Source organism: Vipera ursinii (assembly GCF_947247035.1).
Source record: "Vipera ursinii genome assembly, chromosome: 13".
Lineage (NCBI taxonomy): Eukaryota > Metazoa > Chordata > Lepidosauria > Squamata > Viperidae > Vipera > Vipera ursinii.
This window is the reverse complement of record NC_139526.1, coordinates 15,759,332-15,830,116: the sequence shown is the minus strand read 5'-3', so window position 1 is coordinate 15,830,116 and position 70,785 is coordinate 15,759,332. Positions and strand designations below refer to the sequence as shown.

Sequence of the window (70,785 nt, the reverse complement as noted above, 5' to 3'; positions counted from 1 at the left end):
GGCAGGCATGACTAGACGCCAAAGGCGCACGGAACGCTGTTACCTTCCCACCGTAGTGGTCCCTATTTTTCTACTTGCATTTTTTTACGTGCTTCGAACTGCTAGGTTGGCAGAAGCTGGGACGGGTAACGGGCACTCACTCTGCTACGCGGTACTCGGGATTCGACCCTGCCAAACTGCCGACCTTCTGATCGACAAGCTCAGCGTCCTGACCACTGAGCCACCACCGCGTCCCTTTCATTAGAGTAGACATACCCAATTCAAGCAACCATTCTTCCTTTGTTTTAGCCTCCAGTCTCCTAATCATCTTAGTTGCTCTTCCCCACACTCTTTCTACGTAAAGCCTCAACGTCATTTTTATATCGTGGTGACCAAAACTGGATGCAGCATTCCAGTATTGTCAGCTTAAACGTCATCTGAATTCAGTTTTTTTTTTTAAAAAAAAACAATAGCAGCCCAATTCAGCTCTTTTTTTTTTTTTTTGCCCCAGGCCCGCCTAGTTCTTCTTCTTTTTCTTTTCATTTTTTTTTGAATTGTCACCTCTGACAGTTTGTTGAAAGGTCAAATGCAGATGTCAAGTTGGCAAAAAAAATTGCACCACTCCGTCTTAAGATGACTGCCACCCGCAACATTAATTTCACTCTTCCAGTTTCCTCAAAAGAGAAAAAGGAAACTCAAATGTGGAATGGGGACTCGGCATTTTTAGATTTCTTGCAAATCAGAAATGGGAAGTAGAGGAGACCAAGATGCAGTAGAGCACAAAAGAGTGTTGGATAATACAGGTACTCCTCAATGTGCAACTGTTCACTTAGTGCAGTCTGAAGTTATGACAAATCCAAACACACCCCACCATAAAATGGGACTTACCACCCAGTTCTGAAGTTTCAATGGCTGGGAAAGCTTGGTCACATGTCCACATTTTGAACCCTCAGCAATGGGACACAATTACCGCCCTTTGCAATGTCCAGAGTCATGTGGCTGGGATTTACAACATTTTTTTCTGCTGAAAAATTGGGGTTTACTTCCCATTTTCCAAAAATGCCTTCTAGCTATGCAATGGGTATGCTTAATGACCCCAGTGTGAAACCTGAGCACAAGAATGCAGAGAAGAGCAACAAAGATGATTGTGGGCTGAAGGCTAAAACACATGAAGAATTGGGTACGTCTAGTCTAGTGAAAAGAAGAACTAGGAGAAACTTAATAGCAGTCCTCCAATATTTGAGGGGCTGCCCCAAAGAATAGGGGGTCAAGCTATTCTCCAAAGCACCAGATGGCAGGACAAGAAACAGTGGATGGAAACTAATCAAGGAGAGAAGCAACCTGGAACTAAGGAGAAATTTCCTGACAGTGAGAACAATTAATCAGAGGAACGACTTGCTTCCCAAAATTGTGGGTGCTCCATCACTGGAGATTTTGAAGAACAGACTGAACAGCCATTTGTCTGGAATGGTATAGGGTTAGGGTTATGTCACCATGAACTTGGAGAGCAAAATGGACATTGCCAACAAACTTGGAATACTTGGGTATGGTTAGGAGGGCACTGACTTTCCTAGGCTGCCCTAGCTCTGTTTCCTGGTAAAATACATGGGAAAATCCCATTGGAGGAAAATTCCACTTAGGGTTAGGGTTAGATCACCATGAACTCATAGAGCAAAATGGACAGTGCCAACAAATTTGGAGTGCTTGGGTATGGTTAGGAGGGCACTTACCTTTCTAGGCTGCCCTATCTATGTTTCCTGGTAAAATACATGGGAAAATCCCATAGGAGGAAAATGAACTCCTACAGCAAAATGGACATTGCCAACAAATTCGGAGCGCTTGGGTATGGTTAGGAGGGCACTTACCTTTCTAGGCTGCCCTATCTATGTTTCCTGGTAAAATACATGGGAAAATCCCATAGGTGAAAAATTCCACTTAGGGTTAGGTCACCATGAACTCCTACAGCAAAATGGACATTGCCAACAAATTCAGAGTGCTTGGGTATGGTTAGGAGGGCAGTGACTTTCCTAGGCTGCCCTATCTATGTTTCCTGGTAAAATACATGGGAAAATCCCATTGGAGGAAAATTCCACTTAGGGTTAGGGTTACGCCACCATGAACTCATAGGGTCTTCTGCTTGAGCAGGGAGGTTGGACTAGAAGACCTCCAAGGTTCACTTCCAACTCTGTTATTCTGTATTCTGTCAGTTGTTCAGTCTTCTCTTTTCATTCCAGTAAAGGCTCTCGCTTTTGAACTTGGCTGATGTTGGAAACTAAAGAGGACGGGCCCCAGCTAGTACTTGGGCGAGAGACCATCAGACAGTTTTAGGTCTGCAGGCGAGACTCGGAAATCAAAACAAAGATCCCAGAAGGCACCACAAACCACGGCTGTGCGGATACGTCACTGGGAGTCGAGCTCAACCTCCGGCGAGTGTTTTTGGCCTTTAATTAAGGCTTTAAAAAGAATCCAAAAGAGGGAAGGACTGAATCGCGGGCATCTATCTGTTCTTGAGCTCGCTGAAAGCGGAAAGGAAGGGAAGCGGCTGAAGTTTGTACCTCCAGTGAAAGGGTGACATTGAGCTAACCGACCCCGCCCTGGATCAGAATAAATCCCTTACCAAAGGAAGTTTTCTCTGCTCCCTTTGAGGAAGGGAATCATCCAATATCCATCAAATTACTTCAGCTGTTTTTTTTATTATTATTATTTCACTCAGCAGTACCAGTTTCCTTCCCCCCTTCATTCATTCCCTTCTCTCCCTCCCTCTTTTCCTTCCTTTTTTCTTTCCTTCTTTCCTCCCTCCCTCCTTCCTCCCTCCCTCCCTCCCTCCCTAATCTCTCTCACTTCCCTCCCTCTTTTCCTTCCTTCTCTTCTTTTCCTTCCTTTTTTCTTTCCTTCCTTCCTCCCTCCCTCCTTCCTTCCTCCCTCCCTCCCTCATCTCAGTCTTTCCTCCCTCCCTTCCTCCCTCCCTCCCTCCCTTCCTTCCTTCCTTCCTTCCCTCCCTCCCCATCCTCCTCCCTTTCTCAGTTGGCCTGCCAACTTTCTCATTGCAGAAGCTCAAGCAGTGAGGTGAGATGGGAAATTATCAAGTGGTCCACGTTTCCCCCCCCCCCAATACACGCACTGCCCATCCACCACAGTTGCTAGCGAAATAGCCCAGGGTTCTTAAGGATCCCTTGGCAGAATCCGTGCAAGAGCGGTTGGTATGTATGGAAGAAGGTGACTCATGGCTAAGCAGCTTGCAACTCCGTCTGCTGAGGAAGGCTCCCCAACCGCTCAGAGGAAGGGAGCTGCATGGGGCAGAGAAGATGACCTCATCTGCAAGCAGACGCTTCACGCCCACAAGGTGTCTTCCATGTGCCCACATGTCCATCCTTCGCTGATCCCGGTTTGCTAACAGCCTGTCATCAGATCTTGTGCAACTCACATGATGGGTTCATTTTTGGCCAGCTGGGGAAAAAAACGGACTATGTGGTTAGGTTGTTTTGTGGGTGAGGATCAAGGACAGAACTTAGCAGCACAGGAAGGAGGGAGGGAGGGAGGGAGAGGGAGGGAGAGGGAGAGAGGAAAGAAAGAATTGTTTCCTTCTGGCCCTAAGTTGAATTATTTATAACAACAGAGTTGGAAGGGACCTTAGAGATCTTCTAGTCCAACTCCCTGCTCAGGCAGGAAGCCCTGTCCCATTTCAGACAAATGGTTCTCCAGTCTCTTCTTGAAGACCTCCAGTGATGGAGCACCCACGACTTCTGAAAGGAAGTCATTCCACTGGTTGATTGTTCTCACTGTCAGGAAATTCCTCCTCAGTTCTAGCTTGCTTCTCTCCTTGGTGAGTTCCCATCCGTTGCTTCTTCTCCTGCCTTCAGGTGTTCCGCTATGAGTTGGGGATGATCACTGAGGAACAAGGGTCCATGATGAAGTTGAGTCATGGTTTGTCAGCTCAGTTTGGGTGGTGGGCTGGCAACTCCACCCAGGGCTGGTCTACGATGTGTCATCTCAGCCATTAATAGACAGAAAAGGGAAAATGCCCACAATTTAAACCTTCCTTGCCTGAGCAGATGTTCTCCTTTGATCTTTGTCCTCTTCCTCACCCCTCTTTCTTCTCCTCCTCTGGGAATACCAAAGAGTTGATCCTGCTAAGATTCTCCAAGCTGGCTTATCATACCATAAATATTATTATCACCTGGTAAACATTGAAGCCTTTGAACTACGGTGCTGGAGAAGACTCCTGCGAGTCCCTTGGACTGCAAGGAGATCAAACCGGTCAGTCCTAGAGGAGATCAACCCTGACTGCTCTTTAGAAGGTCAGATCCTGAAGCTAAAACTCAAAATACTTTGGCCATCTAATGAGAAGGAAGGACTCACTGGAGAAGAGCCTCATGCTGGGAAAGATTGAGGGCAAGAGAAGAAGGGGACGACAGAGAATGAGGTGGCTGGATGGAGTCACTGAAGCAGCAGACATGAGCTTAAAGGGACTCCAGAAGATGGTAGAGGACAGGAAGGCGTGGAGGAATGTTCTCCATGGGGTTGCGATGGGTCGGACACGACTTCGCAGCTAACAACAACAACAACAAACATAGCGGAATCCCTTGCAAATAATGCAGATTTTAAAACAAAATCAAAACCAGAGCTAAACCAGGGGATTAAGCCGAAGGATTTTCCTATCCTATCATAAATTCCCCCTTCTTTTCTTTCTTTCTCAATAGAGATAGTCCTCAATTTACAACAGTGACTGTTCGAAGTTACAACGGCACTGAATAAATTGACTGATGACCATTTTTCATACTTAACGACCGTCGCAACCTCCCCAGGATTTACATTCAGAGGCTTGACAATTGACTCACGTTTATGACCGTGGTAGTGTCCCCCGGGATCCTGGGATCCCTTTTGGCGTCCTTCTGACAAACAAAAATCAACGGGGGAAACCAGATTCACTTAACAACCGCGTTACTAAGTGATTCATTTAACAAATGTGGCAAGAAAAATAAGTCAAGTGGGGCAAAACTCACCGAACAGTGTTTCTCGCTTGGCAACACAAATGTTGGGGTCCACTGTGGTCATAAGTCAAGGACTTCCCTGTATTTATTTGCTGCAACATGTTCAAACTACCTATTTATTTTTTTCCCCCCATGAGATCCAGTTCCGACGGGTAAACCGATGGTGGCTGAATGCCATGAAGTGGAATGTGTTTTTGGCTTCTCTGATGTTTGCAGTCTGAGATTGAAGATTTCTGGGGTTAAAGCTGACCTTAGTGGGATTAACTGCCAGGGCTGATTCAAACTAAGTCCTCTCTGGGTGAAGAAAACCCCTTAAGATTTCGTTTCCAAACTTCCCGGTCCATTTACCGAACGATCCTGCAGTCCTGACGGATATTAAACGATATTTTTCAAATCGCCCTGGTCTCTAATAAAGGATGCCACTCTCTCTTTGCTAACTGAAACCATTTCAGCAGGAAATTGGCCTTGACTGAGGATGTGTGGGGAAAAGCCAGCTGTTTCCTCTCGTAATAATAACGTCTGGGTCCTTTTCAGAGATTCTCCAGCTTGTGAAATGGAGAGAAACAATGGCCGTTTGTGGATTCTGGCTCAAAACCTCCCGGATCGGCTCCCCAGCTGCCAAATGTGGAGCGTTAACATATATTTGAGCCTCGCCGGATTTGGTAAATCCAAGGCTGCCACTCGTCACAAGGAGAAGTACTGGTGCATCAGTAAAGGGCAGTGTTATTTGAGATATTTTACAGTAGGGCTGTAGTCCTCAGCTTACGACCAAAATGGAGCCCAACATTTTGGTTGTTAAGTGAGACATTTGTGAAGTGGGTTTCGCCCCCCCCCTTTACGACCTTTCTTGCCACAGGTGTTAAGTGAATCACTGCAGTTTGGCCCTGGTTTGTATCTTGACCCAGCTGTTTTCTTGGGCTCTTTAGCATTTGGAAGAATAGAATAGAATAGAATAGAATAGAATAGAATAGAATAGAATAGAATAGAATAGAATAGAATAGAATAGAATAGAATAGAATAGAATAGAATAGAATAGACAGATTGTAGAATAGAATAGAATAGAATAGAATAGAATAGAATAGAATAGAATAGAATAGAATAGAATAGAATAGGGAATAGGGAATAGGGAATAGGGAATAGAGAATAGGGAAGAGAAGAGAAGAGAAGAGAAGAGAAGAGAAGAGAAGAGAAGAGAAGAGAAGAGAAGAGAAGAGAAGAGGAGAAAATGAATAGAATAGAATAGAATAGAATAGAATAGAATAGAATAGAATAGAATAGAATAGAATAGAATAGAATAGAATAGGGAATAGGGAATAGGGAATAGGGAATAGGGAATAGAGAATAGAGAATAGGGAAGAGAAGAGAAGAGAAGAGAAGAGAAGAGAAGAGAAGAGAAGAGAAGAGAAGAGAAGAGAAGAGAAGAGAAGAGGAGAAAATGAATAGAATAGAATAGAATAGAATAGAATAGAATAGGGAATAGGGAAAAGAGAATAGAATAGAATAGAATAGAATAGAATAGAGTAGAGTAGAGTAGAGTAGAGTAGAGTAGAGTAGAGTAGAGTAGAGTAGAGCAGAGGAGAGGAGAGTATAATAGAATCAACACAGTCTAGTTTGGATGTATACACAGACGTGGCGAGAAAAACAAATCTTGCCAGCCTTTGTGGATTCCTCGGCTGCCTGTGAGCTAACTCTCGTCTCTCTTCTTCTTTGGCTGAAGGAAAGACTTCAGGCCAGCGAACGTCCTGTGTGACCCTGCGGGATGGAAGAGCAAGCTGTTTTTGCAACTCAAGAGGCAGCTGGAGGCTGTGAGCTTTGCTTTTGCGATGTGTCGGCCTCCCGTTTAATTTTGTTTTAATTAAAAGAATCTCAAATGAAATCAGTCAAGGCAGGAAGCTCGGCAGGCCTTCAGGGAAATATCGGAAGAAGGCTGCCCAGGAGAATGGTGTTGGGTTCTTGGGGATATGGAAGGAGGCTTTGGGCAGGGGAGGATGGCAACAGACCGCTGGAGGGGACAGAGAAGAGGAAGGATGGAACGTCTGATCCAAGTCAAGCTGTGCATTCATCAAATCGTGGAACTTGAAGGGATTCTGGAGGTCACCAACCCAACTGGTTTGAGGGCCTCCAGTGAAGGGAGGACCGACTACTTTAGATGACAGCTTACAGCCCTTCTCTTATCTGGATGTTTAGGGTTTCACGGATGGATGTTGGGTTTAGGGACCTTCTGACAGGTCTCTGACCATGAAGGTTGGGCACTTCCTGGAGGCTTTTCAAGCGATGACATACTTGTAATGACTTTTAATCTGCTCTTCTTGGGCCTTGTGGGCAAATGTGAATTTAAAATAGTGGTTTAGAGGTTTCCTCCCTCCTCGCTCCTTCCCTCTTTCTTTCTTTCTTTCTTTTTTCTTTCTTTCTTTCTTTCTTTCTTTCTTTCTTTCTTTCTTTCTTTCTTTCTTTCTTTCTTTCTCTCTCTCTCCCTTTCTTCCTTCTTTCTTTTTCTTTTTCTCTTTCTCTCTCTCCCCCTTCCTTCCTTCCTTCCTTCCTTCCTTTTTCTTTCTGTCTTTCTTTTTCTTTCTTTCTCTTTTCTTTTTCTTTTTCTTTCTTTCTTTCCTTTCTCTCTCTCCCTTCCTTCCTTCCTTCCTTCCTTCCTTTCTTTTTCTCTTTCTTTTTCTTTCTCTCTTTCTCTCTTTCTCTCTTTTCTTCTTTCTTTCTTTCCTTTCTTTCTTTCTTCTTTCTTTCTTTCTTTCTTTCTTTCTTTCTTTCTTTCTTTCTTTCTTTCTTTCTTTCTTTCTTCTTCTTTCTTTCTTTCCTTCTTCTCTGACCTGTGACTCAGAGGTTTTGGGTTCCAACCAGTGAATCACTGCTTTGCTTTGGATATATCTGAAACCACAGGAGGGGAAGTACAACCACCCAAAAGTTGCATAAAGCTGTGAACCTACGCACAGAGTATTTTTACACGAGGGGTTACTAGTTCAATTAAAGGCACAGTATCTCTCTTTGTAGAACACTAACTTTAGCTGTTTTCCTGTTGATTTGTCTTCTGTATGGTTCACAAGCTGGTGGGAACCCGCTCCGTTTGAGTAGCTGATAGTTCAGTATACTGTGTGAATCCAGGAAAGAGATCATTGCATACCCAGCTGAAGGATACAAGGAGAGTATTCTTTGTGTTATGTTTCTCCTTGTTCTTAAGAAGGTTTTCCTGGTTTCATTTTATTTTATTATTTTCATTTCTTTATTATTTTATTTTATTTTATTATTTCATTTCATTTCCTTATTTTATTATTTTATTTTATTTTATTATTTTATTTTATTTTATTATTTTATTTTATTTTATTATTTTATTTTATTTTATTATTTTATTTTATTTTATTATTTTATTTTATTATATTTTATTTTATTATTTTATTTTATTTTATTATTATTTTACATTATTTTTAAAGAGAGATAAGCAGCCAAGAGAGGCCCCTGTTTACAGCATGCTGAAAAGTGAGTTGTTTTTGTAATGGGTCCAACAATGGATGGAGAAAAAAAGCTAACTGAATTTCTTTCCTACACATTTTCTTGCTCCAGTTGCTTTCTTGAGAACTGGAAGCAAGACACACCAGGGTCTCCCCAACGTTACCCCAAAGTTATTCGAGACGCCTCGAAGTGAGATGGGCAGCAAACAAACCTAATCACTTTATCATTTGTAAGCCACTCAGACTCACCTTGTAGGAAAGTTGGGCAGCGTAGACATAGCGCTTAGACTCAAATGCCACTTCATAGCACCTTACACCTCCCTCTAAGTGGTTTACAGAGTCAGCCTATGGCCCCCAACAATCTGGGTCCTCATTTTACCAACCTCGGAAGGATGGAAACCTGAATCAACCTTGAGTCGGTCAGGATTGAACTCCCGGCATTCGGCAGAGTCAGCCTGCAATACTGCATTTTGACCACTGCGCCACCACGGTTCATCACTTAGAAATTAAGTAATAAAACAAACAATGTCCTTGAGAAGTTGGTTGCTCTGAGCAGGAGAAACGATGTCCTGAGCCAACAATCCTGTTTTTAATGTCCCAGCTTGCCAACGAAGAATATTTCAGAGTAAACATCCAGAGTAAACAATATTGTGGGCGGGGTTTTTTGAGTGCCCCCCCTCAGGGCAGACACATCCTTTTCGGCTTAACGCTTGTCAACTTCCATCCATCCAAGCGGATGGTGTAATATAAATAATATCTATTACACGCTAATTGCAAGGACAGTTCCCGCCCCCCGGTCAGTAAAAACCCTCTTCTGGATCCATTGTGTTTGTGTGGGCATGCGTGCTGTCCAGATGCCAATGCAAAGTGCACTTCTGATGCCTAATATGTACACTCCGGGGGAAGCCCGACTCCTATGACTTCAATAAATCACACAAATTTTACCGTGGCGTGTGCCACCATGGCAAGCTAATTAGAGGAGCAAAGGCAAACTTAGGAAGTTTGTCTGCATTTTTTTGGGGTGGTGGTGGTGGTGGTGTGGTGGAGAGCAGATGAAAAAGACCGTGGGAAGATTCAGAGGCCTTTTTGATTCAACATTCATTCATCTCTTTTCAGCCAGACGTCTAAAGTGTTGAGCTGTTGGGTTTGCAGATAGTCCTCCTCTTATGACCGGTTGTTTGAAGCTATGACAGAGACCCAAAAATGGGACTGACGACCTGGATTCCCAGTTCTGACATCCAGGCATCCCTCATCCTCAAAAAAATAATAATAATAATCTATCAATAGGACAAATGGCGTATTAATAATCCAGGTTTAACGTGGGCTACCTTAACTATCAATGATGCCGACTTTGAACCAACCCAGAATTGTCTCGGAATTTCAACCACAGCTTGTTAAGGCTCAGGATTCATCTCCTTAAAAGCTGCAGTTCCCTCTCCTTATCTCTTTGCTCCTATTAGTTTACAAGAAATAAGAGTTGTTTTTATCTCAGAGGCATTACACTTGGGAAAAACGGTAAAAAGAAAACAGACGCCTAAATTCCATTAAAATAAGCAACTCATCGAGCATCAATGCATGATCAGCGGCATGCGTTAGCTATCACTAACATCTCAAAGGGGTGCAACGCTGCCTTCCCACCAGGAAGGTAGCTTGCACAGGTGTGCATCTCATCTCTCACTTAATCTTTTAGCAGTCTTCCAATATTTGAGGGTCTGCCCCAAAGAAGAGGGAGTCAAGCTATTCTCCAAAGCACCCAAAGGCAGGACAAGAAGCAACGGATGGAAACTCATCCAGGAGAGAAGCAACCTAGAACCAAGGAGAAATTTCCTGACATTGAGAACAATCAATCAGTGGAACAGCTTGTCTCCAGAAGTTGAGGGTGCTCCATCACTGGAGGCTTTTAAGAAGAGATTGGACAGCCATTTGTCCAGAATGATACAGGCCCGTGGTGGTGAACTTATGGCACGCGTGCCACAGGTGGCACGCACAGCCCTCTCTGTCGGCACGCGCGCTGTTGCCCCAGTCTTAGGCCTTCAGCTAGGTTTTATAAAACCTTTTCACTTTAGGCGTCCGACGCCATGTGCAAAAAAAAAAGGTTCAATCAATGAATCAATTTCAACTTCTCGCGGGGAAAAAAAATGTTCTCACAAAGTTGGAATGGATTGATTGAACTTTTTAGTCCCACCCAGTCTGCCGTTACCACTGCAGACACGCCCACCCAATGGGCCACACCCACCCAATGGGCCATGCCAACGATACATAATTGGTTTTGGGTCTCTAAAAGGTTCGCCATCACTGATATAGGCTCTCCAGCTGAGTAGGGGATTGGACTAGAAGACCTCCGCGGTCCCTTCCAACTCTGTTGTTCTGTTCTGTTCTGTTCTGTTCTGTGCTGTACCTACAGAAGATAACATGTCCTCTCTAAATGCAAGTGTTCGCCATCTCTCCGATCCCCACCCCATTTTAACTGGAAGATCTGCTGCTGAGTTCACAGATCAGATTGGCGATTAAGGCTGCACGGAGACAGCAAGTATTGTGAGAAAGCTGATTTGTGGAAAGAGTTAAAGTTCAACTGCTGTTGACTGCAAAAAGCATCCCAAATCAAGGATTCCAATCAACTCTATTTTAAACCGGCCTTCTGAATGGTGTGTGACGGGCCGCTGTCCTTGGCGGTCATGATCAGATGTTTCAAACTGATATATCAAACCAGGTTAGGGTGATCTGCTTCTTTACCGTCAGGTTTTGTCTGTTCTGGATTTGGCACAAACTGGAAAACTGCTGGTTTCATCGATGCATTCGTTTTGCACAGTTTCCCCGCTGGCTCCAGAAAAAGTTCCTGTCAGGAAAAACTGTGTCAGTTTCATTAAGATGGACTTCAGAAATGTGTCAATTTCACCAAGACGGCTTTTCGAAATGTGTCAATTTCACCGAGATGGATCTCTTCTTCAGAAATGTGTCAATTTCACCAAGATGGATCTCTTCTTCAGAAAATGTGTCAATTTCACCAAGATGAATTTTTTTTCCTTCAGGAATGATTTAACCTGTACATGTGCCTCCTTAAGTAACACCAGCTGCCTGCAATTAGTGCAGGTTCGCATCCTACCAGGCTCAAGGTTGACTCAGCCTTCCATCCTTCCGAGGTAGGTAAAATGAGGACCCAGATTGTTGGGGGCAATAAGCTGACTTTGTAAAAAATGCCGCTGGAGGGCCCCCCCGAAAGCCCTAATAAGCAGGCATATACATAGAATGAAGGCTATTGCTAAGCACATTGATTTGTGCTTTAAATTGTAAGCCGCCCTGAGTCTTCGGAGAAGGGCGGGATATAAATGGGATTAAAAAAAATGTGAATATGTGAGTGTTAAAAGGAGAAAAACTCAAATTAACTTACTCCCTCCTATCCTTTTGTTTCCAGCAAAATGGCCAACTGGACAGATCCATGTTGACCTCTGCAACAAGGAAAGGTTGGGGTAGTAGATAGTTGGCCATGCTCTGGCTTCCCTAGATCTGATTACAAATTCCCAACTAAGGGAAACTGTGCAACCAGAATCACTGCTTCTGTGGAGGCAGATGAATGCGCAGCCAGATGTGAGAAAGCCATTCAGGATGCTAATGTGGGTGTGATGTCAGAAAGTGATTTATCCACAACATCCCTAGTCCCACTCCTGTGGCCTGGGATGACACAATTGCTTTGCTCTTCCTCCTCTCTGGAGGGGAGGGGGGCGTCCAGTGAAATTGACAGGATTATAATTACTCTTCTTTAAAAGACTTCTGCATATAGAGTCACTTTGGTGGAGTGGTGAAGGTGCTGGAGTAGAAACTTAGGTGACTGTGAGTTCTAGTTCCACCTTAAGCATGAAGACCGGGTGGTGGGTGACTTTGGGCCAGTCTCATCATTGCCCAATCACCTGGCAGGGGTTGTTGTGGGGAAAATAAGGAGGAATTATTAGGTACAAGTGGTGGCCCTAGTGGTGAAGATGAGTTCAATCCTAGGTAGCAGCCGGTGTTTCTCTGCTAGGATGCAAAGAAAAAAAAATCTGCTGTGAACTCCATGTGGCGTCAGGAAGGGCATCCGGCCAGTAAATGCTCAGCTCTATCCAGTTGTCCCGGTTCTACCCCGAACTAAGCAAATTACAGGGTCATAAATAGGGAGGTTGTTAGGTATGATTGTATTGAGTTGACCAATATACAGGATGGATGGATAGATGGACAGGTGGGTGGATGGATGGATGGATGGACGGACACTTTAATTTATATGCTGCCCATCTCACTATCTATATCAACCATATTGAGTTGACTAATATACAGGATGGATGGATGGATGGGTGGGTGGGTGGGTGGATGGGAGGACACTTTAATTTGTATGCTGCCCATCTGGCTATCTATATCAACTGTTGATATAGACCAGGGGTAGGCAACCTTGGCTCTTTTATGACGCATGGACTCCAACTCCCAGAATTCCTGAGCCAGCATAGCTGACTCAGGAATTCTGGGAGTTGAAGTCCATGCGTCATAAAAGAGCCGAGGTTGCCTACCCCTGAAACATACATGTAAAAACATATTGTCCACCAGGTGGCAGCACGTGGCCAACCCTGGTTTATCTCTCCAGGCAAAGCACCAGAGACCTGGATGATGATACTTAGAGAGGAGACCACTATGAAATCCCACATTGCAGAGCAGACGAGGCCAGCAGCACCTGTATCCTCACGAGGGAAAACTTGCAAGGGAGAGGGGCCGAAAGTTGAGCTTCACTTCCTACCCAACCCCCCCACTCCCAAATCCATTGTGCACTAGGGTAGAGGTTCCCCCCACCTCCGATCCGCGGGAGGCAGGCAGCACACAAAACCACGCACCCTCCGGGCTCCACGGAAGAAACAAAAACACACACACAAAAATCTTTCTCCACGGAAGCGGTCCCTGGTTCCCAAAAGATCGGGGGTGGGGGGGTGGGGTGGGGGCTCTGCACTAGGGGGAAGCTGTCCCTCTCGGCTTAGTCTTGAAAAGCCACCGGATAAAGACTTTGCAAAGACAACTACACCCCCTCCCACACACACACACACACACACACACACACACACTTGCGAAGCCAGCCACGAGGCTGCTGCCCTCAATTTTCCCCAGCTCGCCAACGGCTGATTCCCAGAGCTGGGGAGGGGGTGGGTGGGCGGGTGGGGAGGCCGCTTTCTGTCCTCCCCCCTTCTTCTCCACCCTTGGGGGAACCACCATCTCTCCACTCCCCTTCCCCCGCTCTCTTTTCTTTCGAATTCAAAGGAAAGAGAACGGAGAAGGGGAGGGGGAGAAAGGGCGAGGTGAAATGGGGAGTGGGGGGAGCGGTGGTGGGGGGCGCAGCGCCAGCTTCGGGCTGAGTTTCTCCTCTCTTGCTCTCCCGGTAGCCTCCAGCCGATGTCTTTATCTGTGACGTGTGGACGAGCGGTTGCCTCCTTCTTATTTAACACCCACCCGAGGCGGGAGCCTCTCTCTCTCTCTCTTCCTACCTACCTACCTACCTACCTACCTACCCACCTACCCATCTACCTACCCATCTACCTACCCTACCAACGCGCTAGCCACCGCATTCACCGGGGCTGCAAACGGGCAAGGCGGGGTTCGGGGTGTGGGGTGGAGGAGGCCCGTCCCGCTGCACCTGCCAGCGACCCCACCTTGCGCCCCCCACCACCCCCTTCCAGCGAAACCCGACCAGAGCCAGCTGAGCTGCAGCCGCCGGTTGGTTGACTCTACAGCTTGCAAGGAACGATCTTTCCAAGGCGGAAAGGAGAGAGAGAGAGAGAGAGAGAGAGAGAGAGAGAGAGAGTGGGGGGGGGGCTCCTTTCCTTCTCCATCCCCTCCTTTCCTTGTCCATCCCCTTCCTTTCCTCCCCCCCCCATTTTTTTTGCATTCGGGTTAGGGGTCCCCTCGGCGGGACCTTAGAAGGCGGAGGGGGGGGGCGGGAAGCGCGCGAACGTTTCCAGGTTTCAGGGCTGGGGGTGGGGGGGTGGGGGTGTGTGGAAAGTGCAGCGAAGCGGCCGGGATGGGAACCGCAGAGCGCTGAGTTTTTAATTTTTGTATTTTTAATTTTATTTTTTTCCGGCAAAGGTGGTGGTGGTGGCGTGTGTGTGTGTGTGGGGGGTGAGTTGAAATTTTGCCTCGCCGCCGCCGCCGCTCCTCCCCCTACCTCTTCCTCCTCCTCCTCCTCCTCCTCCTCTCCCCCCCCTTTCCTAGCTGTCAAGCGTCTGCCGAAGCAGCAGCTGCAACCTCCGGAAAGGGCTGGAGAAGCAAGGCGGGCCGGTCCGCGCACGGAGAACGAGGCGCGCCGGAGGGGAGGCTCTCCAACCGGGCCGCCGAAGCTTGGCGGGGAGCCGGTCCCAGGGCTGAGGCGTCGCTTCTTCGGGTCGAGGGGGGGGTAGGGTGGGGGGAGGACAAGCGCCGGCCGATGGACTTGCGGCATCCTTGGGCTTGTGGCACGAGGAAGGCTCCGGCGAGCACCGGGGGTGTGGGGGGGGGGCGCCGAATGCCAAGCTGCTTCTTCGGAAGACGGGGCGCTTTGGAGAGGGGGGGCCCGCAGAACTGCTGCAGCTGCTGCTGCTTCGACAAACCCCCCCCCCCTCTCTCTCTCTCTGAATTAAAGCCACCCCCCATCCCGGGGCGCTCCGAGGACTTTTTCTTGCTTGCTTTCTTTGGTCTTTCGGCTTGCTTTTGAGCCCCCCACCCCACCCCCCCCAGGACCCAAGGCAATAAATGCTGCGTTGGCCAGCCTGGAAGCGGCGGCGTCCTGTTTGGAAAGGCTCGCCTCGCTGACGGCTCGGATTCCCTTCCTTCCTTCGCTTCGCTTCGTTTTGTTGTGTTTTTTTTTTTTTGTGGGGGCCAAAGCCGCGAGGATCTTTGGGGGGGGGGTCAAAAAAAAAGAAAAGAAAAAAAAAGCGGTGGCCGAAGGAGGCCGGGAAAATTCTTCAGGCCTTTCTCGCGAGATGGACAGAGCGCGGCAGCCGGAGAGGAAGACGACTGGATCGTGAATAAAAGAAGAGAGGAAGGAGGGAAGGAAAAAAAAAAGAGAGAGAGAGCTTGCAAAGCCCACCCAGCCTTGCTTCTCCCGGTCTCCGAGCCCAGGCTGCTGAATTGACTTCCCAGCCCGGTTGCTTTTCCAGCTTGGGACCTCCGGGACCCCCCACCCCCAAAAGCTCATTTTCTCCGGAGCCATGAAGCTGATCCTGGTGCGCAAATTCCGCGTCCTCATCCTGCTGGTTTTCCTGGTGGCTTGCACTCTGCACATCCTTGTCGATCTGTTGCCCAAGCTGGAGAAGCGAGCCGCCGGGGTCGAGGCCGGGACGGCGGACGCTAGTCTGGGCTGCTCCTGCTCGCACGCCGCCGCCGCCGTCGTCGTTGCAGCCCAGCCGGGGCAAGAACGTGGCGGCTGGCACAAGGAACCACCTCCGCCGCCGTCTTCGCTGGAGCCGGAGCCTCCGCCGGCGGCTGCTGCTGCTGTTGCAACGCGGGAGGAAGCCGGCCGTCCCGAAGCCGGCGCCTCGGAGGCGGCCGCGGCAGCCGCGGGCTGGCCTAGCAAGCACACGCTGCGCCTCTTGCAGGATTTCAGCAGCGAGCCCAGCTCCAATCTCAGCTCCGGGGAGAAAGGGCCGGCCCACGGCAACGCCGAGCCGAAGCAGCAGCCGCCGCTTCGAGCCTTCAGCGCCGATCCGGAGCTCGGCGGCGGCGCGTTCCGCGCGAAAGGGAAAACGAGAGTAGGCGACGGGTTGCAGAACGAGCCTCCCTCGCCGCCGTTGCTGCCGGCTTCCCGGGAAGAGGCGGCGGCGGCGCCCGCGGGCGCCGGCTCTCGCCTGGCCGCCCTCTTCGCCCACCCGCTCTATCAGCTGGCCGTGCCGCAGCTGGACGAGGCCGACCTCCTCTTCAACGTCAACAGCGACCTCCGGTTTCACCCCAAGGCGGCAGAGAATCCCGAGTGGTGAGTGAGTAAAGGGAAGGGGGGGGAGGGGAGGGGAAGGGGGGTGGCGGGGGGGGCAGAGAGACGAGAATTGGGGGAGAGAGGGAAGGAGGAGGAGGAGGAGCGGGGGAGTTTGTGTAGCTTTGCGAGACGGGCATTTATTTTATTTTTAATTTATTTATTTATTTATTTATTTATTTATTTATTTATTTATTTATTTATTTATTTATTTTATTTTAATTCCATTTATAGCCCGCCCTTCTCCGAAGACTCAGGGCGGCTTACAAGCTTAGCAGTAGCCTTCATTCTATGGATATGCCTGCTTATTAGGGCTTTCACACACACACAGACACCCAAGCAGCATTATTACAAAGTCATCTTATTGCCCCCAACAATCTGGGTCCTCATCCATTTATATCCCGCCCTTCTCCGAAGACTCAGGGCGGTTTACAAGCTTAGCAGTAGTAGCCTTCATTCTATGTATATGCCTGCTTATTAGGGCTTTCACACCCACCCCCAAGCGGCATTATTACAAAGTCAGCTTATTGCCCCCAACAATCTGGGTCCTCATTTTTACCTACCTCGGAAGGATGGAAGGTTGAGTCAACCTTGAGCCTGGTGGGACTCGAACCTGCACTAATGGCAGGCAGCTGGTGTTCCTTAAGGAGGCATGGCATCCGGCGTTAGGTTTTGGGGGGTGACACGACCTGCTGAACCTTGGGGTGGCAGGGTGGGGTGTTTGTAGGGCTTGCGTAAAGCCAGGGTAGAGAATCCTGGGTGGTGGAGATCAGACATTACAGGGTGCTCCTTCATCCCCAGGTGTTCTGAACCCGTTGACCAGGTGGTAACTTGTGAATGCAAGCTATGGTGGGGGGGTTAATGAAGGAGATTATTTGTAGCTGAGGGTTGAAATGAGGGGTGCTTGGTTTGCTCTGAGCTCAGCGAGCGTCACGGATCCCCTTAGCTGGGGAGGGGATTTGTTCGCCAAGGCTGAAGGTGCTAAATGAGCCAACTGGTCAAGTGGACTTTAAGCTGTGATGGGAACCTGGAAAATTGTGGCTTGCCCACCAAGATGGAGGCTGTTGGGTGTCAAGTCAAGCCATGTGGTTGATCAGCCAGGGTTGGCTGCTTGCCTTGTGCCAATCTCCACGCCATGACGGGTCAGTCCCCTTTAGGGCCCTGCAGGAGCCCAAACTCAACGTATATAATAGTTCCCTAGTTATGTCTTTGGGAAGTCCACAACTAACTGAAATTGATGATCTTTGGCCTTTGAGGGAGGTCCGAGCCAGGCCCTAACCTTCAAGCCAAGTTTATCTCAAGTGTGGGAGCAGGAGCCCTCCCCACCACCACCACCCACCACCCGATTCTCCTTCCCCACATCATGGAGATGTTCCTTCTGAAGGATGAAGCGTGGCTGATGTTGAATGGCTGGCATTGGTGCTGGGTGGGCTAGTCTGCCTTTAAAAGCCACAAGGGCAGAGTAATTGGCTTTGAGTACTCTCCCGCTGGCTGGCCGGGTGGATCATCAAACTGGAATGTTCCTCTTTTTCTACCTCTCATTTTTCCCCTCCTCCTGGGGATGAGCTGAGACCCTCCCCCCTTTTGAGAAGCAGAGGAGAGAAGGATGGTTAAAAAAAAACAGCTTGCTTCTCTCTTCTTCCTGGTGCTTTTAAGATTTTTTTTTTTGGAAAAAAAATAACCAAAGCTTTGCCTGGATGAATCATTCTCCCCCCACCCTTATAAAACGGGGGTGGGGCTTGCTTTATACAGGAGAAGGAGATTCTCAGCTCTTGTTTCTGCCCCCCCCCATTGAAAGAGAGAGAAGATTGCTTCGTATTGGCTGACACCTCCCCCCCCCCCATACACACCCTTTGCAAGCAATAGGAGGGGGGGAATTTCAGAATATTCCCTATCTACTTTCAGGCAAAGCATCCCCGAATCTTAAAAAAAAGTATATATATATCTGAAAATGTTGCGGGTAGATTATTAGGTCCACCCCCACCTCTCAATTGTGGAACTTGATTGAGATTAAGCTAACCCTGGATGATGTTTGCTCCCATTCTGCTTCTCTTTCTGCTTTTGCCTTTAAAAAATATTGAATGGCTCAAGCACGCCCTTGTCCAAAATTAAAAAAAAGAGAAGACTTTATTGTGGCTGATGAGCCTCGTCTCCATCAAAGGCTGCGTCCCTTTCTTGATCTTTCATTAGGTGGCTCTCCCAAAAAGAGTATTTGAAAATATAATCAGCTCTTTTTCATTGATATACAAGAGAGAAGATATCTCTCTCTCCCTCCCTCCCTCCCTCCCTCCCTCTTTCTCTCTCTCCCTGTGTCCTTCCCTCTCTCTCCTTCCCTCCCTCCCTCTCCCTCCTCTCTCTCTCCCTCCCTCCCTCTCTCCCTTCCTCTTTCTCTCCCTCTCTCCCTCCCTCTCTCTCCTTCCCTCCCTCTCTCCCTCTCCCTCTTTCTCTCTCTCTCCCTCTTTCTCTCTCTCCCTCTCTCCCTCCCCTTCCCTCCCTCCCTCTCCCTCCCTCTTTCTCTCCCTTCCTCTTTCTCTCCCTCCCTCCCTCCCTCTCTCTCCTTCCCTCCCTCCCTCTCTCCCTCCCTCTCCCTCCTCCCTCCCTCTTTCTCTCTCTCCCTTTCTCCCTCCCTCTCTCCCTCCCTCCCTCCCTCTTTCTCTCTCTCCCTCTCTCTCTCTCTCTCTTCCTCTTGGTATCTTCCAGATTGTAAACCCCATCATCCTCAGCCAAGGAATATAGACATGATCATCTGGTCATTGGGAAAGTGCCACCTTAGGAAGGCAAGGAAAATTTGGTATTGTTGAATAGGACATTATCCAGGAAGAATGTGGGAAAGATTGTTAGAGCGGTTGATTTTATTTTAAGGCAGCTGGCGAAGCGAACTCATGGAAAGAAGGGAAGAAGCTAGTGTGTTTCGATAGGTGAAAAGAACTGGACTGAATTCAAGGAGATGTTCATTTTAGCCTGCCTTCGTCCATGTGAGCTCGCTGGCTGACTTTGGGCTGTTAGGACGCTGAGCTTGTCGATCAGAAGGTCGGCAGTTTGGCGGGTCGAATCCCGAGTGCCGCGTAGCAGAGTGAGCGCCTGTTACTCGTCCCAGCTTCTGCCAACCTAGCAGTTCGAAAGCACGTAAAAAATGCAAGTAGAAAAATAGGGACCGCTACGGTGGGAAGGTAACAGCGTTCCGTGCGCCTTTGGCGTCTAGTCGTGCCGGCCACATGACCACGGAGACGTCCTCGGACAAGCGCTGGCTCTTCGGCTTTGAAACGGAGATGAGCACCGGCCCTTAGAGTCGAAAACGACTGGCACGCGTGTGCGGGGGAACCTTTACCTTTACCTAATCTCCCGAGCATCCTGACAGAATTGTTGCGGGATAAAATAGGAAGCAGGACAGTGAATGAAATTGACCGCTGAAATTGACTAATAGGGGAAGGGGAAAAAAGAAAGATGAACCCCCTGGGAAGAAACAGAAAAAAGAGCTTGCCACTCCCACCTCTGCAAAGTTAGAGCTACTGTAGACCTGGCAAGACATTGAGTTCCTAGAAGAGGTAAACAGATGGTGAGTCCTTTCTGATTCTGGTCATTTTGCTAAACCTCCCATCCCAAGAGCAGGAATAATAATAATAATTAAAAAAACAAAACTTAAAAGTATTTTTTTTAGCCCATCCCAGGTCTCTCTTACGATCATTGTGGTTGTATAATCTCCACCCCTTCCTTTCTAAAATCACAAGCATCTCATTAAATGACCATGGTTTTTATGACAGGATCTTGTTGACGTCACCTTCCAAGATAAAAGGGATGTTGCGGGAGAGGGGAGAAAAAAAAACCAACACCAGTCTTTTTATGACTTTTCTTATTTTCTCCCAAGAGTTCCACAAAAACATCAGCATTCCTGATCTGAAGTATAATCAACAGATATTTTTTAATTTTAATTTTTAATTTTAATTCCATTTATATCCCGCCCTTCTCCGAAGACTCAGGGCGGCTTACAAGCTTAGCAGTAGCCTTCATTCTATGCATATGCCTGCTTATTAGGGCTTTCACACACACCCCAAGCGGCATTATTACAAAGTCAGCTTAATTGCCCCCAACAATCTGGGTCCTCATTTTACCTACCTGGGAAGGATGGAAGGCTGAGTCAACCTTGAGCCTGGTGGGATGTGACTTCTTACAGTGCTTTTTTTGTAAAAGAAAAAGGTGCCGGAACTCACACATGTCATACAAACCACCTTGCCTACCCTACAAGGTTCCATCCAAAAAAGGTGCCGGAACTCCGTTCTGAGCGTTCTATGAGAAAAAAAGCCCTGACTTCTTAAAAAATACCTGGTGAGCCTCTGGAGGTAAATTTGACTTGGTTCACACAATGCAGAGATAGGTTGTGTTCTGCTAGAGCCGGGATCGCCGTGCTGTGTGAATCCAGCCTCTCTGACTTGCAAAAAACACTTTGGATGTTGTCTGAACTCAGCCGGCTGTGGTTTATTCAAACGTGGTTGAACTATCGGTGCTCCAGACCATGAGAGTTGTCTACATACTTCATAAAGCAGCTAGTCCAGTAGCCCTTAACTGAGCTTGGAAAGGAAATCAAGGTTTGGATTTTCTTAATTCCTGGATGGGTCACTAGGATAATTCCGGACTGTAAAGTATAACTAGAAGATTGAAAATCATTTCTTACTATTAGCAAGAAAATCACTCGGACGTATCTTTGACTTTCTCAGGAGTTGAGTCCAACTTGGAAGTCTTGATACAAGGAGTGAGTTGCCTCTTTCCGTTTATGGCTGGTTGATTATTTTTTTTAGGTGTTTTGGGGTTCAAAGGCACCTCAGATGGGATCGTTCATCCAAGGCTGCCCTCTTCCTTCAATAACATTAATAACAACAGGATTGTAGTTTCTCCTCCTTGCTGAGGATCAACCATCTCTTGATTATTTATGAATGGAAATGCATAGCTTGCTTGCCTTTTGAATTAGAGGCTCACCAAAGCAGCCTGCAAAACATTAACATCTCGGTGCTTAAAATATTTAAATGCTTTTCCTTCCGCAACTGCAGGGGAAGCAAAAAAAAAATAAGAAAAAAAGGCCAAAGAAAGAATGGTCTCCTTGATCTCTACCTTGGCCTGGAAAGTTCATTCATTCATAAAAGTGGAGAATCTTTTTGTCTTGGGTCAGCAACCAAGCGGTTCTTTTGCCAGGCTGTTTGTTTGTTTGTCGTTCCAATGTCCTAAATGTTGACTTTGGGAAAGAGTGAAAGAAATCTTATGGGAATCTAACACCTAGAGAAATTGCCCTCTTTTAAAACTTTTCAACCAGTCAAACGTCATGCTAGTTTATCCCAACCACCCCAGGTGGACCTCCGAAATCACCCCAGTTTTGTAAACCTCAGAACTGGGATGGAAAGAGATTTCCCTTGATCTTTTCTTCTCAGCCTGGCCCACCGGTGTTGTTTGATGATGGACCTCACCAGGGCTTTTTTTCTCATAGAACGCTCAGAACGGAGTTCCCGCACCTTTTTTGGATGGAACCTTGTAGGGTAGGCAAGGCGGGTTGTATGACGTGTGAGTTCCGGCACCTTTTTCTTTTACAAAAAAAAAAAGCACTGGATCTCACGTTCTTCAGCTAGCGTGAAGAAATAGCGCTGGCGGACCAGCGACTCAAATGTTCCGTCTTACGGAAAGGCCTTTCGGAAAGTAGGCCACAGATAACTTCCTGGTTCCATGACTTCCCTAAATGGTCTCTAAAGAGGAGACACATCTGCTTAAAAATAATAATAATAATAAATCACCCCACCCCACCCCAAAGTTCACAGGGCAACATAAAGGTGGCCACATACTGAAGAAAGCTCCCTGATTCTAGCTGGTGGGGCAGGAGAAGGAACTGTCCAGCTTGTAAGATACTTCATTCACATCAATTGCCACTCTTAAATCCCAAAGAATCCGCTTCAGATCTTTTTGGATCAGGATGCTAAACCATTCTGGAGTCCTTTTCTCCCCAGTGAGGTTTTATGCACATAAAAATGATCTACCCAATAGCCAAGGGGGAGGAATGGACAAATTTGGAGACATCACAAGGGGGTAGATGTTGCAAGACTCTCTCACGTTGTCACAAACTTTGAAGAGTGGGTGGGTGAGCGAATCGATGGATGAATGAATGAATGAATGAATGAATGAATGAATGAATGAAAAATATACTCAGTCGATGTGGGAGGCAACCTGTAGAGAAAGGCAATCAGGGATGTGGTGGTGTTGATGAAGATATATCTGCTTCCAAGGCTGTCTTCTGAAGTTCTTCTCAAAAGTAAGAAAGGCAGGCAGTCCTCCAGTTACCACTGTTCATTTAGTGACGGTTCAAAGTTACATCATCAGTGAACATGGGACTTTACAACCGGCCCTTGCACTTAACAACCAATGCAGCATCCCAAAATCATGTGATCAAAATTTGGTTGCTGAGCATCCGGTATGCATGTAGAGCAGAACTGAACTGAACTGAATTGAATCAAATTGAATAGATTTCAATAGAATTGAATTGAATTACAGAATGGAATGGAATGGAATAAAGTGGAATGGGATAAAGAGGAGAGGGAGGGGAGGAGATGGAAGGGAGCTTAGAGGTCATCTAGTCCAACCTCCCGCTCAGGCAGGAAACCCTATACCGTGTCAGACAAATGGCTGTCCAGTCTCTTCTTAAAAACTTCCAGTGTTGGAGCATTCACCGCCTCTGCAGGCAGGTTGTTCCACTGGTTAATTGTTCTCACTGCCAGGAAGTTTCTCCTTAGTTATAGGTTGCTTTTCTCCTTGGTTAGTTTCCATCTGTTGCTTCTTGTCCTGCCTTCAGGTGCTTTGGAGAATAGCTTGACTCCCTCTTCTTTGTGGCAGCCCCTGAGACATTGGAACACTCTTATCATGTCCCCCCTCGTCCTTCTCTTCATTAAACCTGACTTGCTCAATTCCAGCAACCGTTCCTTACATGCTTATACAATGGGTCGTAGTGTCCTGAGGTCACATGACTGCCCTTTGTGTCCTTCCTAAAGGGCTTCCAGCAGGCTAAGTTCAGCGTGGGAAGCTGGACTTGCTAAAACACCTGCATGATTTCACTTAACAACGGCAGCGGTTCTCTTAAAGGTCATAAAGTTGGATGTGACTCTCTTAACAGCCAGCTTGTTTAATAATAGAAATACCTGGTTCTCATTTGTGGTTGGACTAGTTGAACAGATAAACTTGGACACTCTAGCCTCTGGCAATATCCAGCCAGCTCAATGCTGTACGTTTCTTTTCCTCTCTTCTGAAATAGTGCAACGCAGAACTATTATAAACCCAGAGGGACAAATCCTGCCCGTGTTTCCTGTGAAGTAGATTGTATTGGAAGTTTAGTCTGGGGGAAAAAAGAGGGTCTGTGCCTGTTATTTACTGATCCGGCCACGTTTGTTGCAAGCTTGAAATCATAGCTGCAGCTTGAAAAACCTGAAAAATAGGGCAGCCAACCTAACACCGGTGGGCATAATGGCGGAGGTGGTGACTTTTCCCTGTTTTATTTCAGAATCCTAACAATCTAATCATGTGTACATGCCTTAGCAGTGTGTGTCTATTAGAGACCCATCAATCATCCCGTACTTATAGGCAGCTGGTCTGATAAAATTGAATAGAAGAATGAAGCCTTGGGATTTGGGCGACGCCCGGCAGATTTTTTTTCATTTGGCTTTAACTCGGGAGAACAAAATTGCATTTTGTGTACGCCGGTTGGTGGCTGCTTCTGGAGGCCGTTGTGGATGCGTTCCTTGGGGTTGATCTTGATTCATGGTGACATTTCCTTGGCGAGCTGCTCAGAAGAGAAACGCTTGGCTTCCTTCATCCCCGAGCTGAGAGAGAAGATGGGCCCATAATCCACCAGCTGGCTTTGTGCTTAAGGCAGGATTAGAATTTGGGTCTCTCTGTTCCTAATCCAGGGTTTGTAAGCACTAGAGAAACCGGTTCTCATTCCCGAAGGCTGCATCCGAATGACAAGTGTTGGAATAAATGGGGCCAGCAAGATTTACAGATAGTCCTCGGTTGGTGGCCACAATTTGGACAAGAATGTCCATTGCCAAAGAAGGTGGCTGTTTAGTGAATGGTGCCTGGGAGGGGAGGGAGGGAGGGAGGGAGGGAGGGAGGGAGGAAGGAAGGAAGGAAGGAAGGAAGGAAGGAAGGAAGGAGAAGATAGAGGAGGGAGGAAAGGAAGGAAGGAAGGAAGGAAGGAAGGAAGGAAGGGAGAGGGAGTGATGAAGGAAGGAAGAGGGGGTGGGGATGAAGAAAGGAAGAGGGAGGGAGCGGAAGGAAGGAAGGGAGAGGGAGTGATAAAGAAAGGAAGAGGAGGGAGGGAGGAAGGAAGGAAGAGGGAGGATGGGTGGGAGGAAGGAAGGAAGGTAAGCGAAGGAAGGAAGGAAGGAAGGAAGGAAGGAAGGAAGGAAGGAGAAGATAGAGGAGGGAGGGAGGGAGGAAGGAAGGGAGAGGGAGTGATGAAGGAAGGAAGAGGAGGGAGGGAAGGAGGAAGGAAGGGAGAGGGAGGATGGGTGGGAGGAAGGAAGGAAGGAAGGTAAGAGAAGGAAGGAAGGAAGGAAGGAAGGAAGGAAGGAAGGAAGGAGAAGATAGAGGAGGGAGGAAGGAAGGAAGGAAGGAAGGGAGAGGGATTGATGAAGGAAGGAAGAGGGGGTGGGGATGAAGGAAGAAAGGAAGAGGGAGGGAGCAGAAGGAAGGAAGGAAGGAAGGAAGGGAGAGGGAGTAATAAAGGAAGAGGAGGGAGGGAGGGATGAAGGAAGGGAGAGGGAGGATGGGTGGGAGGAAGGAAGGAAGGTAGGAAGAGAAGGAGGGAAGGAAGGAAGGAAGGAAGGAAGGGAGGAAGGAAGGAAGGAAGGAAGGAGGTTGACTTCACCAAGGAGATGCTTAAGGGCTCTGCCTGAAGCCCTCCAGCTTTCTGTTCTTCTCCTTCAGTACAGCCTCCCTATTCCCAGGCAAGGTATCTCCAAATGGCAGAGGAGAACAGTGAGAGTTTCACGCTTGGCTTACTTCCCCGTCACTGCGCTGCTTTGAAGCAAAGACAGGTGAACTGGATAAATCTTTTGGCTCTGTTCTTTCTTGAGCTGCTGCTCAATCTCTCCTTTGTTCCTTGGCTTCCAAATCTCCTTGGAGGCATTTGACGAAGGGAGTCCCTGCCTTTCCGTGGGGCAGCCGAGAGTTAAAGCGATAGAAACTCACCTGGTTTAAGATCAGATGCCAAGGCTGGCCATCGTCTACCCTAATGTTTATTTTAGGCTTTTCTAAAACAAGCAGAAGGATTCGGTTTTTGGCCTGCTTCTCACAAGGGTGTGTTCCGGAAAACTCCAAAGGAGATTCATTTGTTGCCTTATAAGAGCTCCACTTGGAGAAAAGTCATCCAATTTAGACCATCAGTTCATTTCTAGTACAGGCAGTCCTCTGCTTATAGCTGTTTGTTACCGGTATATAGAATAGAATAGAATAGAATAGAATAGAATAGAATAGAATAGAATAGAATAGAATAGAATAGAATAGAATAGAATAGAATATATAATAGTAGACTAGAATGGAGTGGAGTGGAGTGGAATGAGGTAGAGTAGAGTAGAGTAATAGAATAGAATAGAGTAGAGTAGAGTAGAGTAGAGTAGAGTAGAGTAGAATGGAGATGGAAGGGACCTTGGAGGTCTTCTAGTCCAGCCCCCTGTTCAAGCAGGAGAACCTATACCAACTCAGACAGGTGAATGTCCATTCTCTTCTTGAAAATCTCCCGTGATGGAGCTCCCACGATTTCTGGTGGCAAGCTGTTCCACTGGTTAAATGTCCTCGTTGTCAGGAAGTTTCTCCTTCATTCCAAATTGCTTCTCTCTTTCATCACTTTCCAACCGTTAGTGACCGTTTGAAGTTACAACGGCACCGGAAAATCGACTCATGACCAGTTTTTCCACTCTTAACGGCCGTTGCCGCATCCCCATGGTCACATGACCAAAATTCAGACGCTGGGTTCATATTTACGACGGCGGCAGCATCCTGGAGTCACGTAGTCTACACTTTTTGCAACTTTCTGACAAGTTAAGTCCGTGGGGAAGCTAGATTCACCTCCCAGCCGTGTTACTAACTGAACAACTGCGGCGATTCGCTTAACAGCTGTGGCAAAGAAGGTCGTAAAATGGGGCAAAAGCTCACTTAACAAATGTCTTACTTAATAGTAAGAGAATTTGGGGCTACCTGTATTTCTGGGACAATCTGGACGATGAATACCGAGGGAGTCAAATCCCAAGCAATATCAGAAAGACAAATCCCTCTTCCAGATTGTAAAGGTGTGAGAGAAAGATCTTGGGAGACTCTGCTGAAGGAACGGTGACAGAAGAGACGGCATAGCCCACAGCTGCACAAAGGGCGGAGAAATAATAATAATAATAATAATAATAATAATAATAATAATAATAATAATAATAATAATAATAATAATAAAATTATATATATATATATGTGTGTGTGTTTTCTGAGGTTTTCGCGGTTGCCTGTATGTGGATCCTTGGTTTTTCGGGTTTTTCCCCGCGTAGAACTAAAGGTGTAGGCGCAACATTTCGACGGAATCCCATCCGTCATCATCAGGCTGGTGGCTTTAGCTTCCTTCTTCTGGGAGGAAGCTAAAGCCACCAGCCTGATGATGACGGATGGGATTCTGTCGAAACGTTGCGCCTACACCTTTAGTTCTACGCGGGGAAAAACCCGAAAAACCAAGGATCCACATATATATATATATAAAGTTGGAAGGGACCTTGGAGGTCATCTAGTCCAACCCCCTGCTCAGGCAGGAAAGCCTATACCATTTCAGGCAAATGGCTGTCCAGTCTCTTCTTAAAAATGTCCAGTGTTGGAGCATTCACCACCTCTGGAGGCAGGTTGTTCCACTGGTTAATTGTTCTAACTGTCAGGAAGTTTCTCCTTAGTTCCAGGTTGCTTCTCTCCTTGACTAGTTTCCATCCGTTGCTTCTTGTCCTGCCTTCAGGTGCTTTGGAGAATAGCTTGGCTCCCTCTTCTTTGGGGCAGCCCCTGAGATATTGGAACACTGTTATCATGTCACCCCTCACCCTTCTCTTCATTAAACTACACATACCCAATTCCAGCAACCGTTCCCTATATGTTTTAGCCTCCAGAAAGAGGATCCCTAGTTATTGTGCTGCAATGGAAGTGGAGAGGAGAAATTGTGTTTCCAGACGCGCAAGATTCTGCTCATGTAGCTTTGCAACAAGGTAGAATTAGCTTATCTGGTCGTGTTTCCTGTCTGCTCTATCTGATAAAGCTGACACAGGTACAACAGCAGCGCAATAATGGATGGTTGTCCATCCGCCTCATAAGTCAAAGTGTTGCTTGAACCAGATGTTCTTTGCCTCCCTCTGAAATAGGAGGAGCATCGGGACCAAGCATGTCTCCATGGGGGGAAGGGTACATTCCAAAGTGTGGAGGGTTTCTCTGAGAAGACCTAACCTTGAATCGGAGACCATGTAGCTCCTGTGAGGTGGAACCTTCAGGAGACCTTCTCTAGATGTTTTGGACTGGGTGAGCTAAGTTACAATTGGCAAGGCGGTTTTTGATATATCTTGCTGCTGCGGTTGTCTGTAGCCTTACGGGACTAACCGACTCTTGAGTTGGACTCCGAAGCGTTAATAGCATATGGATAGCAACGACTCCAGCGATGTCAAACTAGGTTTGCCTGGAGCAACGTGGCCATCACATTCTCTCCTGATGTAATAATTTCCAAGCCACCTCCAAATACCCATATCTTGTGATATTTGGGGGTGGTTTACATCCCACTCTCCGTGATGTTAATGACCCTTCACATCCATTCGTGGTGTTTCTGGGTTGTTACCGCTTCTTTGGAGTTTTCCAACATAAATGACATTAAAATTCCAGAACTACCAACTGGACTCTTGTCTCCCCACCCCCACCCCCGAGTTAAATATCACATACCGGTAGGTTAAAAATGAGTAGGCGGAAGGACAGAGCAGTCAAATATTAACTCCCCCTTGCAAACGGGAGGTCAGGAATCAAAGGTGGCTTTTAAAAAAATAAAATAAAAGCACAGGGATGGCTTAAAATGGTGGGCTAAATTCCTGTCACACCTTGAAGAAACCAGCTTTCTGGTTTTGCAAAATGCACGGGGCCTTCAACTCGATCAGCAGGTCTTTGTAAGCAGAGTATCTTAAGCCACTGGAAGAAGAGGACCAACAGTTTAAGTGTCACCCAACTTACGGATAAAGGAGAATATCTGTAGCTCGGGGTTGAAATGAGGGGTGGTTGTCTTGCAGAGGTTTCGTGACCAAACTAGGTGACGTCCTCAGGGTTAGAAGGCAGGGGAGGGTGGGGAGGAGGAGGAGAAGGAGGAAGAGGATGTGGGGTTTTCTTGTAGAAGTGGCATTGCCCAAACTAGATAACCTCATCTAGTGCTAGTCCTGGCAGTAAGGAAATCTCTGCAAGAGGCAAACCGAGGATCCCTTACCCAACTTAGCCTGCCGTGTGAATGCATCTGTTGGTAGCTTACATGAAGGGGTTCCTCTCGTGATGGGGATAATTGAGTCAGACTTTCTGAGTCTCAAGAGTCCTCCAGGGTATGGTTGAGGTTTGGGTTGGGTTGTTAGGAGCTTCTGTCTCGGTAAACATACGCACTGAGAGAGAGAGAGAGAGAGAGATTTGGATGGCTCTGCCCTTGTCTGCTTTCAAATAGGAATGGAGGGTTTTTGACAGAACTGCTCTCTCTTCCCAAGAAAGTGAGACTCCTCTGTTTATATAGTCGCTTTCCAACATGCTTACAGTTTCTTGGCAGTGCAGGAAGCAGCTGAGATGGCGAGGCGCTTGTTGATCTTTTTTTAAAAAAAGAGAAATGCAAGCCACGAGGCTCTGAAATGGCTTCAGAAGGACTTTCTTGTTGATGAAAGGACTCTAGTCTGGGGGCAACAACTTAATTTCTTCCTTGAGTTCCTTTTCCAGTTTCATCCCTCATGGGGGCGATCCTGTCTAGGTTCAGTAAGTGATCATTTCCTCCAGGTCCTCTAGCAATTATTTCCTGACCCTTTTAAGGGGTGGGGGGAGGGTGTCCAGGGGCACAGCTTCTTCTGAGCTGGGCTGAACTTCTTGAGATTGCAAATGGGAATGGAGTAAGTTGTAAAGAAGTAAGCAATGTTCTCCCTGTACACTGAGAAGAAATGGAGACATAAAATTGTGGGGGGTGGATGGTTGCTAAAGATCAACTAAGCCAGCCTTCAGCCCAGATGGGCATCGAAGCCATTTTCAACCATCCATGATAAGTATCTGTCCAGACTGTTCTTAAAAACTCAAGCCTTGATAGCAGTGTGACTGCCTCTGAAGGACATCTGCTGGGAGACTGGTGTTGGTTGAAAGTCCCATGTAGGGGTTGCAGTGTAGCAGAAGTGGTGGTCCACAATGAACAAACAATCAGCACAAACAACTTAGGTCAGATAAACCAATGTTTCTCAATCTTAGCAACTTGAAGATGGGTGGATGTCAACTCCCAGAGTTCAGTTTTGGACATCCACCCATCTTCAAGTTTCCAAGGTTGAGAGACAGTGAGATAGACCACGATTGGCTGAGGAATTCTGGGAACTGACGCCCACCCATCTTACAAGGTTGCTAAGGTTGAGAAACAGTGAGATAGACCACGGTTGGCTGAGAAATTCTGGGAATTTATGTCCACCCATCCTCAAGTTGCCAAGATTGAGGAACACTGAGATACAGCATGGTCTCCCTTGATCCCAGACTATCTCTTGGCTCCTAATGTAGAACAGAAAGCCACTTGACCTATTTGGAACATCTTTCTAGCTTGGCATCCGTGTCCCCAAAGCATTTGCAAGATCCATTGCTGGCCCGTGAACAAAACCTGACCTTCTCGATTGAATCTCTTTTGTTTGTTTTTGGCAGGCAAAATGAAGCTAATGAAGATGAGGACTTTCTACCCACGGGCGAAACGTCTGTCGATTCCTACCCGAACTGGCTTAAATTCCACATTGGTATTAATCGCTACGAGCTGTATTCCAGGCACAACCCAGCGATTGGCATTTTGCTGCACGATTTGGCTGCCCAGAAAATCACCAGTGTTGGTAAGCTGATGTACCTTGTAGTTCAAGTTACTGTTGCCATCTGTGGGTAGGTGCCTCTGCCTCTTCTCGGGCTGGATTGGGAGTTGCTTCTTTTGCATGAGTTGAGTTTGACCGTTGGTGGCATTTATATTTGTAGTTATGATATTTAGAGTCTTTTTTTTAATGCATTGCCCCACCCACCTTGGCCCTTAGTTCCACCCTGGTCTCCTGGCCACACACCCTTTAGAATGCAACTGTTGAGTTGGTCCTTCACACCAGGTGTCTCCAAACTTGGCAACTTGAAGACTGGTGGGCTTCTACTCCCAGAGTTCCTCAACCATCATGGCCAAGTTTGGAGACACCTGTTTTAGACAAACAGTGCAATTTCTCGATGCTGTGAAGCTGACGGCCTGGAAGAGGGGTCTTCAAACTTGGCCCTTTTGTGACTTGTGGGCTTCAACTCCCAGAATTCCTCAGCCACCGTGCCTGGCTGAGGAATTCTGGGAGTTCAAGTCCACAAGTCATAAAAGGGCCAAGTTTGAAGACCTCTGGCCTGGAGAATTGTGACTTTCACACCTGAGAGCAGGTGAAGGTGAATGATGCTTAATTAGACCAACCCATAAATTCTAGGTCAACACTGTGTCTGAATGAAGTTTATTGGGCTTTCGTCTCAGATAAAATGGAGGTAGGTAGAAGGTAGTTCACCCCACCCATGTTTTCATTCAAGGCTAACCAAACATATTAAACTGTGCTCCACTTTATCTCCAGGATATAACAGGTATTATACCATCTGTATTTAGCGCTATACTTTTGGCCACTGCCTGTGGAGTTGTTTTGTTTCTCCACGTATGGACAGGATTCTGGGAGTTGAAGTCCACAAGTCATAAAAGAGCCAAGTTTGAAGAGGTTTGATGAATAGGTTTAGATAATGCCTAAATTGGTTTAGGTAATGTCTAGCCTGAGAACCTCTGCTTTCTTCCTCCTTTTTTCCAAAATCCTTCCATAACCAGTGTTTACTGCGATGATTAAGTCTTGCCTAAAGCCGTTAGTGGGTGGAAAAAATCTAACAATCTTTTATAGTAAGGGCTACTGGAACATTCAGGTTTTTCCGGGACAAAGATGAAGACTCCATATTTCTGCAAAAAAAGCAGTTTTAGATTCAGACCAAGTCTTTCTGTGCTGCCTAACTTTCCATATTTAACCAGGTTAGTTGCTGGCTGAGTTCAGCCTATGGGATGAGCAAACCTGAAGGTTTAGCTTGGAGATCGTGAGTGTTGCAGAAGCCATGAAGTCAACATCGAGTTCTCCCAATCCTGCAGTAGATTGAAATTTGGAAGGATTAGGAAGAGGTTTCTGTCTCTTGAAAGACCCCTTTCTCCTTTTCCTTTTATTTTTATTTTATTTTTGTTTCGTTCGGCACGACTCTCTTAAAAGATTTAATTAGACTGTCAAGGTTTCAACCGAATGCAAGCAGGACTGTGCTCAAGGAAAGGTGAGGTGCGTTTTTTTGTGCCTCTTAATTGCCAGAACTAAAGTACAGAAATGACCATAATTAGCCGTTTCTTTGTGCAGTTGAAAATTTGCATCTCTAATAACGCCACCTGCGTGAGCCAACAGGCTCCTTAATTAGAAACCCTGCATGGTGCACAGCATCGAGACGCAACATGTTAACCATTCCAGCCGCCTCCGTTTATCCTTATTAAAGTTAGAAGGAAGATCAGCCTTTGATTTCCACATCTGCAAGGCTTCTTTTATCTTCCTGCCTGGTCAGAATGTGCTCATAAATGGAATCGGCTCATTTCTAACATCCCCAGCATTTTTCGCTTGGGTGGGTCATGTAATTAAAAAGGTTACTGTAGAGTTATTAAAAGGAAGAGGACTTTGTGTAGACCATTACCTAGGAGAAACTTCCAGCCAATGAGTCCAGAAGACGTGGCAGGAGCTAAACGTTCTACATGGGACACTTATGATGAATGTTTAAGGTCATCCAGCTTCTTCTCATGAAGTAGGCCTATGTTTTGGTCCAAGGCTGGGGAAAAGTCCTGTCTTCAAGGAAAAACCAAGTCCAGTTGAAAAAGCACCTTTGGCATAACCAGCCCCTGGATGAGTGCCAGTCTCCGTAGGCAGATGAAATGGGCATTTTTTGAGGCACCTCTTTGCCCTTTCCCACCCAAGTCTTCCCTGAGAGCTGAACTAGTAATCCAGACCAAACGAGATCTGAGATGTGGCCCCAGCCCCAGTGTCGTGTTTTCATATCAATTCATCAGTCAAGTCGGAGCTTTGATATGATTTTGAAAGCTTGATGAGAGAGAGAGAGAAGAAAAGCATTTTTTGGACCTGTCAGATTGATTGAAAGGCATGTATTCTAAGCCCTGGATTAGATGTTTCAGTTAGGAAAGCTGATTTGATGCAGGGAATCAGGCATATCCCATCTCCCAAATTGAAATGTTGCACATTCTGGGATCTAATTTCTTTATCAGCACAGGAGTTAGTGGTCCCCATCCCACCACTCTACCTGTGCATAAAAGCAAAACCATAAGAAGTAAATTTTTTGCCTTTCAAGATGCAAAGCCTATTTTTTAAAAAAAGTAGAAACAGAACCAAACTAATAAATACAATAACACACTAGCCGAATGAATTTTAAATTTTACGGGTCACTGGCCGAAAAAATATTATTGATGGATTGACTGATTGACTGATTCATTCCACTTTCTTTAGATTATGAAGGGAGTGGAAAGTTCTCCAAATGGCTGATAAACATCTGGATATAAAACTCAGTGGGGATAGGGCCTACTCCACCATTTTGGAGATTTTGAATAGGGTTCTACAGCTGCATCAGGACAAGAAGCAACGGATGGAAACTAATCGAGGAGAGAAGCAAACCTAGAACTAAGGAGAAATTTCCTGACAGTGAGAACCATTAACCAGTGGAACAGCTTGCCTCCAGAAGTTGGGGGTGCTCCATCACTGGAGGTTTTTAAGAACTGGACAGTCACTTGTCTGAAATAGTGTAGGACAAGGGTCTTCAAACCCGGCCCTTTTATGACTTGTGGACTTCAACTCCCAGAATTCCTCAGCTAGCAGCGTGCCTGGCTGAGGAATTCTGGGAGTTGAAGTCCGCAAGTCATAAAAGGGCCAAGTTTGAAGACCCCTGGTGTAGGGTTTCCTACCTGAGCAGGGGGTTGGACTAGAAGATCTCCAAAGTCCCTTCTGTTATTCCATTATTTATTCTATTCATTTGAATTTAAATCTTGAACTTTTTGCTATTCTGGGTGCCCCTTAGTATCATTATCTGGAAACATACGAGCAGGGCTTTTTTTGTCATAGAACGCTCAGAACGGAGTTCCGGCACCTTTTTTGGATGGAACCTTGTAGGGTAGGCAAGGCGGGTTGTATGACATGTGTGAGTTCCGGCACCTTTTTCTTTTACAAAAAAAGTACTGCATATGAGTATTCCTCCCCCCTCTCTTTACACACACACACACACACACACACACACACACACACAAACACTCAAAAGCTTCAGAGTTCCCCAATATGTATGCTTAACTCCGGCTAAAGATTATCCAGGAGTGTTTACGCAATCTTGGAAGCCCGTAAAGATGCAAATGATACGTTTAATCTGTAGGCATCTCAGCAGCCCCTGTGCCAAGTGAATGGAAAACTAAAGATGAGGTGAGGCAATTCGTACGCAAAGATTAACCAAAGCCAATTTTTTTTTTAAAAAAAAATAAATAAAAATAAATCCACCAAGATCAGGCCATCAGCTTGACACACACACCCCCCCCCCAACAAATTCTGCAGAGAAAAAGTCACAGCCGATTAAGAGGGAGTTTTTTGAATTTCAGCTGACGTTTTACCTTTATTGCTTTCGACTAAAAGGAATGCTGGAAGAGTTTCAGTATTGCACGGTTGGAGGGTTTTTCCACGACTCTCGCTGATTACGAGCCAGGCCTTTAATTATATTCTGCTACCCTGCCCTTGCGTTCTTCTTTGAGTCATCTGCCCTCTCACTTCCCAGATCATCCAGGTTGCTGGGATATGGCTCCAATGGGGAAAGACTCTGATCTGTGGAGCAGTCTAGCTCTAAATGTGTGGAGGGGTGTCTCCATCTGTGAATCGTTTTTGAGAAAGAAAGAAAAAGAAAGAAAGAAAGAAAGAAAGAAAGAAAAGAAAGAAAGAGAAAGAAAGAAGGAAGGAAGAAAGAAGAAAGAAGGAAAGAAAGAAAGAAAGAAAGAAAAAGGAAGGAAGGAAGGAAGGGAAAGAAAAAGAAAAGAAAAAGAAGAAAAAGAAAAGAAAGAGAAAAAGAAAAAGAAAAAGAAAGAAAGAAAGAAAGAGAAAGAAAGAAAAAAGGGAGGGAGGGAGGGAGGAGAAGGGGATGGAAAAAAGAAGGAAGGAAGGAGAAGGGGATGGAAAAAGAGAAGACTCCACGTTAACTCTTATTCCTTGTCAAAACAAGAAAAAAATCCACTGGTAAATTTCTTAAATGGGAAAGGAAGGAAGGAAGGAAGGGAAGGAAGGAAGGAAGGAAGGAAGGAAGGAAGGAAGGAAGGAAGGAAGGAAGGAAGGAAGGAAGGAAGGACTGGGGACGGAGTCAGGCAAGTAATTAGCTTAGAGTTCTTACGTTCCCACAAGCAATAGCAATAGCCCTTAGACTTATATATCTCTTCCCAGTGCTTTACAACCCCTCTCTAAGCAGTTTACAAAGTCAGCCTGGTGCCCACCCTCCCAAAGATCTGGGTCCTCATTTTACCCACCTCAGAAGGATGAAAGGCTGAGTCAACCATGAACTGGTCAGGATCGAACTGGTGACAATGAGTAGAGTTACTGTAGCCTGCAATACTGCATTCTGAAGAAGAGACCGGACAGCCAGTTGTCTGGAATGGTACAAGGTCTCCTGCTTAAGCTGGGGGTTGGACTAGAAGACCTCCAAGGTCCCTTCCAACTCTGTCATTCTGTATTATTTTGTTTTCTCTTGGCTCTATACCCGCTTCTTCACCTGGAGAAATTTCCACCTTTTATATAAGGTGACGTAAGCATTCCTGTTTTTATTAGCTTGCGTGTGAGCACCTTAAGGCATTTGTGATGTTATCTTAGGGCTGTAATTTTGTGCTTTAGGTTGGTTTTTCCTTTTAGGGCTGTCTTCTGTTTATTTTTGGATTTCAAGCTTGGCGATTTTAGTTGGCTTTCAATTCAGATTCGCTTCTCATTTTGCTTTTCCCTTTTTTAAGTATCCCCGGAGGATATACTAAGCTACCAGTGGCGAAAGCAATCCATTAATTTCCTGGAGAAAGGGAGATGATTGGTTACTGGGTGAATGATAATGGGCACAAATCTTTGGGGGAGGCCCCCTTTGATGGATGACCTCGAAGTGCTTAACATAGCAAATAAAAATAAATCAGAATATATGATCCCAGTCGGCTGCAGGCATGAAAACATCTCTGCTGCTATTTTCCGAAGAGTTCCTGCAGAATAAACAGCTTGGCTGTAGAAGTGCAGATCTTCCCAGAATGCCCCAGTTTAGGACCATTCCTGAGTCACTGGGGAAACATCTCCGTGGTCATTCAACCCTTCAGGTAGATCAAATTAGGAATCCAACGTCATGCAGATTTAGATGACTTTTATTGCAAAACAATACCTGTCAGCCTTGACTTATGACCTTCATTCAACCTGGAATTATAGTCCTAAGTCATTGCAGTCATAAGTCAAAGCATCAGATGATCAGATTTGAATTTACAGCTGCTTTTTTTACAACACGTGTTAGGTGGATGCAGTTGTTAAACAAATCCGTTTTCCCCACTGGGTGTTTTTTTGCTGGAAACCAGAAGTAACTGGCCGAAACCAGCAAAAAAAAAAAGTCACAAATTGCGGTCACGTGACTGCAGATCTTGCAAAGAGCTGTAAAAGTGAGCCGGTTTGAGACAAATGCTTGACATGTCATCGTGTGAACCTCGGGATCCTGTGGTCATCATAAGTCCAAACATGGTTCTAGGGAGGTCCGTTGTAACCTGGAACAACCGTTAAGCAAACGGTTGTACGCTTACCTGTAGTAAGCCCTGCACATCTGAATGTGATTTCCTCCTCCCTTTAACTTCATGAGGACTAAGAAGAATCTTAGTGACCTTTGGGGACTCCCAATGATCCTTGTCTTAGAAGAGCAGTGGTGGCACAGTGGTTAAAGTGCAGCATTGCTGGCAAACTCTGGCCACAGCCTGGAGTTCGATCCTGATGGGGCTCAAAATTGATTCAGCCTTCCACCCTTCCGAAGTCGGTAAAATGAGGACCCAGATTGTAGGGGGCAACAGGCTGCCTCTGTAAACTGCTTAGATGGGGCTGTAAAGCACTGTGAAGTGGTATATAAGTCGTAAGTGCTGTTGCTATCTTCCTTCCTTCCTTCCTGTTAGAATGTAGCATTGCAGTCTAATTCTGCCCACTGCCAGGAGTTCGATCCTGACCAACTCAAGGTTGACTCAGCCTTCCATCCTTCTGAGGTTGGTAAAATGAGGACCCAGATTGTTGGGGGCAATATGCTTCTACATTGTAAATCACCCAGTGAGTGCTTTAAAGAGCGGCATATAAGCCTAAATATTATTTCTATTGTTCTTGCTCTTGTCTAAGTTGTTCTCTTATGTTACTTTCTTTTATCTTGACCATTATCTTGATAGTAACTCTTCTAGCTGTTCCTCAAGGCCATTCTTGCTTCCCTCTCCAAGTTGCTTCCCAACTGACCTTGGCTGATTCAGATTGGGGGCAGAAGCCCCAACATTCAACGTTGGCCATCCGTGTTGGGTTCTCGGGAAGCTTTGACACATACCTGGTGCTGTCACTGGGGTGGACCACCTCATCTCTTCCCCGCCTCTCCCAAACTTTGCTGCCGGTTCAGTTAACTCAGGTTGAAAATGAGGCCACCTCTTACATGTCCCGAGAACGCTTGAGACATGTTCTAGCAACTCCACCCGCCCGAGTGCGCACGATCATGTTTTTTTAATGTCTAATCTATTTTTGCGCACGTCTCCGAGATGAAGCCTGTCTTAGCCAGAACTAAGCAAGCGCTCCAAGCAACTGTGAATTTGCCAGAGAGCTAAGAGTGAAACCTAGCAAAATCCTGAGGCTGTTGTTTTCTTTCAAGAAACAAAACAAAACAAGAATTATGATGTGTTTGTCTAACCTTAAACGCCCTCTCCAAAAAATTAGCCTACTCATGGCATATCAGCTTAATCTAATATGGGAAGTCTACATGCTTCTTCCAAGCCGTTTCACTGCCAATTGCTGGACGCCCTTTAATTTCTAATTATTTATTTATTTATTTATTTACTTGGGACGAGTGGGTAAAATATAAGAGAAAGCTGGGATCAGCAAAAAACCCAAAACTGGAAGTTTCCCCCCCCCACACTCTCTTTTTTTTCCCCTTTCCAGGAGCAGAAGAGTAATTAAATGGACCAAATTTGCATAATATTTTATAGCATGTGGGGGGGGGCAGGGGGGGGAAAGAAAGATTACACCAGAAGGAGTGATTAAAGGAATGTATAGCTAATGGCTCCAGTTTGAGGGTGAGATAGAGTGTGCAAAGGGAAAGTGGGGGTGAAGTCTAAAAGCAAATTAGAATGCAAAATAAGCAGGCCAGGTCATATTTTTAATCCTCCCTTCCGTTTTTATTTTCTTGTGATTCAGATTCCACACCTTTTTTAACCTGTATTACATGAATGGTAGGGACGCGGTGGCTCAGTGGGTTAGGACGCTGAGCTTGTCGATCAGAAGGTCGGCAGTTTGGCGGGTCGAATCCCGAGTGCCGCGTAGCAGAGCGAGCGCCTGTTACTCGTCCCAGCTTCTGCCAACCTAGCAGTTCGAAAGCACGTAAAAAAAAATGCAAGTAGAAAAATAGGGACCACTACGGTGGGAAGGTAACAGCGTTCCGTGCACCTTTGGCGTCTAGTCATGCCGGCCACATGACCATGGAGACATCCTCGGACAAGCGCTGGCTCTTGGGCTTTGAAACGGAGATGAGCACCGGCCCCTAGAGTCGGAAACAACTAGCACGCATGTGCGGGGGAACCTTTACCTTTACCTTTACATGAATGGTCTGGTCACAGATGCTCTGTTGACTCCTTTGCCCCTCTTGCTATGAACATCCCAGAAGGATTAGGGGGGACAGGATAGAGGTCTTTAGGGGTACTTGAGGGGCTATCGGAGGTGGTGACCCTTTGAGAGCTGTATGCAACGAAATTTCATTTTGCTGTATGCCGATTGGTGTACATTCCAAGTGACAATAAAGTTATCATCAATCATTAGGACAGAGAAGACCCAAAGGGGCTTTTTCAAGAGGCAATTGGAGCTCTGTTTTTCCCTTGAGACATTTTGCTTCCTTGAAGCCCTTTCCTTGAAGGCATCTTGCTTCTCACCCAAGAAGCTCCAGAACTGAAGAACTGAAATGTCTTCAAGGAAAAACAAGAGTCCAGTTACCTTTTGGAAAAAGCATCTTTGGGACAACCGTGACTTTGATGGCTGAGGTTCTCCATAAATGTCAGAGAGAAGGAGCCAGTTTGTTCTCCAAAGCACTTCAGGGTGGGAGAACCAACCTGGAACTAAGGAGAAATTTCCTAACGGTGAGAACAATTAGTCAGTGGAACGGCTTGCCTCCAGAGGTTGTGGGTGCTCCATCGGTAGATGTTTTCAAGAATAGACTGGACAACCACTTGACTGGGATGGGGTTGGACTAGAAGACCTTGGAGGTCCCTTCCATCCAATTGATTCTATATTCTACAATTGCTTTCTCCCCCTTTCCATACCAGACTGAAAGAAAAGTCAACATATTCATGATTGAATCAATGCTCTCTCTCTCTCTCTCTCTCTCTCTCTCTCTATATATATATATATATATATATATATGTGTGTGTGTGTGTGTGTGTGTGTGTGTGTGTGTGTGTGTGTGTGTATAAAATGTTTGTTAAGTATTTAGATTACCTTGCTAGGCCCCAAACATGAGACAAATCTTATTTCCTGTTTCAGCCTAACCCAAGGCCATCCACAGGCAGTGGTCACAGTAGTAACAGCTCATATTTGTGTAAATATTATTATTTTTTTTATTGCTAACAAAGAATTAAAGGGAGACTGATATGCATTTCAAACTTATTTGTTCTCATCAGTCAGCCATACCCTTCTGAGATTCGAACCTGAGCTGATTGCACATTAGGCAATTTTTTTAACCTCTAGGCCACAGGCTCTCTCTCTTTCTGTGGATGGTCTTGGGTTAGGCTGAAACAGGAAATAAGATTTGTCCCATGTTTGGGGCCTAGCAAGGTAATCTAATTACTTAACAAACATTTAACACATATCTCCCTTGCTTCTCAGCTAACAGAGAGAGAGAGAGAGAGAGAGAGAGAGAGAGAGAGAGAGAGAGAGAGAGAGAGAGAGAGAGAGAGACTGTGGCCTAGGGGTTAAAACAATTGCCTAATGTCCCTTGGACTGCGAGGCGATCCAACTGGTCAGTCCTAGAGGAGATCAAACCTGACTGCTCTTTAGAAGGCCAGATCCTGAAGCTGAAACTCAAATACTTTGGCCATCTAATGAGAAGGAAGGACTCACTGGAGAAGAGCCTAACGCTGGGAAAGGTTGAGGCCAAGAGAAGAAGGGGACGACAGAGAATGAGGTGGCTGGATGGAGTCACTGAAGCAATAGGCGTGAGCTTAAATGGACTCCAGAAGATGGTGGAGGACAGGAAGGCCTGGAGGAACGTTGTCCATAGGGTCGCAATGGGTCGGACATGACTTCGCAACTAACAACAACAATGTGCAATCAGCCCAGGTTCAAATCTCAGAAGGGTGTGGCTGACTGATGAGAACAAATAAGTTTGAAATGCATATCAGTCTCCCTTTAATTCTTTGTTAGCAATCCAAAAAAACATATATATATATACTGATTGAAGCATAAATAAGGATTGAACATATCTCCCCCGATGGATAATTTTCTAAGTTAACATTGCTAGGTGTCAGCCAAGCCATATGGTGCAGCTTGATGTGTTTTGCTCTGAGTTTTTTCTCCTCTTTTCTTTCCCTAGCCATGAAGTCGGGAGGCACCCAGCTCAAACTCATCATGACATTCCAGAATTACGGACAGGCCTTGTTCAAGCCAATGAAGTAAGTTAGCAATCATCTGTCTGTCTGTCTTACAAAATTACTTGAGCAGCCTCTTTGGCTATGAAGAAATAACCAACAGTGGACAACCACGAGTTTGCATCCACCAAAAAATGGACGTTAGTCACATGCATTTATTGATCAGTTGTGTTTCAAGTTTATCATAAACTTGAAACACAACTGTTGGCAGAATGACCTCCTCATTTGAGAGAGGACTTCAGTCTTGTTGGCCACCTTCGTCCCCACCAAAGGAAGCTACATAGCCCAAGAAGGAAGACAGGTCTAGTAGTCCGATGGTGGTCTTGATCTTCAGCCTAACATCCAGGAGTGATGGGGTGGGAAATGTTTGGCTTTTCAGAATTGTCCGAACTACAAAGTCCACCTTTGGTTGGAATCCTTCGGAGTTGTAGTTCAGCAAAATGTGGACTTATCAACCATTTCTGGTCTCTGATGGACTCAGAGTAGAGATCCAGGAACCAGCTTCTGCTTAGGGAGAACATTGGGTCATGGGTTCACACACGAGAACACATGAGAATGTGTTCCCAGGGTCTGGGTTCACACGCAACATTGGGTCATGAGATGGTTTGTTTGCTCTTGATTGAGGGGAAATAGGTGGATTCAACCCTTGAAGGTTTAAGCCTGGCTTAGATTCTGCGTAAAGCAGGCTCTTCTGTCTTCTCAGCCAACTAGGGAATTGGTGTTCTGAACTCTAAACAGTCTTCAAAGGAGAAGATAATCTTTGTGAGGTCCTTCAGAGTGAAGGGCTGTGTTCCTTCACCTTCTCAGCAACAGGGTGGCCCAAAGGTTAGACTTTTGGATTTCATCATACAAGGATCTCCTCAAATAAGTAAAACCTCCATGGCTTCTCACGCTTCTGATAGATGCCAAGGGAAGACACCTGCAGGAACTCTTCATGGCTCCATTTTTTCCAGAGAAGTATAAGTAGGGATGCGGTGTGGCTCAGTGGGTTAGGACGCTGGGCTTGTCGGTCAGAAGGTCAGCAGTTTGGCGGGTCGAATCCCGAGTGCCGCATAGCAGAGTGAGCGCCTGTTACTCGTCCCAGCTTCTGCTAACCTAGCAGTTTGAAAGCACATAAAAATGCAAGTAGAAAAATAGGGAACACTACGGTGGGAAGGTAACAGCGTTCCGTGCGCCTTTGGCGTCTAGTCATGCCGGCCACATGACCACCGAGACGTCCTCGGACAAGCGCTGGCTCTTCGGCTTTGAAACGGAGATGAGCACCGGCCCCTAGAGTCGGAAACGACTAGCACGCATGTGCGGGGGGAACCTTTACCTTTACCTTATAAGTAGCTAGGAGATGTCAGAGGGACAGCAAGGTGGTCTAGAACAGAAGACCCCTCCCGTAGCATTTATCTGCTCCCCATCTTGAATCGATGTCTCTTTCTTCTGCTGGGGGGTCTCGTGTATAATTTGGGATTGGTGCTAGAGGTGAATTAACACCAGTGAGATTTTGAAGTTTGCAACATGCCCATCAAGGGCCATTTTTGAAACAAGGCTGGAAAAGCAGAGAGGGCAGGAGGAAGCATGCTGGGCAATAAAGGCGGAGGGGTGGCCTCTGTTCTGATTGCTCCTCGGGTGGGATCGTCCTTCCAAATGGGAGGATTAGAATAGCAATCAAAGAACAGGAGCGGAGGGACAAAGCACGGTGTGTTTAGGTACACTTGGCAGGGAGGGAGGGAGGGAGGGGAAGGGAAGGAAGGAGAAGATAGAGAAGGGAGAGAAGGAGGAAAGAAGGGAGAGAGGGAAGAAAGGAAGGAAAGAAGGAAAGGAAGAAGGGAGAAAAAGATAGAGAAGGGAGCGTGGGAGGGAGGGAGGGAGGAGAGAAAGGAGGGAGGAGAAGCAAGGAAGGAAGGAAGGAACGAAGGAACAAAGGAAAAGATGGAGGAAGGGATGAGGAAGGAAGGAAGGAAGGAAAAAAAGGGAAGGAAGAAGAAGATAGAGAAGGGAGAGGGAGAGAAGGAGGAATGAAGGAAAGAAATGAAGGGAGAGAGGGAAGAAAGGAAGGAAAGAAGAAAAGGAAGGAGGGAGGAAGACAGAGAAGGGAGCGTGGGAGGGAAGAAGGAAGGAAGGAAGGAAGGAAGGAAGGAATTAATTAGATGGGAAATAAGGAAGGAAGGAAGGAAGGAAGGAAGGAAGGAAGGAAGGAAGGAAGGAAGGAATTAGATGGGAAAGAAGGAAGGAAGGAAGGAAGGAAGGAATTAATTAGATGGGAAATAAGGAAGGAAGGAAGGAAGGAAGGAAGGAAGGAAGGAAGGAAGGAAGGAAGGAATTAGATGGGAAAGAAGGAAGGAAGGAAGGAAGGAAGGAAGGAAGGAAGGAAGGAAGGAAGGAAGGAATTAGATGGGAAAGAAGGAAGGAAGGAAGGAAGGAAGGAAGGAAGGAAGGAAGGAAGGAAGGAAGGAAGGAAGGAAGGAAGGAAGGAAGGAAGGAATTAATTAGATGGGAAATAAGGAAGGAAGGAAGGAAGGAAGGAATTAGATGGGAAGGAAGGAAGGAAGGAAGGAATTAGATGGGAAAGAAGGAAAGGAAGGAAGGAAGGAAGGAAGGAAGGAAGGAAGGAAGGAAGGAAGGAAGGAAGGAAGGAGCGTTGTTCGTGCCGCATTTTAGCAAAGTCACTTAAGGCTCCCGAAGGCTTAACGGAGCCATTCAGAGCTGGCATTAGTCATCCCCGGAATAATAAGCTTGTTCCCGTGCTTTGTTTCTGCTGCAGGAGAACAAAATTATTATTTCCTTTTAAGTGGTTCTGCAGAACTCAGGAGGGGGAAAGAGAAGCGACTTTGGAGCAGCTACTTAATATTCCATCCCTTCTGCCAAATAATAGGTGAATTTATTTCCTTCTCCCTAGCCAGGGCCCACAAAAAAAAAATAATCATATAAATTGCCGGAGCAGATATGTAGAACCATTCTCGACCCATCCTCGCTGGCTGGGGCTGCTGGGTGTTGTAGTACAGTAATATCAGCAGGCCAGGATGCTGGTTGGGTCCACTTTCGAAGATGTGATTGTATGGGGAATGAGTTGAGTTTTTTTTTTTAATTTTAAAAACGATCTTGATTGTTAAGGGTTGCTTTTAATGGCTAATAGCTTGCCAGAGTCCCGCTCACGAGGAGGTAGCTGTATAAATGGAATAAATCAATCAATAAACATTCTAGACAGCCAGGGGTTCTCCAGCTGCATCTCAGGAAGACCAGCCTGGCTCAAACATTTCCAAGAAGAGAAAAAAAGAGAGCCCAGAAAGTTGTTTGCAAGTGTCCTTGCTTGACCCGAAGATCTTTCTTTCCTTGCTTGCAAAAAGACAGGCCTCTGGGGTGAAAGGAACCAGGCCCTGCGCCCGATCCGCAAAATCACTGGGGTAGCCGGCAGGACAGCTTGCAAGTCGCGGCTGTATGAGGTCTCGCTTAATGACCATGGATGATTCCGTAGCAAAAAGGAAAAAAAAAAGAGAGAGAGAGAGAGAGAGAGAGAGAGAGAGAGAGAGAGAGGTTGTAAAATCGGGGATGGTGATGCCTCGTGTAAGGATTGCAACACTTAACAAAAAAAAAATAAATAAATCTTGTGCTCCCAATTGTGTCCGTAAGCCCAGGACTATCTGAACGTCGGTGGAGGGGGAAAATAATCTGCTTTTTCTGGTTGCGTTTTTCAAGATCTGAAAGCAGAGCAGGGGGAAGGAAAAAAAAAGGGATCTTAGAAGACCTTTGCAGCGAGCGAAGCCAACTTGGCAAAACCGCTTCCTCCTCTTTGGAAGATCTACGTTCTCCTGCCCAAAATAACTGTCCATAAAAGGTTGGGGAGGGGGAGAGGGGTTACCCTGTTTGGTTTACAAGCCCGTTGTAAATTCTGCGGCTAATCCGGTATGAAGCCAGGCAAAGGAGAACCCTTCTGGACCACAGAGTAGCAGAGTTGGAAGGGACCTTGGAGGTCATCTAGTCCAACCCCCTGCTTAGGCAGGAAAACCCTATACCATTTCAGACAAATGGCTCTCCAGTCTCTTCTTAAAAACTTCCAGTGTTGGAGCATTCACCACTTCTGGAGGCAGGTTGTTCCACTGGTTAGTTGTTCTAACTGTCAGGAAGTTTCTCCTTAGTTCTAGGTTGCTTCTCTCCTTGACAAGTTTCCATCCATTGCTTCTTGTCCTGCCTTCAGGCCCTTTGGAGAACAGCTTGACTGCCTCTTCTTTGGGGCAGCCCCTGAGATACTAGAAGACTGCTATCATGTCCCCCCTCATCTTTCTTTTCATTAAGCTAAACAGACCCAATCCCAGCAATCGTTCTTTACATGTTTTGATCATTCTTTGTCCCCAAGCATCAAGGAAAGTGATGCTGTTCTGTTCCATAATTCCCAAGCTTTTTCCAAACCAGATATATTTTCTGATCCTTCACATCTTCTGGGCAGCATCTCTCCCACACAAAGCCCGGAAAAGACAAACAAACTATTGCACAGAGGGTTTTTTTTTGGGGGGTGCATGTCTTCAAGCACAGCCCAGGGTGGGATAGCCTTTCTATCACACTATTTTTAATTTTGCTTTCTCTTCCACCAGAGGAGAGATGGGGTACACACACTGATGAAACCTATTCGCTGTTGAGTGCCTATTAGTTCTATGGAGGTTGTACAATCTCGTCTTAAACCTTTGTCTGAAATGGTATAGGATCTCCTGCGTGAGCAGGGGGTTGGACTAGAAGACCTCCAAGGTCCCTTCTGACTCTTGTTATTCCGTTACTCAATTCTCCTGGTCCTCCTCCATGGCCTCGCCCACATTGGACCCAGGGCAGCTTCATCTGCTTCTCGCCTTTATAGGCCATTATTTAGCCCACATTTCCTCCCTTCGAGCTTTTGACCGTCCCCTCATTTCCGTGGCTTATTTAGGATGCCCAGGATCCTGCCCACAATTGAGGTGTAACCCAACAGCAAACACAGACTGCGAGTTAATCTTGGAAGCGGAACCAAGGGCTCGTAAAAAGTTAGGCTTAGGAGTGGCCAGGCGGTTGAGTGTAGAGGTTGCTCTCTTCGAAGGGTCAACCAGTTGCAGGTCAATCACGTTCATCCCGAGAGATGTCTTCTCCACTCCGTGGAAAGAAGAGAAGCCAGGGTGTTTACTTCGGTCTGTTTGCAGCCTGGGGTGCACCCTGCAATTGTGGCTCAGCTCCACCAAAAAAAGAGAAAAGGCAAGGGCAGAAATTACAGGGTGTTGGGGACGGAAAAGAAAAGCGTGTTTTGGCAGCTCCTAACGAAGTCCTGTGGCCAGACTTTTTCCAAAACATGGGAAGCTAAATTTGCAAAACCTTGGGGAAGGGCAGTTTCAGGGGAGAAAAAAATCTATCTGTCCATTTATCCATTAAGCCATCCACCCATCCTATCGACGGTCTGTCTCTCTCTCTCTTTCTCTCTCTCTCTATCATTTATCATCTATCATCTTTATCTAATCATGTCATGTCTATCTGTCTGTCTCTGTCTATCTATCATTTATCATCTATCATCTATCATCTTTATATCATCTCTCATATCTGTCTGTATCTATCATTTATCATCTATCATCTATATATCATCTCTCTGTCTGTCTGTCTCAATCTATTTATCATCTATCATCTATCATCTATATATCATCTCTCATATCTGTCTGTCTGCCTGTATCTATCATCTTTATCTCATCTCATATCTGTCTCTATCTATTTATCATCTATCATCTATCATCTTTATCTATGTCATCTCTCATATCTATCTGTCTCTGTCTATCTATCTATCTATATCATTTATCATCTATCATCTTTATATCATCTCTCATATCTGTCTTTCTCAATCTATTTATCATCTATCATCTTTATATCATCTCTCATGTCTGTCTGTCTGTCTGTCTGTCTATCTATCTATCTATCTATCTATCTATCTATCTATCTATCTATCTATCTATCTATCTCAATCATCCTTGCCTTACAACTGGATTATGCATACTTTGAAAATAGCACAAAAGAAATCTTTCAGAATTGTGCAGGAGCGCAAAGCACAACCTTCCCAGTCTTCTTTTCAAGGCAGATGCTTTAAAGAGTTGGCCTCTTAAAGCATCTACATCACAAAGGTGGCTCTTAAAGCAGCCACCTCGTTTTTCCAATTTGCTCATTAAAAAAAAAAGCCTTCAAAGAAAGGCTTGCTTGTTCTTCTCTGATCTTTCCTGAATCATTTTCAAAGCACGAAACAGCTTTAATGATTTCACCTGCTGTTCAGCTAAACAAACAAATACAATGTTGGCTTTGTCTAAGTCACAGTTTGCGTTCATTTGACCCCTGTTTTTTAAGCCCATCCCATTTCGTTTTTTGCATTCATCTGTGGGCTCAAAAATTCACATGCTTTTAAATACTTTTTTTTGACAGAGGTTTGTTCATATACAACTTAGTCCCCTGTGCAAAGGTTTGTGTACATTTCTTTTTTCCTGCACTGTATCTCCAATTTCGAAGGAATGCAAAGCCAGAATTTTAACAGCATTGGGGAGCAATTAAGTCAGTTTGATTAAAGATACCTCACAAAGAAAATATTTGAATATACAGTACCTAATGTTACAGCTGTTGTTAACTAGGATCCAAAAATATTGCTCAGCTCTGAAGGAAGTAGTTTTGGATAATCTATCAGAATGAGTTAGGGTTATAGCTTGCCTTGAACCTATTGCTCCAAAAGGACTGGAAATCATTTTAAAAGTTAAGAACCGGTATAACGTATATATCTATAATTAAAAAAAAGCTACCAGGAGGAAGAAAAATAGAGAATCAATCTATAATATAACATGAGCTACCAGTACCTTGGAGGAAAAAATAAAAAGGGCATAGAAACAATGAAGATCAAAATCAAGTGATGATTGATCATTTTTATATATTAACATTAAGTGAAGGCCCCAAGCATTAACCATCATCTAGCCCAAATATATCTGTGAACAAGAAGTAGATGGACCTCTTCTTTCCATTTAATTTCTTCTTAATCCATGTGTTTATTAGATGTAGAGACCAAGCACTCAACTCCAACCGACTTTGAGCAGCTTATGTATAAAAGCAAGAACAATAAAAATGTAGAGGTTAACCAACTCATGCAGTATTTAAATATCTCAGGGGGCTGCCACAAAGAAGAGGGGGTCAATCTGTTCTCCAAACCGCCTGAAGGCAGGAGAAGAAGCAACGGGTAGAAACTAATCAAGGAGAGAAGCAGCCTGGAACTAAGGAGAAACTTCCTAACACAACAATTAATCAGTGGATTGGCTTGCCATCAGAAGTTGTGGGTGCTCCAACAATGGAGGTTTTGTCCAGAATGGTCTAGAGTCTCCTGCCTGAGGAAGGGGTTGGACTAGAAGACCTCCAAGGTCCCTTCCAACTCTGTTATTCTAAATATAGAAGGAGAAGAGAAATAGAAGAGAATAGAAGGAAGGGTTAGGGTTAGGGTATATGTATATGCAGCTCCACTGGGGGGAATTAAATCTTTTCACATCTTGTGTCAGGGCTTGGACTTAGAAGACCTGCAAGGTCCCTTCCAACTCTGTTCTTTTGTTATTCTGTTAACTCAAAGCTCAAGATTGTGTACACCTACTCATTAAGGTGTACTGTTTTGTCCCTGATTCATGGACTTGTGTTCTAAAATAGTCATAACATGAAGCATTGTCTGAGCATTCTCTTCTGATTAACGATCTTTGACGCCACCCATCCTGATCCGTCGGTGGTGCTTCTATAATTCATAACACATCAGGGTTGTTGGATATGTTTGGAGGAACCATCTCATCATCTTGTCCCTTTCCCTCCCCGAAAACATCCAGAAGTAGACATATATTTTACAGGTGGTGATTAAATTCCTGCAGTGACATGCCAAGTATTTTGTGAACGCCATCTGCATAATGAACGTATTTATCAATCAAGAAGAAGGCAACAATATTTGCTGACACTTGATGCATAAATAACCTTCCGTGTTTTGTGCATGGGTGGGAGTGTGTGTGTGTGTGTGTGTGTGTGTGTGTGTGTGTGTGTGTGTGGTGTTTTCATCCTGCCTAATTTTTCCCAAGGCTTTTTTTTTTTCCTTTTTCAAAAGGTTCCGGGAATTGCAAACACCCAGTGGTGGAAAAAGAGAGATAAAGGAAAGATTTTATTTATTTATTTATTTATTTATTGCATTTATATACCGCCCTTTCCCTGAGGACTCAGGGCGGTTTACAGGGAATTAAAAATCAAACATACAAAAGTTAAAAACCAAGTTAAAAAATATTAAATTCACCCTGTACTCTTAAAAACCCAGTTAAAAATTTTCTCCTCAGCCTGGGCCCGAGAGCTCAAAGAGCCAGGTCTTCAGGTCCCGGCGGAATGATCGGAGGTCGGGGGCAGTCCTCAGCTCCACCGGCAGCTGGTTCCAGAGGGCAGGTGCCCCCACTGAGAAGGCCCTATCCCTGGGTGTCACCCGCCGGCAGTCTTTAACCGGCGGCACCCTGAGCAGACCCTCCCTGTGGGAGCGCACTGGGCGAAGGGCGTTTGATGCCGGCAGCAGGTGTTCCCTCAAATAGCCCGGACCCAAGCCATGTAGGGCTTTATAGGTCATAACCAGCACCTTGAATTTCACCCGGAGGGCAACCGGCAGCCAATGCAGCTCGCGGAGTAGAGGTGTTACATGGGAGTATCGGGAGACCCCCATTACGACTCGCGCGGCCGCATTCTGCACCAGTTGAAGCCTCCGAGTGGTCTTCAAGGGCAGCCCCATGTAGAGAGCGTTACAGTAGTCCAAACGGGAGGTCACAAGCGCATGAGTGACTGTGCGTAGGGCGTCTCGGTCCAGATAGGGACGCAACTGGCGCACCAGGCGAACCTGTGCAAAAGCCCCCCTGGTCACGGCTCCTATGTGGTCTTCAAAATTGAGCCGTGAAGCCGGTCAAGCTAAAAGCAGGATAATAGCAAAATGATCACACAGCCAATTGACAGTTGCTGAGGGAGGGGGATATCTGAGGACAACCAGGTCCATGGAAATCAGTAGCATTTTGTCTTCTTCATGAAGGCGTTTCTGACCACAAAGATGGACAATGTTTAGCTTCAGGGGGCCGAGGGACATTGACTGTAATTTCATGCAGTTCTTGGCTGATTTCATGCAGTCTTTCGGAATTTCATGCAATTCTCAGTAGAAAATAAGAACTTCCTTTCATTCGGTACTTAACAACTGTGTTACCAACTTAAGTGAGTCACTAAACATTGTGGTGAAAAAGGTCATCAAGTGGGGCCCAACTCACTCATCCTCCCCCCCTCCCCCCCCGTCTCGCTGAGCAACAGAAATTTGGGGCTCAGTTCTGGCCATAAGGTCAAGGACGACCTGCATTTCAGTTTGTGAAAATGCGCTTTCGAGGTTAGTTGCCAAGCGCAAAATCTCAAGAAATGAATTAGACTCCTTTTTCCTCCCTAAATCGGCAAAAAAACAAAACAAAACTCCTCACCTGCTTAAAGAAAAAATGGCCCAGAAGCGCAGTGTTTCCTTTTACAGAATCAACGCCCCTATTTTTATTAGCGGCGGGCCAATTGGCCTTAAAATAATTTGCCACAATTGCAGAGTTTCTCGCTTGTGTCAGTTTCAGCTCTGGCTTGTCGCTTCTGTTCTCAGCGCAGTAAAAGTGGGTCAGGTCATTGCAGAGCAGCTTTAGGATCTTCCCCACCATGTTCAGGATGTTGCTGTCAGGAAATTTTGGGGCGCCATAGAACATGAATATTCTAACGAATGAAGGCAAATAGACGCGTCCCAGGATAACGTTGCAGGATCCAATCTGGGTCAGTCACCTGAACCAGAGGTTTAGTCTTCTGAGCTTTCGTGCTGAAGCCCATCTTCAGGGAACTTCTCTCTCTAGCAGAATGTGTGTTTTGGGCTATTCTGTGTGTGGTATTTATAGGGTGCCTGTTGTAGGTGGCTTTTAGTTGTTGATAGGGGTGTTGGTAGTCGGCTATTAAGTCCTTGGCTGTTGTTTCCTTGTGCTGCCACTTCTTCAAGCTGGTGATAAATCAGCATCCCTGTTGACTGACCAGCAGCCCGTTTCCCAGGCTTCAGTCCTTTCCCTGGCTGTTTTTGTACCTGCTCATCCAACAATCTTATTAGCTGCAAAATTGGATGTATGTCCTTGTTCATTGGATTGAATATTCTGGGTTTATCCTGAAAGAGTCTGTAAGTAATTAGGTGCCTTTTAGCTTTGAGGACTGTATGCTTAGATCACCATAGCCATAGGCTTGTGATGATAGATAGATAGATAGATAGATAGATAGATAGATAGATAGATAGATAGATAGATAGATAGACAGACAGACAGACAGACAGATCTGTATCAAGATGTAATGAACTTAAATCCAATCAACCAGAGCAACAGCAGGGTAGGAACACCAAACCACATTTACTGCAGAGAATTGTAATCTGTGGCTGGCTAGGTTCAGCAGGGAATTAATAGGAAAAAGTTAAATTTCTGACAATACAACCTTCCCGCCGTGAGATAATGAGCACTTCGTGTGTATAGTGAGAAGGAATAACAGTTGCTTTCCAGATAAAACTATGCCCTTGAAGCAAGAGTCTCCCCTCCCCTCGAAAATGTCTTTTGGAGCCCCCCCTCCCCCAATCCTCTGGTTTGCCCTCTAAGGGAGATGAGACAAAGATGCTGGCTTAGCTTTTGGGAAAGTCTGTGTGGTTCTTTTGACAGAGAAGATTAAAACAAAGCCAAGCCCACAATATCAAACGAGATGATAAGATTGTGGAGAAGAATGGGATTGTTGGGTTGTGCACCTGTGTGTGTTTTGTAGCAGAAAGTAAGTCCAAATTACAGGACAGGCAATCCTCAATTTACGACTGCGATTGAGCTCAACATTTATGTTGCTAAGTAGGAGAAATTTGTTAAGTGTCTTTTCCTCCAGACTAAAGACACACACACACACACACACACACACACAAAGTTCTGACACACAAAGGAGATTAAGTCCCCAACCCTTGTCCTTCTGCACACATTGCTATAAAACACACTCTTTTTTTTTTAGGCTGGTTTAAAGCCAAGGTGTCCAAAATGTTTAGCAAACAAAGCTTCTAAGAAGAAGTCATCCTGGCTTGCAAACATGAATGGGATGGTCTGTGGGGAAAACTGGATTGTGGTTGTGTGTGTACTTCTGGGAGCAGCACTGACACAACCACCCAAGGCTTTACCTGGATTTGACATTGGAGATTCAGACTCTTCCCACAGATCCAGAACATGTTATGCTTGGTTAAACAGTCATCTTTACAGCTTAGCATGTTGGAAAAACTCACTCCTTGGGTGAACGGTGGCGGTTTGTTACGTTGCGCAATCCCAGGAAATGAGTTGTGGAGACAAGTGGAGCTTGTGTTGGTGTGGGCAGCTGACTCAGCGAAAAGGAAGTCTCCCAAGCAAGGTTCTTAATGACATTTCCCTTAACGTTTCCCAAGGTGAAAGGGTTCAGCTTTGCAGAAATGTGAGCCTCTGAGCTAATTCCAACTTAAGATATATTTGAGGGGAGACTTCCTCCTATTCCTTTGCACCCCTGTCTGTGAACCAGTGAGCAGGCTGCTCTTCCCCCCCCCCCCCGATAGTAGAGAAACTTGCTCCAGAAACCCGACAAGTCTGTGACTCAACGGTTACACCAACTGGGTGTGTGTCTGTGTGTGTCCTTCGTGCTCCCCTACACAAGACACGTTATGACTCAACTAGGTACCATCATCTGTGCACTGCATTGAGTTACTCAGTGCATTACCTAGTTGGATCATGAAACATCTGCAACCAGGGTATTAAGGACCCCATGGTCCTCCTCCTTCTCTTCCTCATCCTCCCGGCAAACCCCACTCCCTTCTAGCATTGATTATATTATCTAACTGGGTTATGAAATGTCTGCAAGGAAACAACCAAACTCAAAGAGCACCAAGGATCACAGTTCTCTTCTTTCTTCTCCTCTTCCTCCTCCTCCTCCTCCCTCTTTCTCTTCTCCTTCGCTTGTATCACCATTCCTCCTCCTCTTCCTCCTCCCCCTCCCCCCCCTCCTCCTCCTCCTCCTCTATAAACCCCATTCCCTTTTAGCACAGATGATGTTACCTAGTTGGGTCATGGGATGACTGCAAGGAAACCACCCAGCTCAGAGAGCACCAAGGACCCCACAAGCTACAATTCACCCCCACGCTACAATTATTCCCTTCTATCAGTTATGCTAACGTTTAATGTTGCCAACACCACTCACGTGGATCGCAGACTTTGAAGTTTTCCTTCAAATCTGGCTTCCGTACCATTGTAGGTCAGGAAACCATTGTGTGCATAACCTCCCTCTTTACATAAAGCTAGTTGTAAAGCTAGTTTACCTAAAGCTAGGGCAGGGGTGTCAAACTCAATTTCATGGAGGGCCGCATCAGCATGGCGGTTGCCCTCAGGGGGCCGGGTGGGTGTGGCCTGGCTGGGCGTGGCCTACTGGGTGGGCGTGGCTAGAGTGCGTATGGCCTACTGGGTGGGCGTGGCCAGCTCTACATCGTTGGCATCAAGGGTGCCTATGGGGGCCTGGGCAGGAGTGGGACAGATCTGGGGGTCTCTGGCAGAAGGAGGGTCTCTGGGCCAGGGCCAAGGCAGTGGGGGCCCTTCCCTCACTTTTTCCAGGATGGCTTCGCGGGCCACATGAAACCACTTCGCGGGCCGGATCTGGCCCCCGGGCCTTGTGTTTGACATGTCTGAGCTAGAGGGTATAACCCACAGGTCTGCAACCCGCGGCTCCGGAGCCGCATGCGGCTCTTTCAGCGGCTCCCAGTCCTCTGCCATGTGCAGTCCCCTCCCCCCAAAAAAAAGTGGGACTAAAAAAGTTCAATCAATTCAAATATGCAGGGTAGGTGCATATCTCGCCTTGGCTCCACTCTTCAGTCAAACCCTGTTCTGCGCATGCGCGCATGTACGCGCATGTGCACACATTTTTTGCGGCTCCCAGTTTTTCCTTTCGTGAGGGAACCGGTTCCGAGTGGCTCTTTCACTGTTTCAGGTTGCTGACCCCTGGTATAACCTATTACTTTACATACAGCTAGTTCTATCCCCATGAGCCCAACTGCCTCTTTTTTTAAAAAAACAAAAGATTGCACGACAAATTTGGTGATGGTGGAACCGAAGCTGATTTTAACTCAAGAGTCGGCAACAGAGTCAGCAACGTGCAAACAATGTTGGTGTTTGTCCTAATCCTACTGACTTTAGTTATCCTCAAGGCTGCAGCCGGGAAAAACCTACAGGCCCTCCGTCTTGTGACTCTAAATTATTTTGCTGTACTCTCTCTCTCTTTTTTTTTTTTCTTCGTTTGTTTGTTTTCCAAACACACCCCGGCCCTCTCCTGCTTCCACGCCAACGTGCACGGCTTTATAAAAAGCCTGCGCCCGCACAAATCACACGCTTTCTCACAATTTCCCCATCCTGTAAGCAATTTTCCTAAATGTGTGCTTTGTTGTGTGCCCGTTTTTCCTAGTGGAGAAATTTAATACACAAAGCAATCCTTGGGAAGTGCTAATTGTTCAGAAAGGCAGAGTGAAATTCAACGGGCACGAGAGAGAGAGAGAGAGAACCGAAGGAAAATTCCATCATGGGCTGCATATTTGATGGGAAAAGGATGAATTAGGCCAGCACGTAGGATGGAAACATAAATTAAACCTTTCCTTCTTCTTCTCCGTGTCTGTCTAACCCGGGTTTCTGGTTTCGGGGGCAGCTGATTTCTGCACCCCAACCTGGAGGTGATAATATGGGGCAAAAGGACCCCCAAAATTTTATTTTTACTTTTTATTTTAATTTTATTTGTATACCGCCCTTCTCCCGAAGGACTCAGGGCGGTGAACAGGGCAATCCATGTTAAAAAGACAGAATACAAAAATTAAAATTAAAAATTAAAAAAAGATTAAACAAGTGCCCAGAACTCTTAGATAGATTAAAACGCATTTAAAAGTAATAAAAACCCAACCCCCTCCCATCAGGCCAGGCCAGCTTGTTCAAAAAGATACGTCTTTAGATTAATGCGGCAAGGCTACGTTTTGTACAGTTTTTCTTTCTTTCTTTTTTTTTAAAAAAAAATCTCTACAAGTTGCGCCCTTTTTTTATGGGTGGTTTAAAAAAAATCAATGGTTCCCCTCTTTGCCATTTTATGTGAAGCCAACGTTTGTTTTTCTCTGTGCTTTTCTTTGTAGGCAAACGAGAGAGCAGGAAACCCCTCCCGACTTTTTTTATTTTTCCGACTACGAGAGACACAATGCTGAGATTGCAGCATTTCACCTGGACAGGTAAATGATGGGAGGGGGCGAGAGGAGGAAAAAAAATGGGGAGGAAGTGAGCTGAATGCAGTGTTTGCACGTCCTAATTGGGAACAGTTGAGTCCGTTTTTCAGTCTTTTGCAGCAGGGTGTTCTATGGGAAGTCATTCCACTACTACGACTTCTTCTTCTTCTTCTTCTTCTTCTTCTTCTTCTTCTTCTTCTTCTTCTTCTTCTTCTTCTTCTTCTTCTTCTTCTTCTTCTTCTTCTTCTTCTTCTCCTTCTCCTTCTTCTTCTCCTTCTCCTTCTTCTTCTTCTTCTCCTTCTTCTTCTTCTTCTTCTCCTCCTCCTCCTCCTTCTCCTCCTCTTCCTCCTCCTTCTCCTCCTCCTCCTCCTTCTTCTTCTTTTTCTTCTTCTTCTCCTTTTTCTTCTTCTTCTTCTTCTTCTTCTTCTTCTTCTTCTTCTAGAATAGAATAGAATAGAACAGAACAGAACAGAATAGAATAGAATAGAATAGAATAGAATAGAATAGAATAGAATGACAGAGTTGGATGGGACCTTGGAGGTCTTCTAGTCCAACCTCCTGCTCAGGCAGGAAACCTATACCATTTCAAACAATTCTATCTATAGCAATCAACATCTACATCTATCTATCTATCTATCTATCTATCTATCTATCTATCTATCTATCTATCTATCTATCTATCTTCTTCTTCTTCCTCCTCCTCCTCCTCCTCCTCCTCCTTCTCCTCCTATTCTTCTTCTCCTCCTCCTTCTCTCCCCTCTCCCTCCCTCTCCTTTTTTCTCCTCCTCCTTCTCCTCCTCCTCCTGCTTTTTTCTCCTTCTTCTTCTCCTCCTTCTCTCCCCCTCTCCCTCCCTCTCCTTTTTTCTCCTCCTTCTCCTCCTCCTCCTGCGTTTTTCTCCTTCTTCTCCTCCTCCTCCTTCATCTTCTCCTTCTCCTCCCTTTCCTCTTCCTCCTCCTCCCTCTGATATTAGAAAACATCGCATGGAAGTCCACCTTGAAGTAGAACTGGTGGTGATATCTGACATACCTTGAAAGGTGGACAATTCCACCAAATGGATACTAGCACTAGGAAAATCTATCTTGGGGAATAGTCCCCTAGAAATTGTCCATCAGTGGCACCAAAGAGAGGGGCAGCTCTCAAAGTCTCAAGGACCGAACTTGCACATCCTTGAATGGGGTCCCACCAGGGGATTCTTTAAGGCCACATTTGTTCAAATCTCAGCAAGTCCAACCAGCAAAATGAACAAGCCAGGTTTTAATCTTGAATAATTCAACCTCCCTCTGTTTTGGTTTTTTTTTTTTTTGCATGTAATTATGAGGTCTAACTAAGTAACATGATATTTACGGCCCATCCTGCAGAAGATTTTTGTTTTGTGGAATTCAGCAGATTAAAGCCGTGTCCTCCTCTTTTCCTTCCAGGATCCTAGATTTCCGTCGCGTCCCACCAGTTGCAGGCAGACTGGTTAACATGACCAGAGAAATAAGGGACGTTACTCGCGACAAGAAACTATGGAGGACATTTTTTATCTCACCAGGTATGGGAAGACTTAGTTAACCACCTGGGCACCAAAACAGGTTCCAGGTGACATGCAGCAATTAAAACGAGGATCACGAACTGTCGCAATATGTCAACGTTCAGTTCAACCGAAATGGTTTGTAGCCATCAGGCCTTCCTTTAAATTAATTTGTCAGCCTCGTGATTCAGCATCTCGGATTCCTTCAGCCAAATTGCCAGGGAATTCAAAGCTTTGCAGGGGCCCCACTGACGAGTTAATTTCCATCCAGGGGGCAACCCAAGGATCCAAGTGGGCAAGATCCAGTAGGAAATGTTGGCTTCCCGCTGGATCCTACCCTCCCTGCTTCTTCACTTGTGCTTGGTTATTGTTTCCTGGCTCCATCTTAATTGCTGCTACCGATAACTCTCTTCTCGTTATGTTAATCAGCCTGGGCTTTTGGCAAAGAGACCCCATTGACTTTCTTTAATAACGGGCAACGACAGCAGTAACGACAGAAATTACATCGGGAAGATGATCGACAGAAATTACATCGGGAAGAGGATCGTGTAAACATTTGAAAGCAAATCCCAATTTACAGCTAGGCGGAAGGCTTAATTAGCTGCCTCTCCGGGGCCGAAGGGAGATAGATACCCAGCTTTGTGTGCAAAGCCTGAATTAGATCAGCTTCCGGAGAGGACTTGTCCGCCAGCATGTGGCTTTCATGCCTTTTCAAATCCACAGTTGCTTTGGTGATGCTTAGAAACCATTCCAGGTAGACCTGTGAGTGCAGCATGAAGCTCTCTTTTTTTAGTAGCAAGGCTGCAGCTTGGTTGGTGCTGCTGGGCAAAAATCTCTTGGTTGATATATTCTGGCGACTTAGCCGAAAAGTTCTGACGAGAAAGGCAGGAATTAGGAGAAGACTCCACGTTAACTCTTATTCCTTGTCAAAACAAGAAAAAGTCCACTGGTAAATTTCTTAAATGGGGAAGGACGGAAGGAAGGAAGGAAGGAAGGGAGGGAGGGAGGGAGGGAGGGAGGGAGATAGATGATGGGGAAAAAAGAAGGGAAGAAAGGGAGGTGATGGAGGGAGGGAGGGAGGGAGGAAGGAAGGGAGAAGGGAAGGGAGGGAGGGAGGAGAGGGAAGGAAAGGAAGAGAGGGAGATGATGGGGAAGAAAGGGAGATGATGGAGGGAGGGAGGGAGGAAGGAAGGAAGGGTGAAGGGAAGGAGGGAGGAGAGGAGAAGAGAGGGAGAGAGGGAGATGATAGGGAAGAAAAGGGAAGGGAGGGACGGAAGGGAGGGAGGGGAGGAAAGGAGAGGGAAGGAAGACAGGAAGAGAGGGAGATGATGGGGAAGAAAAGAAGGGAAGAAAGGGAGGTGATGGAGGGAGGAAGGAAGGAAGGAAGGGAGAAGGGAAGGGAAGGAGGGAGGAGAGGAGAAGAGAGGGAGATGATAGGGAAGAAAAGGGAAGGGAGGGACAGAAGGGAGGGAGGGAGGAGAGGAGAGGGAAGGAAGAGAGGGAGATGATGGGGAAGAAAGGGAGGTGATGGAGGGAGGGAAGGAGAGAGGAGAGGAGAGGGAAGGAAGGAAGGAAGGAAGGAAGGAAGGAAGGAAGGAAGGAAGGAAGGAAGGAAGGAAGGAAGGAAGGAAGGAAAACATTACCCACAAAGTGCAGTGAATGGAAAAAAAACTCAGTCGTTTTTAAAAGGCCTTTCTGTGCCTTGTTGGTGGTCCCCTTGCCTTAAAAGAAAGCCTTGAAGGAATGATTTGTGAGTGCTCAGGTGGGAGAGAAACTTTTAAGAATTCCGGCTGTAATTTTCGAAGTAATCATTTGCCGAAATCAATGTGAGTTCTGGGACTTTTGTTCCCCTTGACCAATCACAGAGGTTTATGGATTTCCACCCCTGTCGTTCACCACACAGACACACACACACACACACACACACCCCTCCACCCTCTGGGAAACGGACAATAGCAGCCCTGCTCGGCTCACTTGAAAGAAAAAGGCAGATTAGAATCTTTTCGCTTTTTTTCCCTTTTTTTTAGAACCTGCTCAAAATTATTTACACCCCCCAGGTTCTGACGCTGGAGAGAAAGAACCGACCGTGGCATGCTGGGAATTGTTCAGAGACAGTTGTTTCAAATGTTACACGCCGTGTTGTGTGAACTCACTGCAGACAAACAAGCAGTCCACCGCTTACCGTCACGGTCAGGGCTAAAACGTAACCTGGCTAAGCAAGGCAATTGGTAAGGGAGTTAGGTTCGATTCTATGGCTTTTCCGGCACGGTTGTTAAGCGAATCACACAGGCGTTAAGTGAATTGTCAGAGGCTGGCTGGGAAGGTCAGAGAAAGGGATCACCTGACCCCGGGACGGTATGATTGTGATTAAATACATTGCCGGTTGCCCAGTGTCCGAATTTTGATCACTTGAGCACTTAATGATCGCAAGGACGAGATTGTGAGTCACATTTTTTTTTCCCAGTGAAGTTTTAACTTGGAAATGGTCACTAAGTGAATCGTTGCGAGCCGAGGACCATCTACGTTTAAGCCCTGAGCATGTTTGTAGAAGAAGACGAGGCTCAACTGTAACACAGACATAAAGGGAGAGACTCACCGGCCATTATGGGAATTCAAATTCCCAGAAACTTGTCAGTCTGGAAGGGGATAAATTTCCCACTTCTAATAACACCTATGACTGCACAGGCAGTCCTCGACTTACACCAGTCGTTCAAAGTTACAACAGCACTGGAAAAAAAGTGACAGGACCATTTTCCACCGTTATGAGCTTTGCGGCACCCCCTTGATTGTGTAAATCAAAATTCAGACGCTGGGCAACTGGTTCATACTTACGACCACCGCTGTGTCCCAAGGTCATGCGACCTTCTGACCAGCAAACTCAATGGCGTCGTCGATTCACTTAACAACCGAGTTGCTAGCTTATCAAACAGCAGTTCGCTTAACAGCCGGGGCAAGGATGGTCATAAGATGGGGAAAAACATGCTTAACAAACGTCTCGCTTAACAACAGAAATTTTGGGCTCCGTTGTGGTCGTAAGCCGAGGACCGCCGGTATCAGCAATTACAGTAAATGAGATCCACCTTTGGGGTGGGTGGGTTCAGAAATGCCAGGCCCGCCGGAGCTGAACTAATGACAGCTGGTTCACAACTCGCCCTCATTCACAGATTCCCGGCTGCTGGCAGCGTTTTCACACCATCCGGTGCCAGCTTGAAAGCAGTGTCAGTTCACACTCGGTTCGTCTGAGTCATCAGTTGTCGAAGAAGCTGATTTTGGCAAAAAAAAAAAAAAAGTGAAATCAAACAATCAACTTAGGTGTGTCAGCCGGTCCTTGGCAAGTCATGGGATCATCCTAGAAGCCAGCCCTGGAAAAATGACCTCAAAAACGTGAAGATTGGAAGATGGTTTTCGTTTTTTGTAATAATCACAAGCTCTTATTTTTATATTAGGTCCAGAGAGGTTGCTGCGACCTTTACAAATTGTTTTAAGAGGGTCTCCTTTTTCTACTCGTCTCCAACTTACTTCTTTTGAAGGAGCTGAGTTCCCCTTTGGTGTCTCCCTCATTTCTGATCCTTAGAAGGTGTTGGTTGTGGGTTCTTGGGTGCTTTCTGACATTTCTTGCAAATGTTTCGCTACCAAACTAGGTAACGTCACCAGTGTGGAAGGGAGTGGGGATGGGTCTCCTCATAAACCAAGGCAGGCCCAAAAACATTAGAGGATTCCTCGAAGTCTGGCAGTCAGACATCTCAGCCATCAACAGGCACATAGAGATGAACAACGTTTACACGCCATTCAAAAGAGACAATAAAAAAAGGCCGGAAGGAAAGAAAAAGACCAGCAATCAACAGCCAAATATGCAGAGATTAACACCACACTAGACCCACAATCAAGAAGTAAACAGTTCTCTTCCTCTTCCTTTACTCCACAAACCCAACTCTCTTCTAGCACCGATGACGTTACTAGTCGGGTCTGGAAACATCCACAAGAAAACATCCAACCTCAGAGAGGTTGGACCTGACAGTCCTCCTCCTCCTCCTCCTCCTCCTCCTCCTCCTCCTCCTCCTCCTCCTCCTCCTCCTCCTCCTCCTCCTCCTCCTCCTTCTCTTCCTCCTTCTCCATCCCCTTCTAGCGCTGATAATGTTACCTAGTTGGCTCACGAAACATCCATAAAAAACAGCCAAACTCAGAGAGCACCCAGGACCCCACAGTTCAACCTTGAGTGACAGATCTTCTCTTCCATCAAGGTTGCTTGTCCACCATGTTTCTCTTCCTTTCTGCAGCCAACAACATCTGCTTCTATGGAGAGTGCTCCTACTACTGTTCGACAGAACACGCCCTTTGTGGCAAACCGGACCAGATTGAAGGCTCCATGGCCGCCTTCTTGCCTGACTTGTCTTTAGCCAAACGGAAAACCTGGAGGAACCCATGGCGACGTTCCTACCATAAACGCAAGAAAGCCGAGTAAGTCTTGTGGTTAAGAGGCGGCCCGCAGCAGGCTGTCAGTTCTCCATTGTTGCCCAGCCAGACGTTAATTCCACCACCGCTGAGCAGAACAAAATCATCCGTCTGCCCAACGCGGCAGAGGCACAGTGGGAAGACAAAGAGCAGAAGCTGGGTGGAGGCATTTGGATGGCCCACGCCTTCATTTAACCCAGATGATGTGGCTGTTGAGTTTGTTCTAAACTCTAACACCAAAACACCACAACCTCGCGGCTGGACTAAAACTTTAGCACCTGTTAAATTAGAATCCAACTTATTTTGTGCTTATTTTGCAGGTAGGGGAGAAATAATATTTTTCTCTGCATTTCCCCCCCCCGGCATTCATTCATTCATTCTTTCATTTGTTTGTTCATTCATTCAATTGTTGTTATTAGCTGCGAAGTCGTGTCCGACCCATCGCGACCCCATGGACAACGTTCCTCCAGGCCTTCCAGTCCTCTGCCGTCTTCTGGAGCCCATTTAGGCTCACACCTACTGATTCAGTGACTCCATCCAGCCACCTCATTCTCTGTCGTCCCCTTCTTCTCTTGCCCTCAACCTTTCCCAGCATTAGGCTCTTCTCCAGTGAGTCTTTCCTTCTCATTAGGTGGCCAAACTATTTGAGTTTAAACTTCAGGATCTGTTCATTCAATTAATATTATCAAATTTATTTTCTGACTATCTGTGGTTCAAGGCGACTCTAGGCAGCTAGCAACCATGGGTCATAAATTAATGTATTTATTAATGACATTTGTATGCCAGCTATTTTGCCTAGGGATGATTCCAGGCATCTGACAGCCGATAAAACAGCAGGAGAGCAATAGCAATAGTATTCAGACTTATATAGCGCTTCACAGTGCTTTCACAGCCCTCTCTAAGCGGTTTACAGAGTCAGCAAATTGCCCCTAACAATCTGGGTCCTCATTTTAACGACCTCGGAAGGATGGAAGGCTGAGTCAACCTTGAGCTGGACAGAATCGAACTGCAGGCGGCCAGCAGGCAGCAGAAGTAGCCTGCAGTACTGCATTCTATCCACTGCGCCACCGTGGATAAAAGATGAAAGCATTCAAACAGCAAATATTAACAGTAAAATTGACTTAAGAATTAACAATGGTGGCACCTCTTTAGGTATGTTAGTCCAGTCCCGATAATGGGATAGGAATATGGAGTTTGTTCTGAACCCTTTCAAGCTACTCTTATTAATACCGAGGCTTTTTCAAAATATATATTATTTCCCCCCACCCTCCAGGAGCTCAGCAACCTCATAAGTGGGTGGTGGATCATATGTTTAAAATACCGATGTGCTTATTTCCTCTGTTAAACTCAAACCCAGCCACGCAATCCTTGCAGGCCTCGAAACGGAGAGCACCGTTGGTGGCTAAACGTCCCAATCTGTATTTTTCCTTCTCATCCAGGTGGGAAGTTGATCCAGATTATTGCGAAGAGGTTAAGCAAACGCCACCTTACGACCGGGGTACCAGGATCTTGGATATAATGGACATGACCATATTTGATTTTCTGATGGGTATGTGTGTCGCTTCCTGAAATGGAGTCGTACTCTTAGAATTTGGGCAGTTTTAGTGGTAGAGCTTGTATAATTGTATCATTTTATTATTTAATTATTTATTTTATTTGCCGCTAGTTGTTTTGGCTTGTTGTGCGGTGACGCACCATTAACGACTTCCTTAGGTGACACAAATAGCAGAATAACAGAGTCGGAAGGGACCTTGGAGGTCATCTAGTCCAACCCCTTGCTCTAAGCAGGAAACCCTATACCATTTTAGACAAATGGTTGTCCAATCTCTGCTTAAAAACCTCCAGTGTTGGAGCATTCGCAACTTCTGGAGGCAGGTTGTTCCACTGGTTAATTGTTCTGTCAGGGAATTTCTTCTTAGCTGTAGGTTGATTTTGAGCATGAGATTAAGGGTTATAGGACGATCCTGTTTCTTCTTGAAAGGCATTGGACAGACATTTTTCCAGAATGGCATAGGCATAGGTCTTCTGCTTGAGCAGGAGATTGAATTATTTATTTATTTATTTATTTATTTATTTATTTGTTTTTATAAACCGCCCTTCTCCCGAGGGACTCGGGGCGGTGTACAGAATAAGGTAGGTATACAGATTGAACAATAATTAGAAGACCTTCAAAGGTCCCTGCCAACCCTATTAATCTACGTTCTGTGATCCTATATTATAATTTGCTTGAGATCTCCAAAGATGCCTTTTTTCACGAGGCAACTGGCCTTTCTTGTTTTTCCTTTGAAGACGTTTCGCTTCTCATGCAAGAAGCTTCTTCAGCTCTGACCGGACGACGGGGAAATGGAAGGATTTGTAAGATCTCCAACATGATGTTCTGCTAAACATTTTTTTTTCTTATTTCTCCGGCTCTTTGCAGGTAATATGGATCGACACCATTACGAGACCTTTGAGAAGTTTGGAAATAATACTTTTATTATCCACTTAGACAACGGAAGAGGGTAAGGGGTTGGTGGATCATACTAAAATCTTTCTCGTTTATTCTTCACCACTATTCTTTTGCTTGAAAAAAGCATAAACGTGTCCATATGTGACTTTATCTGAGCATTGGGGGGAGGGGTCTTTTCCTAGCTAAGAGATGGGCAACCTATACAGGTTGTCCTCATTTAGTGACTGCATCTGGGACTGGTAGTTAATTGAAGCAATTAGTAAGTGAGACCATGACTGAGCTTAGGAACTCAGCTTTCCATTGCTTTACAGACTTTCTTTTAAAGTCTTCTGTTGAGGCATGAGGCAAGCCCACGTTTCCTGCAAAATACCTCTTTGGCTTCAGACCTGAAGTTCAATCCGTGGCTAAAACCATTGCAATGAAAGAGCGCATTCAGCCTCTGCCCTGACTTTTGGCCAAGAATTTGAGACGGAAAGTATATTTCTAGTGAATCATCTTTGTGTTCTTCTCTCTTGCAGGTTTGGGAAATATTCTCACGACGAACTGTCTATCTTGGTGCCTTTAAATCAATGTTGCCGGTATTCTTTTTCTTCTTCTCTTTATGGGGAGAATTTGGGGGGCTGTAAACACGGAGCCCTTGTCTTACGACCATTCCACAAGCATTTGACGTTTCAAGGGCACCGAACGCATGGTGGTTATAACCAGTCCTTAAAGTTCAGGCTGTCTAAACAACCCTGTGATCAGTGGTTGATAGATGATAGATAGGAAAGTGGGGGGAGGGAGGGAAGATGATAGATGATAGATAGATAGATAGATAGATAGATAGATAGATAGATAGATAGATAGATAGATAGATAGATAGATAGATGATAGATGGATGGATGGATGGATGGATGGATGGATGGATGGACAGACAAGATAGATAGATAGATAGATAGATGATAGATAGATAGATAGATAGATAGATAGATAGATAGATAGATAGATAGATAGATAGATAGATGATAGATAGATAGATAGATAGATAGATAGATAGATAGATAGATAGATAGATGGATGGACGGACAGACAGACAAGATAGATAGACAGACAGACAAGATAGATAGATAGATAGACAGACAGACAGACAGACAGACTAAGATAGATAGATAGATAGATAGATAGATAGATAGATAGATAGATAGACAGATAGACAGATAGACAGATAGACAGACAGACTAAGATAGATAGATAGATAGATAGATAGATAGACAGACAGACAGACAGACAGACCTATAGACAGATAGATAGACAGACAGACTAAGATAGATAGATAGATAGATAGATAGATAGATAGATAGATAGATAGATAGATAGACAGACAGACAGACAGACAGGCAGACAGATTATTGTTAGATGATAGATGATAGATAACAGATTCAGGTAGGGCGATAGAGAAAAAGAGATGATAGAGGGGGAGAGTGAGAGGTGATGGATTAGAAAGAGACAGAAAGAGATGATAAAGATTCAGATAGATCAGACAGACAGATAGATTGATTCACATAGCTATCTAGAGAGGTAGGTAGGGAGAGAGAGAGAGAGATTCAGATAGATAGATAATAGGTGGAAGACAGACAGACAGACAGAATGTTCTGTATGGGTAGAACTAGCTGTTCAGTGTTGAACTAGGAAAGCCCATCCAGTTGGAAGCCAAAATGAAACTAGTTCTGCTAAACATGGGATTTTTATATTTTTTTTAACCAAAGTCCAAATGCTCTCCACGTCTCACCTTCCAACTGCTTCTTTCTGCTAGAATACGGAAGTCCACCTACCTGCGTTTACAGCTCCTGGCCAAGGAGGAGTACAAGCTGAGCCATCTGATGGAAGAATCCTTGCTGGAGGACAAAATCGCCCCCATCTTGTACAAACTGCACCTGGAAGCGATGGATCGGAGGCTGCGGATAGTCCTCCAGGCCGTCCGGGACTGTATAGAAAAAGAGGGCTACAGCAAGGTGGTGGACAATGACTTTGCCTCCCCTAGGAGCACCATCACGACCGAGAGGTAGTGAAACGGACAGACTTCCTTCAACTCCACTGAAGAAGAAGACCCACACGCCAACCAAGCCACCCTCCCGACAGTCTCCTGAAGGACTGTGTAGGCCATGTTTGAATTCAGTGAATTCAGAAATTGCTCTTCTGATTGTTCTCCCAAGTTGCGAAGGGGTAGACTCCGCAGCAGATTAGAATCTCTTGCGGAATAATAGGTAGCTCGCCCACCTAAAAGCTCTCGGGGCAATCCACGTCTTCTCAGTGGATGCGGTCAGGCACCTGCCCTGCTTTCCATCCAGCCTCGCTTGCCTTAGCTTCTTAAAGGGTTCTCCGTTGTCAATGAGGGCTCTGGAGCCCACGTGTGGGCGGAGCTTCTGGCAAGCCCCACCTCCTCCCTCCCCTACCCCCCCCCCGGTGTTTTCATTTCTCCTGGGGCCTCCTGTGGTCTCATGGTCCCCCTTTCTCCTTTCCGCTCCTTCAGCCCACGTGTCCCACAATCGGAGCTGGCCAACCCAGTTGAGAATACCTTGCAGGAAATGCCCCCCCCAAAAAAAAGTCATCCATATATCCCGGAGCTGACTGCATTTGGAGGAAAAAAAGGAATCCACTCGTTCTCATCTCCGTTTTCCCAACAATTCTAATTAGGAAAATAAGGTAAAGGTAAAGGTTCCCCCGCACACGAGTGCTAGTCGTTTCCGACTCTAGGGGCCGGTGCTCATCTCCGTTTCAAAGCCGAAGAGCCAGCGCTTGTCCGAGGACGTCTCCGTGGTCATGTGGCTGGCATGACTAGACGCCAAAGGCGCACGGAACGCTGTTACCTTCCCACCGTAGTGGTCCCTATTTTACTACTTGCATTTTTTACGTGCTTTCGAACTGCTAGGTTGGCAGAAGCTGGGACGAGTAACAGGAGCTCACTCTGCTACGCGGCACTCGGGATTCGACCCGCCAAACTGCCGACCTTCTGATCGACAAGCTCAGCGTCCTAACCCACTGAGCCACCGTGTCCCTAATTAGGAAAATACATATATAAATATAAATTCTGGCTGGAGAAACCCTCTCATTCCTTCCCTTCCTTTTCCTTTGTACAGAAAACCCATCTTTATTTAATATTTTGTATTTATAGTGGAGACAGTCGTGGGCTTTTTTTTTTTTCTTAAAAAAAATCAAAAAAACAAAACAAGAATGGAAAACGCGACCTTTGGATGAGGGGAAGCGGGGGACGGATGTCTACCACCCAGAAGAAATGTTCTTCTAGAGAGAGTTCCAGAGAAGACTCCGCGGTGGTTGCTGCTGTGAAGCTATCCTAGAGCTGAGTCTTGGGGTTTTTTTGGGGGGGGGATGGTGGGCGTCGCAAAAGAGGCGAATGAGTTGTGCATTTTGAAACCCTTGCACACCTTCCGGGAAAGGCTGAACTGTCAATATTCTCCTTAAACCAAGGGAGGAGAGAGGAAGGATCCGGAATGGAGAAGGCCACGCTTTGGACGTTCCCTTCACGTGGCCGTGAAGCCTTAGTTCCTTGGGTCGACTTTCAAGGCGTGCTCCTCATCTCCCTCCTTTTCTCTTGCTTCCCCCGTGGCTGCCAACGGTCTCCCACTTTCCTCTCTTCCCCACACCCCCCCCCAGCCTTTCTAAGACTGATCCAGCTCTATGGCCAAGCCCAAACCCCAACCCTGCGGGGAAGCGCAGCAGCTTAGTCAATAAAAAATTGAAAAAAAGGAGCGGGACGATTCGTGCATCGGCCGAGAATACTTGAATGCGGTTTGACAGAGTGGCAGAGTTTCAAAAAAAAAAAAAGCAACCAGAGAAAAATGGTACTATTTATCCATCCGAAAGTAGCGCCAGCTCTTCCTTCTCTTTCTGGACTGCTTGAAGCTGAGCTGAGCTGCTCTTCTCAAGTCTGCTTTTGATAGTTTTCCTTTATGTAAATATATACATATCCAAGTTTAAAAAACAACAACACAGAGATGAAAGGGGAAAAACACCCAAGAAGCTGCTTTCAGCGGCTGTAGACTTTTATGGCTTCCTTCCTTTTCTTCCTCCCTCCCTCCCTCCCTCCCTCCCTCCCTTCCTTCCTTCCTTCCTTCCTTCCTTCCTTCCTTCCTTCCTTCCTTCCTCTTTCTCCTTCTCCTTCTCTTTTTTCCATCCCCTCCTTCCTTCCTTCCTTCCTTTCTTTCTTTCTTTCTTTCTTTCTTTCTTTCTTTCTTTCTTTCTTTCTTTCTTCTTTCTTTCTTTCCTCCCTCCTCTCCATGGATTCATTTGCAGTGTGGTCCCAGTGCAATAAAGATATGGCAAATACCTGGCCTTCGTGAGTCTTGATTCCCTTCCTTCCTTCCTTCCCTTTCTTTCTTTCTTTCTTTCTTTCTTTCTTTCTTTCTTTCTTTCTTTCTTTCTTTCTTTCTTTCTTCCCTCCCTCCTCTCCATGGATTCGTTTGCAGTGTGGTCCCAGTGCAATAAAGATATGGCAAATACCTGGCCTTCGTGAGTCTTGATTCCAACCATCCCGACAGAAAAACCTGCGCCAGCTCAAGGCCCCCAGAGCTGTTTTTCTCTCTCTTTTTTTAAAAAAATTTTTGAAGCAGGAATTTGAGCTCTTTCCAACTTGACCTGCCTGAACCTGCCTCAAAAGGAGGATCTTAAGTCACATTAATACCCCCAGATGCCTCCTGCGTGTACAGACGCCCTTTTTCCATGGTGCCTCTCAAAAGGGTAGAAATATTAACAGCAATGGGCAACCTTGCTCTTCACTACGGGTTCAGCGCATAATACCGTGTTTTTCCCCACTGGAAAATAAGCCCTTGCATGATTTTTTTTCCCCAGGATGCTCGTGATATAAGCCCCACCCCAAAAATAAGCCCCAATTAAGACCGTCAGCCCGACGGATGCATTTATTTTTATTTATTTATTATTTATTTTAATTCCATTTATATCCCGCCCTTCTCCGAAGACTCTGGGCGGCTTACAAGCTTAGCAGTAGCCTTCATTCTACGTATATGCCTGCTTATTAGGGCTTTCGCGCGCCCCCCCAAGTGGCATTATTACAAAGTCAGCTTAATTGCCCCCAACAATCTGGGTCCTCATTTTACCTACCTGGGAAGGATGGAAGGCTGAGTCAACCTTGAGCCTGGTGGGACGTGAACCTGCACTAATGGCAGGCAGCTGGTGTTACTTAAGGAGGCATTAGCCCACTGCTCCACCAAGGCTCTTAACCGTATTAGTACCGTATTTCCCCAAATAGAACCTCTAACCGGAAAATAAGCCCTAACCAAAATCAATATATGGCCCGGTCTTATTTTGGGGGAAAGTCCCTTTTTTCCAGTGCCGTTGTATCTTTGAACGGTCGCTAAATGAAATGACTGCCTGTGTTTAAAAATGAAAAGAGAACTGAAGCCGTGCCTGGTGGGTGCAGCAGCAGCTGAGCTGAATGGCTTTCCAGCTGCAAGGGTCCTTGTAATTAAGAGCGGCGAGTGACGGTTTCGGTCAGATACGTGCGGGGAACAGTTGGGGGGGCGGGGGAGGGAATCTGCTGAGCAAAACTGCATTAGCCTCCGAATCAATGCCGTCTTTCTCTTCCTGGGGAATCTCCTCTCCCTCCTGACTGCCTGCCAGGTTTATCAATGGATTTATTGAAATAATAAAGAAAGGGTGGAAGTGATTGAAGGACCTACCAAGGCTTTTGAAAAGCCAGTAAGGCCGATTTTTCTGCCGTTCTTTGGATGCAGGCGTCCTCCTCCTCCTCATCATCATCATAACAACAAAAACAACAACAATCGTTATTGTATTAATAATATATTACAAAGCCACCTACTTCCCAGACTTTGGACCCATGGGTAACATGTTTCTAGGAGGGTTGAGTGAACGTGAAGAAAGCATTGGCTAAAGCTTACAGAGCATTAATAATATTGTTTCCCAGATTATGGGTTTGTCTCCGCAACGTGTCTGTGTGTGTGTGAAGCAGAGCAAGCCCAAAAGTTATGAGATAAGAGAGATAATTTTTATTGTCATTTTTTTTTACTGTGGGCACACAACGGCACACGTCAAAAACAGAATTTAGTTGCCCGCTCTCAAAGGGAAACACATACATGACACACACCTAAACATACTCTATACAGCATATGTATAGACCAGGGGTAGGCAACCTCGGCTCTTTTATGATTCATGGACTTCAACTCCCAGAATTCCTGAGCCAACATAGCTGACTCAGGAATTCTGGGAGTTGAAGTCCATGAGTCATAAAAGAGCCGAGGTTGCCTACCCCTGGTATAGACCCACACCCCTACATATTTATACGTAACAAATAAATATTAAATACTGTCCATCTCGAATACATAACCAAAGGAGGAAACGTGAGAGTTCACAAGGTTAATGCTGTATGGAACAAAACTATGGCTGAATCTGGATGTTCTGCTGCGGATACCACGAAGCCCCCTTCTCCCAGAAGGCAACAAGGAAAATAGGTTGTGAAGAGGATGAGTAGTGTCCCAGATAATCTTATGGACCCTGTTCAAACAACGCTCCTGTGCCATGTCCTGGATGGGAGGGAAGGAACTGCCAATGATCTTTTCGGCCGTCCTCACCACTCTCTGCACCGCCTTCCTGTCTGAAGCAGGGATGCTTCCAAACCAGATTGTGATGCTGTATGAGGATGCCAAGAGTCCAGTAAATTGGGATATTCATCTTTAATTGCGGGATTTAATAACATAATAATAATAGTAAAGCCTTGACAAATAGTTGTTGTTGGAAGGGACCTTGGAGGTCTTCTAGTCCAACCCCCTGCTCAGGCAGGAAACCCTAAACCATTTCAGACAAATGGCTGTCCAGTCTCTTCTTAAAAACCTCCAGTGTTGGAGCATTCACCGCTTCTGGAGGCAGGTTGTTCCACTGGTTAATTGTCCTAACTGTGAGTAAGTTTCTCCTTAGTTCTAGGTTGCTTCTCTCCTTGACTAGTTTCCATCCGTTGCTTCTTGTCCTGCCTTCTGGTGCTTTGGAGAATAGCTTGGCTCCCTCTTCTTTGGGGCAGCCCCTGAGATACTGGAACACTGCTATCATGTCACCCCTCGTCCTTCTCTTTGTTAACCTACAGATACCCAATTCCAGCAACCGTTCCCTATCTGTTTTAGCCTCCAGTCCCCCAATCATCTTTGTTGCTCTTCTCTGAGCTCTTTCTAAAGTCAAGAAGGGGGAAATGAGTCTTAAGAGCAGCGATTTTGCTTTGGGGGTTTTCTAGGATGCGACTTTTCCTCGTTAAGTATTGGGTGTTCTCTCACTTTGACGTAAATAGACAAGACTTTCCAGACTTGCAAAGGATGTAATGACAGAAACGGCCCGATGTAGGCAAAAAAAAGAAAGAGAAAGAGAAAGAGAAAGAGAAAGAGAAAGAAAGAAAAAAGAAAGAAAGAAAGAAAGAAAGAAAGAAAGAAAGAAAGAAAGAAAGAAAGAAAGAAAGAAAGAAAGAAAGAAAGAAAGAAAGAGAAAGA

General features: G+C 45.8%; 1 protein-coding gene across 1 annotated transcript; it reads left to right on the top strand.

Annotated features, from left to right (window-relative positions):
- Positions 1 to 15,145: 15,145 nt before the first annotated feature.
- On the top strand, positions 15,146 to 67,406 carry FAM20C (FAM20C golgi associated secretory pathway kinase). Its single transcript, XM_083372792.1, has 10 exons — positions 15,146 to 16,376; positions 30,309 to 30,487; positions 40,521 to 40,599; positions 54,782 to 54,874; positions 56,288 to 56,403; positions 60,660 to 60,840; positions 62,274 to 62,383; positions 63,254 to 63,335; positions 63,802 to 63,861; positions 65,076 to 67,406. The coding sequence occupies exons 1-10, from the start codon at positions 15,616 to 15,618 to the stop codon at positions 65,326 to 65,328; spliced, it is 1,914 nt and encodes a 637-aa protein (XP_083228918.1). The 5' UTR covers positions 15,146 to 15,615; the 3' UTR covers positions 65,329 to 67,406.
- Positions 67,407 to 70,785: the final 3,379 nt, after the last annotated feature.

Bases quoted from the DNA above. Each gene is read 5' to 3' on its own strand.
- FAM20C (XM_083372792.1), top strand. From the start codon at position 15,616: ATGAAGCTGATCCTGGTGCGCAAATTCCGCGTCCTCATCCTGCTGGTT. The intron at 54,875-56,287 runs GTAAATGATGGG...TTTTCCTTCCAG, and splicing joins GCAGCATTTCACCTGGACAG to GATCCTAGATTTCCGTCGCG. The intron at 56,404-60,659 runs GTATGGGAAGAC...TCCTTTCTGCAG, and splicing joins GACATTTTTTATCTCACCAG to CCAACAACATCTGCTTCTAT.